Source organism: Pipra filicauda, unplaced genomic scaffold (genome assembly GCF_003945595.2).
Source record: "Pipra filicauda isolate LSUMZ 115617 unplaced genomic scaffold, ASM394559v2 scaffold104_size2351352_pilon, whole genome shotgun sequence".
NCBI lineage: Eukaryota > Metazoa > Chordata > Aves > Passeriformes > Pipridae > Pipra > Pipra filicauda.
Window position 1 is genome coordinate 855,004 of NW_024103485.1, and position 72,089 is coordinate 927,092.

General features: G+C 38.6%; 1 protein-coding gene across 1 annotated transcript; it reads right to left on the minus strand.

Annotated features, from left to right (window-relative positions):
* Positions 1–14,221: 14,221 nt before the first annotated feature.
* SLC15A5 (solute carrier family 15 member 5) lies at positions 14,222–47,627 on the minus strand. The gene is made up of 9 exons (XM_027747460.2): positions 47,258–47,627; positions 45,360–45,582; positions 40,710–40,879; positions 36,666–36,886; positions 33,984–34,173; positions 29,088–29,276; positions 24,590–24,721; positions 16,448–16,556; positions 14,222–14,676 (listed from the first exon to the last, which is right to left on the minus strand). Exons 1-9 carry the CDS (start codon positions 47,625–47,627, stop codon positions 14,532–14,534), a joined length of 1,749 nt encoding a protein of 582 aa, XP_027603261.1. The 3' UTR covers positions 14,222–14,531.
* Between the last annotated feature and the right edge of the window lie 24,462 nt (positions 47,628–72,089).

Sequence of the window (72,089 nt, forward strand, 5' to 3'; positions counted from 1 at the left end):
TTTTATTGTTTCATAAGGCACCGACAAGTTCCTGAGGTTAGAGACACTCCATCTGTTGTATTTGAACAATATATAGAGAAGCAAACCCTGAATGTAATCTGAATCTTTGGACACACACTAAGGAAAGTAACAATGACAATAAAAAAAGGTGAAAATTCTTAACCAGCTGCTCCTCCCTTCAGCTCTCTTCTGTACAGGTGAGGCTAAGATTTGGCTACAAATAATACAGTATTAAAAAAAGTGGCACTTTATGTTTTCTTTTGGAAAACACAATGTTTTTGGTGCTTTGTATTGTCAAGAGACAGGAGAAGCTCTTTGAATTATGTCTTTAAAAGGAGATTAAATAAGAAATATTTTGTAAAGCCATAAATGTGGACAAAATGGGGAAAACAGTGAATAGTGCAAGCTACAGTAACCACTATCAGAATGGCTGTAATGTACAGAAATCCTGGATGATTAGACACAGCAGATTGCAAGGAAGGTATTCCAACTCAGGAGCCCAAAAGCCAACATGAGGATAGGATAAATTTTAATGCCAAACAATCTCAAAATGTTTTGTGGGAAATGCTGGCTTATAATATGCTGACAAATGGGATCTGGGTGCTCAAGATGATATTTCACCGAAGTTCAATTTTCAAAGGGTGCTTGTGGCCCTTGTAGATCACACCCCTTAAAGGGCAGCCAGAATGGGCATTTTAAATTGGAAGGCACTGCTGGAGCCATAGAAGTGACCCCAGGCCTTTCCCCCTCTTTGCAGCAGTCAGCTGGCTGCAGGGCATTTGAGAACCTTCAGCAGTCCTGCTCACAACTGAGCCTTTGAGATCTCTCTTTCAAGAGACCTGCTTCAATTGCATTAATTTTAACCAGCTGCAATCCCCTGCAACCTGCAGCTCCCTCATCAGGTTTCTGTTTGAGCAAAGACTAGCTTGAGCAATCTGTGAAGCTCTTAAAAGACATACACTGTCAGATAATAAAAAAAAAAAAAAATTAACATGGCAACCTGGCATGACTCAGCAGTCAAATATTTTCATTCAGAGCTATTTAGCATGAAAATTCAAATAGACTCAGGTGCCATTAGTTATTTATGAGGGAAAGAATCTCAAGCAAGTATTCTTGATTTTTTCAGAATTTCAGTTACAATGAAGCTTTTGTTTCCTTTTAATTGCAAGGAAACAATACTATTAGTACTCAAGGCAGACGAAACAGCAGTGTTATCATTATTCATTTAACATTATTACTAAAAAGTACAAGAAAAAGCAACAGAAGCCCCCAACCTCAATCTCTTCCTCCACCCCTCAAGATATCCTTTCTAATCCTATAAAAGCATCTGTCTTTGATTTCAAGTGGAGTACCTGCTGTGCAGGATGCAATGCCAATCCAATTTGTGTGCAACAAAAAACCAAATGGGTTGAAATGAACTCTGCATTTTAAAGATGTTTTTGTTTAATCATTACCGTCACTCCTCTTTAATGAATACATTAATCAAGCAAAACTTCACGCAAAAACGGAAAGGCTCATCTCAAGAAATGAAAAAACAAACAAAACACCCCCCCCACCATCTTCATGATATCCGCTACTACTGTCAAACACTGTTACACTTTTCCTTTGGCAGAACTTCAAATGCATATTACTGTAGGTTGTTTGGAGACATTAAGTAGAAGCAGCAGCTCCCTCCAGAAAGAAGAGGAGAAGGAATCAGGTGAGCTGCCACATTAGTCTCAGCTCTGCTGCTGAGCTGATTAATGGCCTGCTACACAGGATGTACAGCCCTGATCTTTCCTGAGCACCCCCTCAAACGTCCAAAAATTTCGTTTTATTTTAAGGAAATAATAACCATCACTGCTGCATTGTCAGCAACGTGAAAGAGCCACGTGCATAACATTTATTCAGACCTTTGAAATGCATTTATTTCAAAACTCAGTATCAGTAGGAATGAATCACTGTTCGGAAGATTTCCACCAAAGGGCACAGGGCTGGCCTAAAGAGAAAATTGTTTTAAAAGTTAGGCTATGTAAATGCTCACTTCTATCATAAATTCAGTCACACCCATTAGTTAGCTTATGGTATTTATCCATATTTTTAAAGCGGAGATTGAAAACGAATTTGTATGGGAAAATAGCAGCAGAGAAGAACAGAAAGTGAGAGAACACAGCAGCTTTTCCAATCTCACATTCCCACCATCTCTATCACCCAGGGAAAATTAAGGATTTGTTGAAATTTAACCATCTTGGTACACTGGAATAAACCAGATATCATTTCACAAATAAAGTGGAGATAATTCAGTATAACTTTGTCAGATGACAAATGCATTTTAGTTAAGTGTTTCTCTATATAAGTGTTTTTCTTGTTGAAATTGTCATACTCTTTCATCAGGGTAATATTTAAAACCCATTACTTTTCTCTTATTTTGTTTGTATGCCATATCTTTTCCAAATGTTTAAAGCATTTTGGCTGGTCACTGCCACCACAGTACCACATGCAAACCCAGGGAAAAGAGTTGCTGTACCAAAGTTTACAGTGTTCCTTTGAAAGGCTTTATTACAGAGCTAGATCTTTTCCAGGAGGAATTGTCCAATAGCACTCCATTAAAGGATCATAAAACTTTTAAAGACATTTTATCATTAGGCCAGTGACCTTTACTAGAATTTCTCCCATGTCTTCCACAAATTTTATCTCAATGTGGAAACCGAAAACAGCAGAGAAACAATCATATTGTTTAAATTAATTTGTTATTTGACAACAACAAAAAAAGGCAGTATTTCCAGTATCTGATGGACTAAGAGAAATATAATACTACATAAAATTATAAGAAACTAATTAAAAAAAGAATTTAGACTTTTATGTGCTCTCTCAATCCCCAGAGGGTTCGTACTCTTTTTTAATATTTCTGAACTAAAATAGAGAGCAAAGTTGACTACGCTGATGCACAGCAGACAGACATTTTTACTGCTCTGATGCTACAAACCAGAAGATCAGCTTGTGCCATTTCTGGAGCTACTGAGTGGGCAAAGGACAGTTGGCTCCTCTGCACAATTACACAACAAGCAGCCTTTAAACAGGGCAGGGGAAGAAGCATATTCCATCCTCTGATGTAAAGGACTGGAACTCACTGTTGTGCTGTATTACGACAACCACAGAACAAGTCTATTTTTATTTGTGTACTTTGAAATCTATCCTGTTCAGAATAATTCCAGAAAAAAACATTCAGTCAGGAAAATGGGAGTCTCTTCTTCCGTGACAAGCAGAGACTGCCAGACTCAGGAAAGGGAAGGAGACGGCTCCTCAGCCTCATTACAGACTCCAGATGAACCAAGGCACGCATGAATTATGCATGAGGTAATTTGAAAAAGTGGTATGAAAAGTTTAAGTTGTGATTATTTGTCATCACTTTCAAAACAAACAAAAAAAAATAAAATTCCCCGGCACCACTAGCATTAACATTTATTTACCAGTTATTCCAGTGTTATGCATTCAAAAGAATAGCTCACATTTTCTTTACTCTTTCTTCCAAATCCTCAATTTGAAAAGCAATTAAAAGATATCCCCAGATATTTGTCTGTGAGAGACTCAACTTCCTGATTTCTGCTGTTGATAGATACGAAACAACATCACATAGGGGGGGAGAAAAAGAAAAAACACGAGAAAACAAGTCATCCCAACCTTCTGTCAGGCACTTTACAGCATAATGAGCTATGATGAAAAACAAGTCAAACACTGAGAAAACAAGAAAGCTTGGAAATTTGATCTCCCTGACGGGATGGGGAGTAATTAATTATAACCCATGTGACCACTGGATGTCCCCAGTGTTCCTCGAATGCAGCGCTGACACCGATTCCGTGGCAGTTACAAAACCAGAGTATCTGACAAAGAGCAAGGAGTGTGCAAGGACACGGGTAGTGATGATTCCCACAGAAAAAAAAAATTCCCAACGCACGCAGATGCACCCGTGGGAGCGAACCAGAGACCAGGGGAACAGCAGATCACACGCCGAGAGAGAAACACTCTTTGAATACAGTTTCCACCAAGTTCACTTGGTGTCTACTCAGTGCTTAATAATGCAACACTGAGTGAGGTTGGGTGACAGATCCTCAGAGGGAGCCAGGAAAGCAGAATTACTTCTGAGGAGATGTGAAGGAAACCTGGATTAGAGCCTGACGTGTCACAGGGCAGATAAAAAAGACCCTTGTGCCGTAACAGGTGAGAGGAAAGGTGAGCAGGAGCAGGGATGCCAGCACAAGGCCACTGAGAAGCTGCCAGTCAAAAGCAAGCATAAGAACTGAAATAACAACAGAACATCTGTAACACCATGGGGTGCTCTTCAGATCAAAGCTCTGAGGGCACAGGTGGGATGAAAGCTGGAGAAGGCAAAGGAAAACAAAATCAAACCCCAAAATACACCAGGAAGACTACTTCTACACATCCCTCTTTGGGGTCAGGTCATATGAGAGGTTGAAGTGCACGTGAAGGTGTAGGAAGCTGAGGCGTTAGCATCAACTCATTCTTATTTATTTTCCCACGTGACAAAAAGCCAGGTCTGATTCTGCCATCAAGGAAGACCCGAGTGCCTTGCTTACTATGATAAAAAGGAAAGAGATCATCCTATTTTTGATGGAAGGAATTTCTTACGAATAGATTCTAAAGCAAACTTCAAATCAACGATGTGTCTATTTTGGGGACTTAGAAAGCTCAAGCTCTGATAGCTTATGAGTTATTTTATTCTTGTAATGAGAGGTTACACCACAAAAAGCACCAGATCTGTCCCCATCTCCTTTCATTAGCACAGCTCCCTGATGTTAGATGTTGGACTACAAAGCTATGGGAAGGGCAGCAGTGGCTCATACAAAATAATATTTGAAGAGTGTGCACTCTGTGAAGGTGATACATGAGTTTATTCTCTCTTCTCCATCCGAAATCCCCTTCCTACTACTTGTAGAAGCCTGATCAGTGAAGTCTCTGGCCCACAGCTGACTTCACCTTGGACTTCAAAAGGCAAGGCATAAAAAACCCAAGAGCAAAAGCACTGACAGAAAGATACTAAAACCAAATATAAACTGAAAACAAGTACCTGAATCTCACATTAAACTGAAACATGCCAAACTGGCAATTAGTATTATGTTTAGTTATTATTTGTATTCTCATTAGTTACAGAAGCTACTGGGACAAACAGGAGCATAGAACTAAAGGTAACTCCTTCAGCCTGGAAAACTGGAAAGGTTTACTAGAAGGGTTTTGTTTTGTTCTTTATTTTTCTCCCTCAGACACCCATAGAAGGATGACTGGTCTGACACACTGTGGATATTCTTTTGTTCAGATTTCAGATGTTCACAAAACAGAGCTGCACTGAAAAGGTGGTGTTTTTTAGGGGGAGAGCCCTTGGGGAGGGAAATGCATGAATATATTTGAATAATAAACTAATTTGAGAATTTCATGGTTTGCAATTAAATTAATTAGGCACTCTGAATTACTGGACAGTGACTCTTCAAGCTTGTTCTACTCATTTTGAAGTGATGTATATACACGAATGTGCCAGAAAACCTAGATGGCTTTTGTTCCCTGCCCTTGATCTCATTTGTACTTTCAGATCAGCAACTGACCATAACACCTACATTTGGTATGAAGAATAAAATGGATAAACTGATTTGCTGAGATTCCACAATAATAAAAAAGAAAAATATTGCTACCTGCTAGGCTGACTTCTGGTAGTCACCACTTTCTTTTGCAGCATGTTGTCTGACAGACAGAATTCATTGTGTACACCTCAGCCTTCCAAAAAGTAGAGTTACTATCGTGGCTCTTCATCCAAAGATCTGAGATTGCTAAAAATGTCAGGGATGCTTTATGACAGCTGTTCAAATTCTGAGCAGTTTCTTTATAGCTTTTGGCTCTAAAAAGAGGATAAGTAACATATCTAATCCCGAGACCTGATTACTTTCTCAGGTTTGAAATGGAGACTGTGCACTCTCATTTTCAGACTTGTTGTTGGAGAGCTTGTTCTCATTCTCAGAACATTACATCTGCACTTGACTCCAAGTTGAAGTCAAGTAAGAGGGCTCTGCACTCTCCAGTGCTCAGCTTTTTGCATCTTAATCAGGTGCTACAATTACATAGTCCTTATTATGACTCACTTGTGAATTTAGGAGAAAATAATAGAAAAAAATACCAAGAAACAATTAAAATACCTTGAGCCAAACATTTTGGGAACCAAAATTTCAAGATTCCATTCAGCCTCTTGGCCCTACAGCCCAGAGAAGGAAGAGTTTAACCTACAGTGTTAGGCTGTGATAGTAAGATAGACCCTTCAGAATCAGCCAGGTTCCTCCAATTTTATTATTATCAGTGTTTGAAAATTATATGGCCTACTGTGGAGTCATTTAAATTAATCCTTAGCTATTAGAGATACAACTAAGTCCCATTAGTGTTTACCAAGATTTATCAGACTTTAGGAATGATAGTTATGTAAACAAAACAAGAACTATTGAGCCATTGCCAAGGGTCCTCCCCAGCACCTCCACAGAAAAGGTTTTGTCAGTGCAAGCCAAAGATTATTGAATGGAGAAGTATTAAAAGGTGTCCACAGAAGAAAACAAAGACTTTGGCCAAGTTTGCTCACACCTTTATTCTGTGTCATTTTTTCCTTATCAGCCATTAATTTAAGAGAGAAAAAAAAATTGCCCAGAGTTTCTACATTTATCTCTGATTAAGTTTCAGCTAATCATGTGTGATGTAAAATTCATGTCTGAAATGGCTGTGTAGTTTGGCCTGAAACACTCACACTACCTCGACTGAGCCCTTTAAGGATGATAAACCAGAATAAGACGACACAGTAAATCCCGTCTTGCACTAAGGGGTCTCACAAATTCAGTTTTAATTTTTATAAACAGATTGCTTCGTGAGTTGTTATTATTAGTGTGAGCTGGACAGCTTGAATTAGAGAATAATTTATTCCCTGTGCATTTCTAATTACAGAAAAGAGGTTCACTCACTGACACACTTGTCCGTCTTGTTCTTTCCTGTCTTTCAGGCATGGCTGATTGCAGTTAAATAGACAGACCAGCACAAACTGCATGAGAAACACAACTCTGTCAAAAAAGGACTGAAGTGTTACCATTAATTATTCTGGACCATGTGCTCATTTACAACAGATCTAACATGAGAAATATTCTCAGAGGTGTCAAACAGCCTCAGTTTCATAGGTGCATGGGGGTAGCACTGACTAAATGTTTGAGTGACTGGTAGGATGTGACCTGCCAGAGACCCTTGAAGCTTGGGGATTTCATGTGCAATTTGTGTTTCAGCATTCAATAGATAATTTAAATTGGGCCACTGTTTCTGAGCATTTCTGAAGGATCTACATGCCTAAGCCTGTGTCAGAACTGCACAAGTATCTAAAAAAAAAACAAACCAAACTAACCAAACCCCAAAACCAAACAAACAGAAAAGAAACCCCACCCCAAAACATTCATGAAAATCTATGCAAGTGGTTATTTGGAACTGACTGTATCTTAAAAAGGCTTGAAGAAAGTGAAAATGCCATTTACTAAAGAATGTAGAAAGGTAGACGCAACAGTCCTTGCATGCATAGGAAGAGAGCTTGAAAATGCTAACAGGGAGGAAGAACAAAACCAAAATCACCATGATTTAGTTAACCCTTGCTACAACAGAGGCTGCTGTTTCAAATAATTGAGCAGAGAATAGTCCATTTTAGCCATTAATTAGATGAACAAACAAGGCAAGAATCAACTGACTGGTAATTCAGATTGGAACTGAAAAGAGAAGCAGCACTGGATTTACTAAGTTATACCCTTCAGCTATTTAAGCCAGAACCAGAAGAGCCCCCTTTTCTGCTAATTTCTTTTTAAATACAAGAAATAGGTACTTTAACTGTGCCTTCACTGCCACTGTATTTAGTCTTTTTAACATCTGTGCAATCTAACAGACAAGACTTACATCCACTCTCACATATTCTAAAAAACATTCATTTCCTTCCCCGAGTAAGGAAAGGCAATCAAAACTGCAAGGAATGAAGCCTACCATGATGAAGCAACACTATTTCCAAATAGCTCATAATCACCTCCCTCCCCTCCTTGTACAGTTGCTGCTCTCTGTTGTTGAAACTCTTTGCTTGTTTTGGCATGACCTGCATAATTTCCATACTTGGATCTCTGCAGTGAAGTTTCTTCCTTAAAGTTCTAGACATTCCCTAGCTCCTTTTCAATGAATATGGAAGGCTGCATAATATTTTTGCTGCTTAAGGTTTAACACAATATTCTCAGTATTAAAGTTTAGTTTACAAACAGCTTAAGTTTGAAGAGCGTTTCCACTAAATGACAGCCCTTTATAAACAGTGACAAAACTTGTTGAGGGGGTTATCACCTGATATTAAAACCTCTCAGGTTTTTAATCTGACTCTTTTAAAAAGGAACAATTTCAAGACAACAGCAGAACTGTTTTGGCTGAAAAAGGCCAAGGTAAAGAAATTCAGAATTGCGTGTAATGCTGGATTCAGCTTCAAGCAGCACCTTCTTGCAACCTTTGCTTTACTATTCAACATTAGTTTTGAAATTATGTTTTGTATGAAAGACTGCTTCTTTCTGCCAGCTAAATAGATGGTATCTTCATATCATATTCGTTGGCCGAGCAAAAAAACTCCTGAGATAACTTGCTGTGCCTTTTACTAACTGCTACTATAACTACTACCCCCAACCTCATCAGCAATCTTGCTTCTGAAGTTTGCATGACATGACAATGAAAGCTCTCGGGATCTGGTTTCAAAAGATGCTTTTTAACAGGCTACAAAGCAGGTAGGACAAATGTCAACTGCTTTAAGGTTTGTTTTTCTGTTGGTGTACCCCCGCCTCCTCAGTGATTGGGTTTTTCAGATTGTTTGTTAAGTGTTTCAGCTTTCAAAACATTTCTTCTGATCTGAAAGGAAAAAGAAGAAATATATATTTAAATAATAAAAGGAGAATCCAGAAAATATGCACACCTGCATTCAGCTCTATCCTGTCAGCACACTCTGCTGGGAATTCAAGACTCAGTTTCAAAACCTCTGTTCAAAGCTAAAGCTGTTCCAGATGTGATAGCACAACCACTTAAACAAGAATTTCCCATATTAACAGGAAAGAAGCCTAACCCTCAAAAATATACAGCTAATATCTGCAATATTTTCTAGACTTGTGTATTTTCTCAGAAGTGAGTTAGAGAATAGCAACAAGAATATTTGGCTCTTCATAAAATCCTGATATTTGCAAAGATGGTGGGCTACTCCCCAGTCAAATGCAGATGTACATACTCCAATTTCTTCACTTAATCTGGAGGGAAGTAATGAAAAAAAAAACAAACAACTAACCCCAAACAAAGTAAGCAAACAATTCCCCACCACCAAGCAAATAAGAAACCCCAAAGTTGGAAAAGATGCTAGTCATACAATATTTTAAAAAAAAGCTTCTGCTAATTTTATTTTTGAGAGCAGGTAACCCCCAACAAAATATGTAGACTCTATTTACAATTTGGCAGTCTTAGCGTGCAATATCCAGTACTCTGTAGAGATGAAATATCTTCAAAACACTGAAAAATCACTGTCAAAGCAGTTCCTTTCATTCTTTTTACCACTGAGTACTAGAACTGATTAACTAACTTTAAAGAGTCAGCACCAATACTAGTAGATTGCATGAGGTTCAGATGTCAACCTTCTCTGAATCAAGTAAACCTATATTTAAAATTACAGACAAGACTGAAACTAGAATGATTTAAAGTACTAGACTAACAGAATATGACTTCTTTGGTGAGACTCGCTAGGGACCAGGTAGAAAGGAAAAGGAAATTTTTATCACATATTCAGAATACGAGAAGACTTGTGAATTTTTTTATTTTTTTTTTTTAGTCAAGATGAAATAAAAGCAGACTTTCAAAACATCCTCTGGAAGGTAGTTACATTTGCCCTTGCCAAGGCAGTACATGTTAGAGCAAACAGACACTGAGCTTAAGTCTAAAAGCCTTAATTCTGTGCAACTCTGCTCTAGAGCCACAAGGAAGGTAAGTATTCTCCTACCTCATCTTTCTAGCTCAGAGTTTCCAGAGGAACTGAATAAGACTGATTTTGATAACTAGTGGGTCATGGACTTCTTCCTGCCATCACTGTGAGAAAGCAGGTGTTTCTAGAAAATTTACAGGAACTTTCAAGATGCAATAGTAGCTTCAACTAAAAGAAGGGGAGGGAAATCCAGCACAGGCCTAGACAGTTTAATGCCCTAAAATTATCTCCAGAGTTTTTTAATCAGACAAACTCAGGGTTCTTTACTGAAAAAAAAAAAAAAAAAAAAGAATTCTGAATGTTATTCTTCCTTTCATACCTAGGGAATCTGATTGAAACAAATTAAATAACTTGCACGAGGACACTCAAAGTCTATGTAATGTCTGATCTGGGTTGTACCTTCTGACTACTACTGCTGAATCTTAACAACTCCCTCTTTCCTCCACAAAGCTGCAGGCTTCAGCAAACAAAGCATTCTTTATAGCTAATTGGTATTACATAGAAAGTCAACTGCTCTTATTTACAAAACTACAGATTTATGTCAGGCAAAGCCAATTATGCTTAATGTTTAAACTATTGCAGGTGCTCAGTGACATTGTTGCTAGGCAGTAGAAGTGAAATTGCTCTTTTAATGCATCTTGTTCCAACTGGGAGCATGTGTTTTATCATCAGTGCAAACTTAACAGATGGAGATCTTAATCCTCTCCAGTGAGTTTTCTTCACTCTCCCGCACTCAAAATGGTGTCCCATCCATTTAGGTTTAACTGAGGTGCTCAATGAACTGTCTGGGACAGAACTTGAATTTTTTTTTGGTGTGTGTACATGAATACAGTATAAAAGACACATTTAACCACATTAAAAAGAAACCCCCAAACTGTACCAGCAGTAACCAGCAATACACCTGGCTATTCAAGGCTAGTAATGACCTCTGCTGAGCACAGCACCTACTCAAATAGTTATAAACCAGAGCTGCACAAAAGCAACTTCTTCCAAAGTCAAGACTGAATCTAGAGTCCTTTATACTAATTTCACTCTGTGCTGAGAGATTTAGAAAATTTAGGCAGCATTCAAATAGAAAACTGAACTGAGATGTTTCTGGTTCCTAACCTCACTCAGGAGGCCACTTTTTCCACAATACATTTCAAAATTAATCTTTCATGTTGGGAATTAAAACATTCATATCTTGGATTTGCTTGGTGCAAAGCAATACAGAACATCAACAGGTGACTTCAAATACAAGCAATCAGACCTGAGTGTTTTGTTATCTCCCTTGAAAACTGCCAACTATCTGAAATGCTGAACAACAGAAGGCTATCCTAACATTTTCCACCTGCTTATTATATCATTTCATATGTGCACACATCTCCTTATTTTTTTCTGTCCTCTAATTTTTTCTACTGTATTAAACCATGTGAAAAGCAGCTTCTTCCAAAGTCAAGACCAAACCTATAGAGTCCTTTATACTGATTTCACTGTGTGCTGGTGCAAGATTTATAAAATTTCGGCAGTGCTCCGAACGTACAAAGGATTCCATCAGCTTTGTATTGGAGTCCCAGATGCTGCATTTTGAGAAGCATCCCTGTCTGTTGGTTTTAACTGCTAAATTGCCCTGTCATAACAGCAAGCATGATTGATAGACTTTTGCATGTAGCTTCCTCTGCACCAGCAACCGAAATAAGTCAAAATCCAGCGATCAGTGCCTCCTTTTCTTTTTACCATCCATCTAAAAGGCCAAATTCTTTATTAAATCTGATAGAAAAAGCATCCCTCTAGTCTCTGTGAAGAAGGCAGAGAGCTTTATTTATCCCAAAGCCCGTTCTAATCCCTACCTTCCAGAGTACCTCTTTATGAAGGCTGCCCAACTGCTTCCTTCATTGCTGAAAGCCTTTCTTGCATGATTGCATGCCAGACAACTCCTATCCAGGGAGTTAACTAATCCTCTTTTTCTTGCAGAATGATCTTCATCAAACAATTCAACTGCAGTAGCTGCATTCTATTATCTGCTTTCATCTATTCTTGCATTTTGATTTCTGAGATAAAAAAAAAAAAAGAAAAACTGGTCTGAGGAAGTTTGAGGTCATTTGGCCTGAGAATGTATCAGGGGAAACACTATCTTGAAATAAGGTTAGATTTCTCGTTCTCCTGTTCTCAATGTGAATGGTTCCACACTGCTGTTATTTTTGCAGTTAAAAAAATAAAATTATCATTAGGTGTTAAAAGCATTTTTAGCCCAATTATATCCACTTAGATTTTACTCTTTTATTACATAGTTCTTCTCCTCTTGTGTGTAACTCTCAAATGCATTGGCAGCAACCACATACCTCCTGTCAGCAGACTCCAGACAGTATTTTTGTAACTCTTCTGTGCCAACGCAAAGGTCAAGTCAAGTATTCAAGAATTTCTCATGGAAGACACTAGGAATTTTCATGGCTTAAATAATTATTACAATACAAATACATTTTAGAAAATAATACCTTACAAGCAAACAACTCTCAAGCGTGGCCGGTAAATTTACTCAAATATGTGGAAATTGGTCTGTCCCCCACTTTGTGGTGCCCTCAGAGAATAGATCCTCCAGCCCTGCTTGTGCAGCCACTTTTGGAGGAAGAGTCTGTCCCTTGCTGGCAAGAGCCAGGGCAAGACAAGCAGGTAGCCTTGTTTCCCCCACCCCACTTCTTACAGGGCAAACAGGGAGTTGTACACTCAGCTCTGCCATCAAGGCACGACATCCCCCACTCAGTCAGAAAGCAGATCTTTGACAGGGATGATCATTTCAGATAAAACTTGTAGAAAGATATACTTACTTCTTCCATCTCCACCGGGGCTTCCCAGGATTCCTTTTTTTTACCACAAAGATATTAAACAAGTTCCACAAAAATCTTACTTCCAGATGGGTACTTCTTTCTACAGTATCTGTTGCCAGCTGGGCTTTAATGGGTCCCTCAGCCACCTCGTAGCTCTCCTGCTGACCCTGATCTCCATCTTCACAAGTTATTTCCCATGGGACATACGTCAAATGCTTTACTGAAATCAATGTACATCATCTCTACTATGTTTTGTTTAGAAAATGAGTTCTCATTACACAGACATTAAGGTAATCTGTCAAATCTACCTTTGATACATCTGTGTTGCATTTGAACCAATTTTTTTTTAAATCTCATGACTAGAAATATTTTTTTAAATAATTAAATACTAGTGAGATGAAACTAAGAGTTCCTTGCTGCCCTCCTTCCTACATCTTAGGTGTATTTACTACATTTTGCTCCCACTTCCACAATGCCCAACCCAAAGTTACAGCATAAAATACAGTTAATGGTGGAGAAGTGATTTCCTTTACCAACTCTTTTATAGTTTCAGCTCACAAACTGCCCTGTATCACTTAATTACATTCTTTTAATGTAGTTTCTCTTGTGATAGAGCATTCCTCATATCTAGCAAGCATTTTGACTTAACTACCAGTTCCATTATGAACATCTTGATATCAAAGTGCTCCTTTAGTTTATGAGTTTGATATGTTTCCTTATGACCTAAATACTCCACTTCTATTCTCACTCTTTTTAGTAATATGACTTTTAAAAAGAAATGTTAAGTGCTAGATTAGCATCTCTCACAATAACAAAATCAGCCAATCAACAAAGATTTTTTGTAGATCTTTAAACTAGAATGCATTTTACTAATAATTTTTTCACCCCATTTCCAACTGCATCTACCCTTTCCCAATCTTTTTTTTCCTAATTAAATTCAACTCCTGAAACTGGGCTGCAATTTGTAATTTTGATGTAAATAAATTCTAGTCTCCAGTTCTCCTCCTATCATTTTTCTTTATGTCATCCTTTATGGATGGCAAATCTCACAGTGCTTCTGCCAGATAAGACTGGATGCCTCAGCATTAATTTTTCATGGCACAGTTTATGGACTGATGCCTGGTATACAGTATCTAGTACATTTTTGGTAGATCTCCAAGCAATTTGCAAGGAAGATTGCAAAGTATGGCTGTGTCCATTTTAGTGACATGCAAACTAAAGCAACTGGCAGAAGGCTGAGTAGCAGATCAGCAGCAGATCCAAGAGCAGCACACGAGTCTCCCACCTTTGCAAGTATCAACCAGCCAATACCAGACTCCAAAATTACTTGTAAATGTAAATACTGTCGCAAAGCAATTTGCTAAACAAATGAATGCATGTTTATTAATTTTGAACCATTCCTAAGTACAAATATATGTGGATACCTATCTCCATATAGACATTAAAAGCCTCTCCCCATTAACCATGCCAAGCAGTGAGCTCTCCTTCTCCTCAGTGTGAATTATGACAGTTCAGCCTCCTACAAGGCAAAATCTCATGACAAATGCTATTTTGTAAACTTATAAATAACATTGTTATTCATCAGATAATTCACAAATACATTGGTGGTTCCGCTTAAGTATGCTAGGTAATTTATCATCAGAAAGTTGGTGGATAACACAATCAAAATTTAGTCAAACAAGGGTGAAATTTTATCAGATTTTTTTCATAGGGGACAAAATGGGAGATCTTTCCAGGACAGTATCATAACGCTTGATGGCTTTTCCATGCTTCAAAAGTTTTTCTCCGGAAAGACTTCCTCTGAATTCACTGGTGTAATCCTCATGCAGTTTGTTGTATCTGGGGGAGATGATAGGGAAGGAAAATACCAAAGTAATCATCCTTTCAGGTATTAGCTTCACCCATTGTTTATTAGGCATTACTTTTCAAGGTACAGTGCCTTCTGAGTCCTGGAGTTCTAGGCAGTCAAAAAAATAGGACAGTGATATGCATTTTCCTAGAACCTTTCAGATCTGCAGGATGAGAAGTGCCAAACTGGATATAAATGTTAATAATACCTATACTGTGCCTTTTTAATGAATTTAAAAAATAAACGTGTCTTTTTCCTCAGAGAAATTTTAGTATATTTTTCTAATTCAGAGTTTTAAAGCCTGATTTCTCCCACACGTAATCAGCGTTTGTCTGAATGGTCCTCGCCCTTTTTTTCTCCCCTCTGGGAGAATTCTTATTCAGCACAAAATTAAACAATTACCTTTGACCTCAAAAGCCTTATTTTTTTATGTTTTGGTTTTCTTATTGACAAATGAAGTGCCTTGGTTCTGAAGTGAAAAACTGATTTGAAATAATTTTTTAAAAAATTTTTTTTCTTACTCTTAGGAAGACACATTTCCTCAAAAACATGTTAAGTTGTGGAAAATTTTTTTATTGAGTTGAATCCAATTTTATGTCAACTTTTTGACTACCAAAACCTTTTATTTTCAGCAGTAAATGTCACAAATGAAAATTTCATTTTACGGAAGAATAAAATCGCATTTCATAAGAGGAATACAAAGTACATGCAGGAGAAACTTTTTTAGTTGTGGCTCAGGTCACGTTTAAAAGAAGAGAATCACATTGAAAGAATTGACAAGATGCTACAGTAAACTTTGGTGCTGCAAAGTTGGTGTTAAATGTAATGGAAAAAGCAATAATTTTGTCAAGAGCTCTAGAAGTGCACTACCCTTGTAAGTTTTTCATTACTGTCATCATCAAATCTCTGCTTCACAAAGGTTCCTGAAGGATTTCCATAGAACTGCCTCCCAGTGCCTAAGAGTGAATGCCATTTGCATGTGACCCTTCCCACTCCCGGTGACACAGGTTGCTTCCCTCCCTCTTCTTGACTTCAAATATTACTTATAACGCTGACAATAGAGTTAACTGTGATGAATGTTTTGGAATGTGGAAGGCAGGCTAACTTTCAGACCACCCTGGATGTAAGAGGGGACGGCAGCTGCGAGTTCCTTGCAGTTTACAGGTGACATACAGGGATTAAACTTACGCTCTATAGGCGTAGGTTCAAATTGCTTCCTGGGTGGGGGCTGAGAAATTCTGTTGTCTCCAGCAGAAAGTTGCTTTCATCCCATGCCCAGTAGAGTGTCAGAAAACCTTGCAGGGTTGTGCTGTTGAAACCACTGCATACAGCATGAACCTGTAGTGGTCTGCTGCTTTCTTACCACCCCTCTGACTACTGTCCTGTACTAAAGGTGTAAGCTTGTTGAGATGACTGTATTGTTTTCTATAAATTGGTACAAAGCCAAGTGCAGTGGAAGTCAGTTCCATGGCCAAGATATCTTTGTGCTCCTATCTAAACTCCATGCCAAAATATTTAAACCTTTCTATAAAGAATATGACCCTCTTCTTTAAGACATTTTAAAATTAATAAGACCCCTTAAGTATTTAAGGCTAATGGTACCAGTCTTTTTTGTTTAACCTTACCACATTTTTGTTGTGAAATCTCTGTTCACATATCTATCACTACCAATTCTTAATTACACACTGGTTTACAGATTCTACAAGAATTTCTACCCACACCTACAAATGAAATGTCAAGCTTTCGTTTTCTTACACATACCTGTGTGCAATGGTCCAGAACCCCAGGGTGTTCACCATCATTAAGGAAGCCAAGAAGAAGAAGAATCTCTCCAATTTACCTTCATGCAGCAAGTGTGGAAACCAGTTGCCTGGTAAAGCAGACATTTGAAGCAGAATTAGTTTGCCTTGCAGCAAGAGACATGGCTCATATGGAAGACACAAAGATAACTTTGTGTAAGACACAAACCCAGCAGGTGCTCTGAACCCCCCTGTAGATGTTTATACAGACTTCATTCTCACAGCACCTACGTGGGGTTTTTTTTGAGTCTACAGTGTATGTTTGCTCTTGCTTTGCAGATGGGCAACAGAGACCTAAAGAAACTAAAAAACCTTCCTAATAAATCTGAAGCGTACTGGAAAACCTAATTCTGCACAGCCTCTCCTGCAACGATTGGGCCACCTTCCCTCTGTATTATCCTGTGCACACAGCTAAATGAATGTTAAATGTGAAAGTTTTAGAAAGAGCTACAATAAGGTGGCCAGTAGAAATCCTTATTCACATCTTACATGCTTTTAATAGATTCTCCTTAACAAAAAAATTTTAAAAAAACCCCAAAACATGAGAAGTATTTGCTTGGTGCCTCCATTACCAAGATGCCATCTGACACTTTACCTTTCTTTATAGCTGCCTTTAGCAACACATTCTTCTCTTGCATGCAGTGTTTATTTGCATGAATCAGATCTGTTTGTACCAAAGCTTTTGGCAATAGTGTCTGGGACATTTTGGCAGCCTCCATTCAGCAGAGGACAGAACCATCTGGGTGCACGAAGAGGCTTCCCTGCTTGTATACCTGTGTGCTTCAGTTTGCAGCTGCATTGCTTTCAGTGTTCATTGCAACAGGTCTGCAAACAGGCTCGGGTGGTAAATAACTATGGAAATCAAAATGCTTGAAAAGAAAGCCAGCCCCAGTCAGTCTGCAACCAAACACAGTAAGCACCTGAAGAACCATAACCAACTACAGTAAAAACATAAAACCAAACTGAAAAAGAAGACAGAAACTGAAATTACAGAATATCAGAGACCTATACAGTGCTGTAATGACCACTTACATAATTTGGAAATATAGAATATTTATTGCCTTTGAAGAAGGCAGATAGACTGTCTTCATTAGCAATTAATGAAGAAATATAGAATGTGAAGCAGCTGGTGCTGAAAATGCAATGTCCGCACAATCCACAGCTCAGGGGGGTTCACATCAGACCAGTTCCCACTAACAGCTGGAACATATCAGACATGAGCATTCCTTTAGCTCCATCCAAAAGGAATGCACTTGTTTTTATGCTCCAAGATCATTCTGCAATGCAAATCAGAGATGATCAGGAGATTCAGATTAAAAGCACACTCCTGATCTGCACTAAAATACCATCATTAATACGCCCAAAGTCACCTTTCTTTGCTACATCCAAGTCTGGTATCAAATCCTGCCGATCTAAATAGTGTGGCTATTCAGCTCTTGAATGACCAAAAGAGGAGAGGAGGAGAGCCAGCTTTCTTGCCACAGCTGTGCTGCACAAACCTGTTAGCCTTAACCAATCTTCCGGCCACTAATGCCATCTTTATCCATCAAATGCCAACCTTAACTTGTCAGTATTTTTCTAATTAGAGAAAAAGAGCAGTTCCACAACACGGGAGAGACTGCAGCCAAAGAATTACAACCCCCTCCCCAACACGCATCCGTGTATTTACATTTTTTCGTCTTCCCTCCACGTCTTAGAGTTGTAAACATGTTTCTTTTCAAAGCCGTCGCCTTTAGCTCTCCTGGGATTAACGGAGAACAACTGCCATCCGTGCAGCAGTTTTCCCAAACCCCTCTGCAGCTCTCCCCGTGCCACGTTACCTTCCTGCCTGTCTCAGAGCAGCACCACCTCACCTCCGTCTGCGCCGCTCCCTTTGAGGCGCCTTCTCAGAGCGAGTTTTAAAACGTGTCATTTAACACTGTAAGTCGACCGAGCTCCTAGGTGCTGTAACTTCATTTTAGCAGCTTATAAACTTTTACTGTCATAATTCACAATCAGGTAGTTTTTCGTTTCGCAGCCCCCGGTGGCCAATAGAAGTCGGGGAGAGAGAGCGCGTGGAGCTGATGGAAGAGGAAGCGCGCACGGGGTTTGGTGCTACGGCTTGTCAAAGCAGAGTTCACACTGCCTGCTAGGTTATTCACATTGGCCAGGCTGACTTTATGAGCAGCAGGAGCTCTTTAATGGAATGGCATTTAAAATGGAACCTGAACAGAAAGCGTGTACTTAAAAACTAGCACCGAGCGATAAAAACAAACCAATAAGTAAAAATAATTTAGCAGCTTCTAAGAGAATGGGGTGAAACGGACCTTTGAAGCTGTCTTACCACTAGTGAAGGCACCAGATGGAAGCACTGAAAGGGGGAAGTGTTGGAGGGGTAGGAGGGCAGCCTGGCAAGCAGGAGATCTGGGTTCTGCTCCCACTTCACCACCAGTCTCCTCCATGGCCTGGGTCAAAGATCATTGCTCTGTCTCCTCCCTGCTTCTTCTACTAATAGCTAGTGTGTAAACAGCAAGGCCAGGATAATGACACAGAGCTTTTGGAAAACCCTCTAGTATAAATGAGCAACAGCATAGGCAGGGACAAAACTGGATTGGGCATGATAAGGCTCCAGCTGCCATAGCACACACGTTTTCCCTCTCTTGTTTCCTGCTCTGTCCAAAGCAAGAGGACTTTTCCTTTCAGAGAAGGGCAACAAGGTTTGTCAGGGGTATCTTTTTCTACAGAGGAACAACGATGGCAGCAGCCCTAGGATACCCAGACTGTAATCCTACTGCCAATATGCATTTTCATCAGAGGACGCAGCAAAGATTAATGTAACTATTTCCTATTTTCAGCTGAAAATATTTACTTCTCACTCTTTTTTCTTCCATTTTCCCCTTTAAATAAAAGTTTTTCCATGAAAGAGGGGATTAACCTGCATTTACTTCTACTTACACTCACTTTACAGAGAATCCTCTCCTCTGCTGGCAGGAAGCCTTGGGAGAACAGTCATCAGTGCTAAAATATCTCCCACGTGTTTCAGTCACCAAAACTCCCTTTAGATGCTTTCACCCCTTACCCCACTAACAGCTTCCAAAAGCTGCCTGCAGACTCCAGTACCCTCCACTGACCAGGTTTGGGGTTCATACCTTCAGGATCTTACTCTCAGCCATGAGCACCAGGAACTTAGTGGAGCAGCTTGTTTTTGTTGGAGTGAAGCACCCTGGGCACTGCTGTCTTTCAATAGTCCAGCACTTTCTCGTCCTTGAATCAGCATGTGATATGCTAACAATTCACTTTCCCCCAAAAGGGACTGCCTTTGGGTTCTGTCAATCCTTTACTTTTCTATGGAGATTGCCAACAGAAGTGCCAATTACAAGGTTGGTTTGTCACATGGATAATTGCTCACTGGGAATTAATTTTCTACAACAAGCTTTTGATTTCCATTTTTATTCCAACAATGGAAATACTTTGTAGCATGAATCACCACAAAGAATCAGAAGTTTCCTTTAGTTCGCATATATTTTAAAGAGACTTTTCTTACTGGTTAGAGGTGAACTGGGTTCATATTTTACAGCAAATTTAGAACAAATTAGAAGTTAATTCTTAGCACTGTCAGTTCCTCAAGCCTGCTCTACCATCACGGAAATGAAGTACTAGGTGAACTTTCACTGACATTTTGCAGGCCTATCAATTTTGTATTCAAATTGCTCAGTTAGTACAAGAAAAAGGAATATTATATAACACCAAAACACACGATCCTACCAAAAACAGGCAGAGGTGTAGGTGAAGCAGAGATTAGGACATGGACGAAAACTTTCCTGGGCTGCTTCTGGTGGATGACTGACAGCAACAAGCTGCTGGCACTATTAGCCACCAAAGAAGATGTGGAAAGGGCTGTAAGCCAAACTTAACAAATACTAGTGCACACGGTGCATCTCTTACTAGGATGGCACCCTTGGAGAGCTCAAGGGAAGGCCCAAAGTTGCACAGGAAGGCATTCAGTTGTTTTTACTGAATGACACCATCGTATTTTATTACAGAGAAAACACTGAAGACAAAGCAAAACAGTCTCGTACCAGAAAGTCAGTCTATTCAGTACCATTCCTGCATTTTTGCATCTATCCAGCAACCTAGACTATGATTACAGAAAAAAATTATTTCATATCTTAGAAAAGGTTTGTATTGCCTTCAATCATTTCATCAACTTAGTGGGCATGTATGTAGTGTTTAATCATATCCAAATTAAAGTCTCAATCTGCCTCTAATCCTTATTAGCTAAGTAGGTATCAGTGGACACCACCATCTGGACTGTAAGAAATACCCTTTAGCTTTATCATCTTTGGTATTTAGAATCACACAAGGCTCCAAATGAAAAAAAAAAAAAGAAAGCCACAAAACAAAACACAAAAAGCCCACCAAAAAACACAACCAAAAAAAGCCAACAAACCCAAACCACAGAAAAAAAACCCCTAACGATTCTCTAAATACTGTGTCTGGGGCAATTTCCTTCCTCTGACCTTCTTTATTTTTGTTTCTTTCTTACATATTTATATTATTATTTTTAGAGAAATGTATTCTGAAATGATTGGCATAGGAGGACAGGTTTTGTCTTGCATCTTCTTCCGTTAAAATGTTAGGAGAGGTAAGAGATCCAAAAGAAAGCAGTTTCCCAGCTTGTACTGAAAATATCACTGTCACCCATCATCTGTTTGCACTCGTCAGATTTTTTAAAAAAGTCTTATTTTATCATATTCACACCATCCTCCATAGATGCGTTAAAAATGATTAATGCAGCTTTGACTGACTGATATCTGATCAACTTTGCCAATAAAAAAACCCAAATAAAATTCTAAACCAGTGACATGAGATAGGATATAAAAAAGTTTAAATTTTGTCAACACCCTCTGTGCTTCAACACTTCAAAATACACATTGGAGGATCTACTTCGCTGCAGAAACATGGCAAACGTGGTCTCATTGCTTAGAGATGGGAGAACCAGAAATAGTCTTGGCTCAGGTTTTAGTTGGGACAAGACAAAAAGCATTCATAGCCCAGGAGTCACACACTAAACCTTGTTAAATCTTGCAAAACCGTTGCATGAACACTATCTTCTCTTTCAGAAAATGAGAAAGAACTTTCAATATAAATAAACTAGCTGAACTTTTTTAGGAACAAACAAACAAAAAAAAGGTTCTGGTTGGTTTGCTTTACTCCCAGTTCCATAAATTGTCCAGATACCAAATATTCGACAAGCTCTTTAAACAAAGCTGAAACAAACCTGACCAAGTGTCAGTAATGAGAGCTTAATTTGTGTAACTGGACTGTAATTTAACCCAGGAGAGGACACAGTTTTATTCCCTAAATCACTATCATCCTTAGAAGGTTCAATAGGTAACCATTAGACTTTATAAATTTTAAAATTATTATTTTCCTGATCTTTAGTTTTTCCTCACAAGCACCAAAGAACACTGTAAAAAGCCCAGTGGAAGAGCTGGAAAAAATACAGATGGGAACAGAAGAATTTTGTTCATTACAGTTCCTACCAAACCAGGAGAAAAACAAAACCAAGCCTAAAATGTTTCTTTGGTTTTCTCCTAGTCTGTACCCAGCTACAGAAGTCTGATCCCAAACCTACTTTGATTGAAGAGTCAGCTGGACAAAAGTCTATCTGGGATGAGTAGAGGAATATACTGTCTTCAGTCTGAAGCATTATAACACAAATGAGGATGCAGGAATATCTCCATCTTTTACAGACTGTGAATTGCATGAATTATGGTAATTTGGAATAATTAATCTTATTCAAGCAAGGAACACTGGGAAAGAGATAACTTGTGAGATTCCACTTATTTTTAAGAGTAAAAAGTGAGAGCCTAATAATATGTTGTTTACATACTAATAAGGAAAGTATCCTCTAACACTCATGTAACTGGAGCAGCAGAGCAAACATTGAACATTTTTCACTTAGTTTTTTCTAAAGCCTTTAGAGTTTTCAGAGGACATTTCTTATTTAGGGGTTTATTCAGTCCCATTACGGCACCTTAATCTGAATATAGACTGTCACTGAATCCCTGGGAAATTTAAGAGTGACTTTTGCTCAGGGTAATGGTGGGGTCCACAGGAACAGCAGGTCTGACAAAGTTAAACAAAGACATACTTATAGTGCCTTTTTTTTTTCTTTGGTCAAATCTAAGTAGAGAAGTTTGCTATGTATAAGAGTGATCAGGATTTTAGCCAGAACACTTCTCAGTTTGCTCAAGAATCTTGAGTGAAAGGGGTTAGAACATGGCAACTGCATCCTGTGGAGAATTTGGAGAGTTCAGCCTTCTCGATCCCAGACAGGATAAGAATTTGAAATCTCTGTTAAAACAACATTTCTGGCAAGGAATGAGCATTTTCTTTTTTGAATCAATTGAATGATTTCACACAGAATTACAGCAAAATAATAAGTCACCTTGGTAGAAAGCTAGACAAAAATGTCCTGAATTGAAAACCAAATGCAAAAATTGTTTTCCTTTATCGCTTTGTATAAAAATACTCACTAATAAATTAATTACATAAATAGTGACACAACATAGGCAAAATATTTTGGTGCTGACATTATGCCTAATTATTTTATAGTTATTTATTTAGTTATACCCAAAGTAAAACTGCAGTAAAATATGTCAGTTTTACTGAATATTTCAACTTTATAGAAATTGATAATTTCCATACTTCAGGGGGAGGAGAGTAAAAAAGACAGCAACATAGTCTTTCTTAAACTGTTTGTTTCATTGAACCTGTATTTCACTGAACCCATAGTACACAATGAAAAACAGTCTGTTCTACTGGGCGACATTCAAGGAGCTCACCTCTCCACACTGGATGCCTTGGTACTTAATAGCTCTTTGCCTGATTCATTTCTGTAAACATTCCTGTTTTTTACCCATCTCTAGGTGATGTTTTTATACCTCATAATAAAATTTTAATTGAATTTTTAACTTAAAACGAGCACTGCATGTCAAAGAATTATTTGTTTGTTCAGATCTTGCAAGTAGGAATAAAAATTTCCTGTCATCCTTTCAAAATACCCACTTTCCCCTGTTTTTAAAATACATGATTCTTTACGCAGGAAAGAGAAGAATCCAAAACTTAACCCTGAGCAGTTGCAAAATTCTGCAGCTGTGGTAATTGCAGTGGTGTCATGCACTGGGGCCAGGAGCTGTGCTCTCTCAGAGAACAGTTCTCTGTAACACAGTACCAAAAGAGCTTATCAATGGAAAGCATCTTTAGAAGTACTGCCTCAGCAAGTGGAACTATTTCAGACGTGAACAAAGGGATCCTTGTCCCTCGGTTCAAGTGCTCAAGTGCTTTACTTTTTAAATTTACTTATGAAACAAGTCTTTTCTGTATTGAACAAAGATTCATCAGCAAAGGAAAAATGACTAAGAAATTCTTGGCTTATCTTGAAAGTCAGCAACCCAGAAAAAACTCCAGTTCAGGGCTTACACTAAATTCACCTCAACAGGCTGAATCTGAAAGAACTCCTTTTGAAACAGGAAGTTCTCTGGGAATTGCAGTATTCACCTGCAAAAGGTTGAGATCATATTTTCACTGAATCTGGTTCTTCCAATAGCTAGGCAAAGGAAATGATGTAAAGAAAGCAAGAGAAAAGTAATGGGTCCAGGAGAACCAGTTCCCTAGACAGCCTTGAAACACTCAATCCACTTCTTTACCCCGTGATTATGTGGAACAGTCAGGAATGCATGTTCTCCATCCTTTAAAGCACAGATCTTCCTCTCATGGCCAGAGGCTTCCACATGGGTATGAATAACGTGAACTTATGAACATAAAAAGGTGCTTCCTAGCCAATTTATTTTCTTGTCTTCCAGAACAGAAGTACAGAGATTGGATATGAGGACTTCCTGTGAGATGCCATCCTCTAATTATTCCAACTATCAAAACTAAGATGACTCATTAAAATTGGATGAATACAGTTGGAAGGCTATTTCCTATCTTAATTCCATCTTAATTGTGAGAGCAAATCAATGAAACTTTGGCATCTCCTTTAATTCTGCTACCTAATTCTCCAAATCAATAATATGAGAAAGCTGCTCCGCAACACCAATCATGAGCATACTCTTACCTTGAGTGCCTGCGTGGGCTGTCTGAACAAAGAAAGCTCCCATAAAGCAGCCAGCTCCATTAAAGAGAGCTAAAAAGTGCATGGAAATCCCTCTGATTCTTTCAGGCACGAGCCGGAATGAAAGTAAGGCACCTCGGAAAGGAAACAGATACAGTTACAGGTTAAAAAAAGAAAAAAAAAAAAAAAAAAAAAAAAAAAAAAAGAAGTAAATTATGTCAGAAGGTAGATAAGACAGAAAAATATCTCGAAGCATCTGTAAGAGAGAATTTCCATATTTTATACAGAGGATGTACTTGCTGCAGAAGAGCAATCAGATGTGTTAGCATGTACCCTATTAACAAAGCATTATCTAAACTGCTTAAGTGAATCTCTGTAATAAACTACAGCTTGTACAACTATCAGTGTTCCACAAGTACACAAGGATTTTTCACCCCTATAGCTGCTTTCACTTTTTAAAACCTCAGGCATAAGCAAGACCAGAGAAACAGCACCATGGTCAGTAAGCATGAAGACAAGAGGTGTGATATTTAACTGCAGAAGACCAGGAACTCCTAGGCCAGAGCCAATGCAGTGCTGCCCCTACTAAATACTTCAGAAATCTAGAGCTCTATGTTAACTTGGGCAGTTACCTTGCTCTTTACCTTAAAGCTGGACAATGCTCTTCTTCCCCAGAATGCAACCCCCAGACTCACAGGATAATTTTTAAGACATCCTTCTTCATTTTTTTTTTTGCCAGAAGGCTAAACCAGAAGAAGCAACAGCTTTGGTACTGAGGAGAAGCTGTAGCATGCTGTTGTAGCATAGATGACTACAAATAATCCCATCAGCTGCAATTTGGCTAAAGTAGGTTACATTAACAGCAAGACTTTATAATAGCTGTTTTTTTTCAAGTATTTTCCCCTGATTATCAGTAACCTCTCTTTCCTAATTTCATACCTTAAGCCCTCATCCACACTTGCTTGCCAAGCCCCAGTGCCTCCCAACCTGCTTTATTAGTTGAATTTGCATGACCTCTAGCTTGAAAAACATGCTGTAGAGGATCCTCTTTGGATGTTGAGTCGCCTGAAACATCTCTGAATACAAATGAAACTTTGCAATCACCACCTTTCACCGTTTATAACTTGAATGTCCAAATAAGAGCTTTGGAAACATGCTAAAGAAAAAAACACCATGGAGAGTGTTTTCTTCCTTATTCACAAGAAGAACCAAAAGCCTGAGGGCAAGTGAAAGCAAGTGAGCCTGTGACATCATCTGTAGATGCAACAACACAGTCTGAAACATCACACAATCAGTGTCCTGGCTAATTTGAATCACTAAGACTAAGAAGTTTTTGGTTATACCTCTCTTCTGGAAACAAGGGTGCAAAACATGCATCTTGGCCAAATTCAGCCTGGGCAATTGCATCCTCCTTACCCAAATTACCCCTGCTGTTTCAGTTGCATACTGCAGTAAAACTATTAAAGAGCTGCTGCATGTCACCCTGGAGACTATTGCATTTCATTGGTGGGCAAAGCAATCCCAAATATAGCCTCTAACAGAGCTGTTTGCTACAAGGCTTCCCACTTCTAAGTGTTTTGAGACACGTTGATGGTGATACTCTTGCAGCACTTCAGCAAGCACTGATTTCTTTTAAATCGTTGAACCTTAAAAGACTGGTTTCCTAGTTAAAACTGAGGGTTACAAATTCAGCCTGGCAAAGGACTGTGAGATCTTACATTCTAACACTGTGGAGGAGAGTAATATCATTATTTTGTTTTTAAATATTACCTTAGTGGTAGGAGAACATTAAATGATGATATTATTCTAAGAGATGCTCATGTCACCTGAAGCAGATGATCTTACAAAACTCCTGTCAACACGATAATGAAATATGTTGTATAAACATAATTCTAAGTATCAGGGACCAAATCAGAGATTGGCTTGAGTTGGGAGGGACCTTAAAGATCATCTAGTTCCAACACCTCTGCCATGGGCAAGGACATTTCCCTCTAGACCGGGTTGCTCAGAGCCCCATCCAACACTGCCAGGGATGGAGCATCCACAACTTCTCTGGGCATACTATCCCAGGCCTCACCTCCCTTACAGTAAAGAATATTTTACTAACATCTTATCTAAACCTACTCTCAGTTTGAAGCTGTTCCCCCTTGTCCTGTCACTACATGCCCTTGTAAATGGTCTCTCTCCATCTTTCTTGTAGGTTCCCTTGAAATACTGGAATGACACAATCAGGTCAACCTGAAACCTTCTCTTTTCCAGTCTGAACAGTCCTAATAAAAGAGGTGCTAATGAAGATAAAGAGTTTAATATGCCAAATCTAACTTCTCTAACCAAGCACTTCAGAAATGAGATTACTCCTTTCTTCCCTCTGATTACAAGTGTGAACATTTCTGTCTTCAACTCGGATCATGTACTTTCAGGTCAAGTAAATTATTATGATAATTGAATTTGACCTTCTGCATAGGAAAGGCAGTAAAATGTCAGGAAAGCTGGAACAACTATTTAAGTGTCTAGGCTGTCACTAACATCCACAGAGATCCACTGAATGGTTCCTGAAAGGCAATTCAGTTCACACTGAAGTAGAAACCTGGAGCTCAGTTCAGAAGCCTGAACACAGATGCTTAGTGCTGCCAGATGTGCTTCAGTGAACCTCAGCCATCTGCTTGGGGGTGTGATCAGACATGGTGCAAGACTTGTGGGAAAAACCATGTTCTTCTCCAGCAGCACCTGGGGTAACAGAGACTGCGAAGACCCTGCTTGTCCAGCGTGCGTGGCCGAGATACTCCATGACAAACGGGGCCAGACATCTGTGTGGGCAAGGGAATGGAGGCCAGCATCCCCATCAGCTACAGCAATAATCTGCTTTAGGCATCTACCTTTAGGTTTCTGTATGCAAGCCTCAAGTTTAGACTTAGTCCCATTTGCCTGGGTTCTTAAATCACGCCTCTAACTGCAGCTCTTAGCAAGATGCTTAATCTTTACTTAAATGGGTAAAGATGGCTTTTCTTCTTAAGAAATTCTAATCACAATCCTTTAAAAAGATCTCTCAAAAAGAAAAAAAAAACCTAGGATGGAGTTTTATTTCTTTTCTAAAGGCTAATGTCATCTTCCAGTCACTGGACTTCAGCTGTGTCTCGGTGTGCTGGATTAAAAAGCTTTATTCTAACAGCAGTATTCTTCTCATGCTTTTGCATGAGAAGACTGTAAGCAAGTCACCTTCTAACCTTTTTTTTTTGTTAAGCTAAACAGAGAAGGTCACAGTTTTCAGTTACACTTAGCCTGTAACCTAGAAACCAAATTACCTGCCTAGAAACTTGTCTCAGTTAAGTACTTGAGAGCTATCAGATGAAGAGGCATTATGAAAGTGCTAAGTATTTAAAACTAGGGAAAATTACCTTTTTAGTGACAGACTGCGACCCACAGCTTTCAGTAGTCTTAGAGTATAAGAACGAAGCTGAGACACTGAAGTTATTTCCTGCTCTTAAATAAAAAGCTGAACATTTCTGGGGTTGTACTGGAACAAGAGACACTCAATCCATCGAATTAAATGCCTGCAGAGATCAGCCAGTCAATTACTTTACCTGTGTCTCTAAGTGAATGTTGCTTACATTATTTTTATAATACTAACTTTTTTTTTGAAGCTCTGCAAGGTAAAACACTGGTAAACACTCTTCATGCTCCTCAGAAGAAAATAAGCCTCAGAAATGTCAGTGTAGACATGGAAAAGTAAATAATGGAAGGTAGAAAAGGTTCAGACTCACAATCAAGAGGATGACTACATAATGTATGGATGGCAGACAAGCTGAGCTCTGCCTGTGCTCTGAAGAACAGGAGTGTTTGTCTCTGGCTGCATGTCACAAGTTAAGGTGTGATGATCTGTGGAGGCATATTCTGATGACTCCTGATTGGGCCACTAACAAAAATCTTGCATCTGCCTACAACATTCTCTAGGTGAGTCAGTTGAATTGTGTTACCTGCCCACATGTTCTCTGTGTTGGTGAAAAAACACGTAATAATTCTATTTGCTGGGTCCACAAATGGAAAGTGTTGAGCTAAATTGCTTCACCTCGCTTTGACTGTGGCCTTTAAGGTGGTCACAGACCATAACCAGAGTTTAGCTGTCCTGTGTATTTTTGTTCTGTCTCAATAAAATCATCACAGAAGAGTTCAGATCAGAAGGGACCTCAGGAGCTCATCCAGTCCAGCCCCTGGCTGTAGCACGTTGAGCTTCAAGGCCAAACAGTGGATTGCACACCCCAGGGACCTGACTGGATTGTGCTATCTTCCAGTTAATCTGGAACAATATCATTGCTCATTCTGAGTTACAGTCAGCAAAGACAAATTGTGCTTCTCTGAAGCAGGTAAAGCACAGATCTGCTCATTAAGCCCATGGAAGAGAGCCAGAGATAAAATATCAAACAACTGTAACTATATTTAGGCAGCTGATATAATTCTCCATGAGTCAGGACACTCTTGCTTTAGCCTACTAGGTTTTACTTACAGGAGGGAGTTACCAAGGCTTCAGCCACTCCAAGGAGGATGTATTGAGGAGCTAAGTGGAAGCAAGGCATGGAGGAGACCAGGAGAACCTCCTCGGAAAGCTTCTGCTCCACCTGAGGGAAATGCTTTCGGTGTATTTCAGAGAAGCCAGCGACCATCACGGAGAGTGCAGCGGATAAGTGACCTACAACTGAGCAAAGAGCACAGAGAGCATTCACCAAGGCTGCATTACAGGATCTTCGTGTGTTTATAATGAAGCAAACTCCTAAGAAATGCAAAAATAAATTCCTTCCCCCTCCCCAAAACATTCTTTCTGAACACCTAAACATGAATATGGCAAAGGAACACCAGGTCAGCACGGAAAGAACTTAAGAATGTGGAATAATTGAGGGAGAGGAAAAACTTTTCTGAAGACCAAAGTCACAAAGAACAGCTTTTTACTTTTTTTTGAAGATTGAAGGAGGTAAGAAAGGAGGAGAGAAAGAAAAGGCAAATGTCCTTCCAGATATCACAAGAGACTGGGTAGGAAAGACTATCAAGCAGCAGGAAATTCTCCTACTTAAGCAGCAGTAAGATTCTGAAATACACATTAAAGCCGTAAACTTTAACCATTTGTTTTCTATTTAAAAAGAAGCAGTGCAGGCACTCAAAATACTGGATTTCTAAGGCTGAAAGCCATGGCAGATAGGAGAGGAAAAGATTAGTTGTGCATATCACACCTCAGGAGATCAAGGATTCCTACCTTTTCTCCTTTTCATCCACTTTAGAGTTCCCTTGAACTACTCTAGAAAGTTTGTTTATAGTGCATTTGCTGGCCTTTTAAACATTTCAGGATGAGATCTGCTTTAGTGGGAGAGTTCATCTCCAGCTTTCTAAGTGTTTACACATAAGTTGTGAGACCACAGTTGCCTCCTGCCTTTCTCAGCTGTCTTGAAGCAATATTGCCACATGATGTGTAATACACTGGATCCCCAAAACATTTCAATATACCACTGCACATCCAACTCATGGAGTCTTACACCTGCCTCAGTGGTAGGGCACAAGTGCAAGCACTGCACAAACACACAGGACCAGAAAAACCCCCAGCCCTACGTGTTCAGCCTCATAATGCATGATAAAAGGTTCTAAAACTCAGATGCACACTTCACCCATTGCACAGAGGATACAATTTAAATGTATTATTTTATATTTCTTGATCTTGACAGTATGAAATGGCTGTAGCCTCTCAAAAAAGAAACACACAAAGCAAGCACAGTTTCAAATAAGTCTCTGAACCTGAAACATGTATATTTCTTATGGTTTGAACTCCCACTTATTTTAATCAAATTTCTGATTTGTCAGCATTTCTAAGCCATTATGTGAGGAGAATTTAGTTTCTTTTGACAGTTTTGGCTCAAAGACTTGGACTATGTTTTTCTTTCAAAGCCTCCTCTGACTTCATGACTGATAATTGTTACGCTTATTAGATTTGACGTCAACAGTAAAAAGCTTTTGTTTCACATCATATTTATAACAATATAAACTTTTTCTTTTTGGGTGTCAGTATGGAAGAGGTGGAAAACTCATATAGCTAATTGGCCTTAGCCTTGTTGTGTTTTTGCAGGCCTCTGTGTTTCTTCTCTCAGCACCAAACTCACACCCTTCCACCAGCACAGTTTTCCTGCATTTCCACAGCTTTAAATATCCATCCCAATGCCTAACCCGAGTCCTGGAAGCTGTTTTGCTGTTAAGGTTCCTCTAGTGCTTAATGAGAACATCAATGAATTATTGCTTGAAAATTGATGACAGGAGGGAATTCAACAGCATTTTCTAACCAATGCAGCTTGTCAAAGCCAGGTATAAAGCCCTCAAGGAGCTTCTTGTAACCTTCCAAAGCAAGAGCTCTCCTAGTGAAAAATTATGTTGGTACTACAGAAACCTGAAGCAGTTCAGTATTACTACACAGTTCTATACTTGAAACATTTTCCCTATAAAAAGCCAATTCATTTCAGAAAAAGTAAACTGTGATTGCCCAACAATTTTAATTTTAATCTTTTAAGGTTTTATGTGGCAGAGGAAGAAACGAAGAGACTTGGAGATCTGGCTTTCCTAACTCTTCTCTCTTCAGTTCTGTTTGAAACAAGCAGCTAGAATGACCATTTGAGGCTTTGGTTTTCTAGTTTTAGTAATATTTGGGGGTAATTCTAGGACAAGGTTCTTTATGTTATCTGGGGACTAAGGTTGTATTGGACCTTTGTGAGTCCTGATCTCACATCCTGAATTGTACAGGTTAAAAAGCTTTCCTAGAATTAATAATTGTTCAAACTAGAATGTCTTTAGGGATAAATGGTCATCATGAACTTCCAAATCACCTCAAATAGACATTGGACTGGAGGCTTGCTTTTGTGTCCTGTATGGAGAGCTGTTCTCCATATCACTCATGGATGGAGTAAATCCAAGACTGAAACAACATTTCAGTATAGTCAGCCATTAAGAATATTACAGAAAGAACTTCTATGGCTCAGGTGTTTTATCTAGAACCTCCTGCCTGTAGCTGATGCACACACCAGACACACAGTTTCAGTTCTCTACTGAATCTTCTGCATTATTGACCGAATCAAGCAGCATCAAATATAAAACAAACAAAAAAAAAAAACCATCTCAACAATCAAAAAACCCACAGACAACTAAGAAACTGGAAAAACCCCAAGTCTACCAACTATTAGTGTTTTTCGTAAAGAGGTCCAGATATTCAACATATTTGGGACACAATCTAAATTCATGTTAAGATTTTAACGTTTTTTTAGGTCATACCTGATTTACAAATAAATCAACAACTAGAGAGAAAGTAACAGATTACAGTTTTCATATAGACCCTTAATACAGAACAATCAGATATTTCAGTTCAACATTGTCTGTGTGGTTCATACTTGAAAACTGTTATTCTTAACATACTGAGAGTTTCCAGAAAACTGCTGAAATTCCTTCCTCTTACAAGAGTTGAATTAAAATATAGTTATAGGCTGGCTTAACACCAACTGCCTATTTATACTTCCAATTTTGTTCCTGAAAATAATTGTGAACTTAATTAACTGTTGGCAAAAATATTGGCACTTAGAGGTCTACCATATTTGCAGGTGCAGTCATATACTTGGATATGTGAAGCCATTGCCTGTACTCACAGGTATTTTTATGCCTCAGGTAATTTATCACCTCTAACAGGAGGCTATTTTAATAAATGAAGCTATTAAGAATAAACCACTGCATATATTCTACTGCTGTTCAACATAAGAGGATAGAACATTAATACTAACTTGGAAATTTCCATAGTTTAAAAGAAAATGATTATCTGAACGTGCTTTTTGTGTTTTAATGCAGATGTTATTTTTAAAACTAGGGTAATTGCAACCTGCTGTGTTATATGCTTCTGGTTTGTATAAAACTTAATAACACTCTTAATTAGGCTAATTTAGTCAGATTAATACCTCTGTGTGTGTCAGTACTCACTGTGCTGCCTGCCATGGGGCATTGAATTAATAGCAGCACACTGAGAAAATAGTGGTTTATAAATATTTTCATCTGAGATTTGTAGTGCAGACTGGAAGATAAAAAATGTAGGAAGTTTAATGAGAGTGTCTATGAAAGGGAATAGTTTTAAGTGAATAAAGAATGGAAGCTGATTTTCTGGTGGTACTACATGTAGCTGACATCAGAAAAGGGTCACAGAGGATCCCTCCAAATCACTTCTGTTCTGTAGAACATAAGAGGTTTGGGGATAATTAAAAGCCAAATAAATAAAAATAAATAAAATAAATCACACCAGTGTCTACAGAAGGAGGCCCAACCCCTACTAAAGTGACCATTGCTTCTAGACCATGAATTGCTCTAAAATGAGTGCCAAACTCCAACCCTGAGGTTACAATAGTTACTGGGACTCACAACAGGGAAGACTTCTTTTTACCACTGTGAGAAAAAGAGATAACACTTCACCTTTGGAGACCCCTTTTTGTTTTAGGCATGTTTCAGTTAAGGATTTTAATAATCAAATTGCTAAACACCTGAACAATTATCCCATACTAAGTATTTTAACAAAAATTCTAGTACTGGAGAGGAAAGCTGTGCCTCTCCAAGTAACCTTCCACCTGTGAAGTGTTCAGCCTTTCCAATGGAAACAGCAGCCTAGAGATACACACCCATTTGTCTTGCATGGTTGTCTGCATGTTTTCTTTTGGTCATCAGTTCTAAAAACACCCATTGCAGATACACACTTAGATTAGGTACTTTTGTTTCACTTGTGATACAACTGCAGAATCTGGAAGAAACTGCACTAGTGATAATACAATTTCCCTCTTATGAGCTGCAGTCCTAACAACAATGTGTAAAAAATAGCAGAAAAACAAAGCCTCTGTTCATAACCTACTTATTTAAATCCAAACTCACCATTTTGAGCAACACACGTTTATCCAGTATCAGAGAGCAATTAGCTAAAGGACTTTTTCTTTTCCAAAAGAGACTTTCAACGTAAATTAACTTTCCAAAAATGGATAAACAAACATATAGAAGATAACCAAGTCAGAGTAATTCTCAAGACAAAATAGTCTTGAGATATCACTTCTCTCCAATACTAGGATGACTTGTAGTTATTTTTTGTGTGCCTCAAAATTTTTTATTGGTCAGAAGCATCTGCCTGTCCTACACAAAAGCTATGCATTTTTTTTTCTTGATTTCTGGTATGTGTTTCCAGGACTTTCAATAATTCCTTTGAAACATATTTACCTCTGAGCATCATCCCAAAACAAGTCCACCTTAATATTTATAGCCAGAAATAGTTGTATAGGATCATCCATCGTACTGAAATTTCTCTTTCAGAAACAGAAAACAAAGTAAAGCTGTATAAACACGTGGATTTTATACATACCAATGTAAAGTGTTGGAGAATGTCCAGTGTCCTTGGAACTAAAGAGACACGAGGAGTTAATGCATTCCAATACAGGAACAAGAATCAGTAGGGGCACAATGCTTATCACATTCATTGCTGCAATTGGGAAGACAAATCCACTGAAGTGCAAGTTGGAATTCATGGTTTGGAGATAATATCCTGAAGGAATCTGTATTGAAGGACAGAACCCCACTCCATTAGTATGCCAGGCATCTTTCACGGTTGAGATTTTTACTATATTTGGAAATTTCTCCGACATTTTTCCACCTGAAGAAGTCACATTAAATCAAACACGTGCGGGCCAAAAGGAATGACCATTCATGAAGGAAGCCTTTCAGATAGTGACAATATTGTTCTCTGCCAGAATGTAACACTGTCCCTCTATAACATTTTCTCCTGAGTTTAACAGTTCAAAGCAAAAATTGGTGAATTTGTTTGACCACCCCTAGTTAGAGCTATTGCCCAATTATTAGCCAATTAGCCTAATAATTTAGTCTCTGCTCAGACAGTGTTTAACAGAACAGAATCTTAGAATAGCAAGATGCAGAGGATTTAATCCTAGAATAGCCAAATTTTGAACTTCTGATTGCGTGCTCAAGGTGAGAGTTTTTCTCAAGACACTCTTGCCAGCACATGGCTTTAAAAGTTACGAGGAATGAAAATTTTGCCACAGCCTTAGAACCAACTTAATGCAACTCAGAGCCATAGCAGTTATATAGAGGACTTCCTTTTGCTCCTGGGAACTGGAAACTGAACCCCAAAAGAGGCAGATGAGGAACCCGCCAATGGCAGTCACCAGGGTATGCAGTTAAGTAGATTTGTAAGACTCTTTCACTACAAAAGCAGATAATTTCTCCTGCTTGTGTGAGGCTCTACAGAAGATCTGTTGAGTTTATTAAAAAAAGAATAAAATCAAAACCCCGATGGCTTCTACCAACAGATTTTTCAGTTCTGGTGGGGGTTTGCTTGTTTGTTTGTTTTTTAAGGAAGCTTGATTAACTAATTTCATGTGCAGCAGGGAGCCATAATCCACTGCGTTTTACTGAAGGCAAACTCCAACTTGAGCAATTCACAAAGCACTGTCGTGACAGAGCTTGATGTAGAACTGGTTTCTTTACTCTGTTTCTGTTTTTAGTCAGTTCAGGATTCCTGCAGCATCCTGCACAGCTTTTCAATATAACTGGTAACTTCAAACCCAGGTAGAATATTACTGCTTTGTAGCAGTCTGAAAATTAATGTATAGTTAGAAACTGAGGGTTTCTTATCAATGGTTATAGTTGACCCTGCTCACTGGGAGTCTGTTCAGTGCTGAGGAATTACTTAAATGATAGATCTTAATAAAAATATGAAAAAAACCCTACATTCTACCTCCAAAAGAATATATAAATTGAAAAGGGAGAATAAATAGCAACAGAACTATGCAAGTTTAGAACTGAGCCAAATTTTGTTGGATCCTTTTTTTTCCAATGCCTACTGCAAATAAGAATTGACTCCTTAATAGGAATTAAAATATCATCAACATGAATCACAGGCACTGAAAGCTGTTAAAAATATGAAGAAAATGCTCTTAATCTTCAAAAAAAGATACTGATCTATCATTTAGTCTGAGAAAGAGTCTTAAACTTATATAGGAAATTCTGCTAAAGGAGTAAGTAGACTCTTACAGCAGTGGAAATACTTCTATGTTTTCTAGATAAATACCTGGTTATTATAAATGTGGTTAATGATATGTGGTTAATTTTCATCTAGTCACTAAAGCATAACCTTGGTCACATTGTTGGTTTGGTAGGGGTTTTTTTGTTTGCTGGGGATTTTTTGTGCCTTTGGGGAGAGGGGGGTGTTGAGGAGGGAAGAGGAGATAAAATAAGGCAGATGGATGGGAACGTGGGATGATGGCAAGAGGAAGTGTCAGTGAAGCAGGATATGCCACATATTTGTACGAATTTCCTTAAGCAGCATTTTAACAGCAATAGGTAAAAATGAATTTCCGAGCCAGCTCATAAACTTGTTATTCCAGTTGCCAAAGGGTAAGCTACCTTGAACTCCTGCTTAGCCAGGATCATCCAGACAGAAAGGAATCTGAAGGAATCATGTCAGCTTAAGTGCCTTCTTGACACATTTACATTTATATAACATACACACACACTCAAAAGCGAAAAGAACCAGATAGCCTGACAGAGGGGCTGTGAAAGGACTGCTTCTTTCCACAAATGGAAAACCACCCACTTCCACTGTAGCTACAACAGCCACATAAGCCTGTCAAAACAGTAGGAGAAATATGCAACCAAAACAGCAAATAAAATTTTCTACCACTCTCCAGAAGTAAGTGAACATTTAATAAGCAGGAAAATTACATTTTTCAAGGAGAATACCAGGCCTGAGTCTGTGTTGATAACTGCAACACAACAGCATGTGGAGCACAGGACTCCAGTACAAGATGTTTCAACCAGTAAAGTTCAGAGAAAGGAGTAGCAAGCAGTCACACAAGCTCCGTAATGAGTCTTGACCAAGTCAATTTTCATTATTTGATGAGACTAGAGGTTATAGCAAGGACTATTCTTAGGTAATTAAAACCACTAGAACAAACATGCCTGGAGATACAGTAGCAAACACGTGTCACAGCCTATTTCAGCTTTCTTGTTTAAAAGTTGTGTGACCCACCTGCATAACGCACGTTCTGTACAGAATCTGGAAAGTAAACAGTGGGAAGAGTCTGGTGAGGGACTTGGTGCTTTCCACCTGAATCTCACTGTACTGGCCACCATGGTTTTCCTTGGCATGATCCAGCCAGTTTGTCACTCCCGCGCTGAGGTAGCGATGCCGCACGCAGCGCGTTTTCAGGGCACTGCCAATCACCCCAAAAGTCGTCAGCAGGGAACTCTCTGCAAGGAGTCAGAGACAGCAGACATTGGTATGTTTTTATTCGCTGCCAAAAGAAATAAGGCGAGACAAAACGCTTTGGAAGGGAAGATGTAACCTGATATATTCACCTCTGTGTCTTTTTTGGGTGGGAGAAAGGTAATAATAGCCTGGATTTGTTTCAAAACTTTCTTTTTTGGACCCATTTGGTTCACAACCTAATTGTCGCAGAAGCAATCCTGTCCAACATCCACAGAGAAGATTGCCTTTTGCTACCAGTTATTTAACACACCACAATTTGTTGCAGAGATTGAGCAAGTAAAGCATTAATTTCCTTTGCTTTTTCTTTCCGTTTATTGAATGTTGTTCGTTTTCATTTCAAGACAGTATTGTAATATTGCATATCTGCTGAAGTCCAGCAGCACTGGGAGGGCAGTAGTGAAGTGAGAAGGAAAAGGATTTTAAGAAACAGCTGATGAGATGAGAGAATTCTCATGGATGAATTTCAAAGCCAGAAATATTATCTCAGGACTTCCAAGTAGCATACTGGGACAGAAAAGTTTCCAATTCAGTACTTGGCATATTAAAACTTGCTCACTAGGTTCAGGAATTGCTAACTTGGTTCTCAAAGTCAGAGGAAATAGAAGTAAAATAAGGACAAAACTGTTAGCATCAGGCTTGAGAATGCAGACTAATTTACCTTTGGTAAATTGCCATCCATGCAAATAAGGGTTATGGCACTTCTCTACTTTTCTGAGTTCTGAAGCACTACAGTAAGTTGAGTATCTATAACTAAATTCTTTCCAAATATTAAGGTGAAGTAAGATTGCAGAGGGAAAAGGTCTCCCTACTATCTCTGATATGGAAATTATTTTCTAGAAATATCCATTAGCACTTGCTGGAAGCACTTGTTCTAGAGTACTAAGTAAGGGCATCTTATTAGATAAACTAACATTTAAAACTCTCTGGCTCTTTAGTGTCAATTTGAGGACTGTTGGCATTATGGAATAAAGTCTGAGATAGTTTATTAAAGCCTGCAAACACAGAGAGTGGGTAAAGTTTTTATTGTTCTGTATGACTGTACTAGGCAATTATTCTTACCACTCAATGTAAGTGGTGTTTAAGATCTTAGATTATTTTAAGACCTAATCTGAAGACTAAAAGTAAAAAATCTGCAGACTTCCAGAGTGACTTGACCAAGAAGCTAACCAGAAAACAAGTGGGACTTAGGGCTCTTCTGAAAGCAGAGGTAGTTTCAGAAGTAAATGAGAGATAACAGAAAACTTGGTTTCAGCTCAATTCATTGGCAGAGCTTGTAATTAAATATTTCAGATCAGAAAAATAATAATTTTTTTTTTTTTTGCCTTACCCTAGAGGTTGGACATTCAAAAAACGAAATAAGAAGCAGTTATGTGGTATTACTACTCTGCCAGGGTTTGAGCCCACTCAGATTTGATGATGCACAGGGTAACCCATGACAAGACCAGCAGACAGTTCAACAATGCAACAACACAGCTGTGTCCTGGTTCAGACTCAGTCCTGAAGATGGTCATGGCCATCTCCTTTCTTTTGGAATGTGAGGTGTTGGGCAGGTTCTTCTTTCTCACTTTCACTGGGAAAAAAGACTAAAATAAACAACAAAACCTGATAATTCCCTGTCTTTCCTAATGGATCAACTGAGGCTCTCCTTTACCTAATTTCAGTCAACTACCTTGGAAACGTTATTTTGCATGAGACAAAACAGACAAGTACATTATTTAGCTGTGTTTCTCTTCATGGAATTCCAGCAGATTATAAGAGCTAGTAAACTAGGAAGATAAAGCTGCTTAAATTTGCAGTGCAGAAAGCAACTTCAATGATACATAAACCTAATTATTATCAAGAGGATTTTGCCAATGATACAGTCAGAATAAGTACGTCATCCCTTCTTTAAAAGAAAATAAGTAAACCCCACAGAAATCCATAGTGCTGAATTCTTTTAGATTACAAATCTGATCAGGTAGTAGGAAACATGTTTAAAAGCACAGATATTTATATCAGTGCACATTACGTAGCTAAACATCATACTCTCCATATTTTTATTTCTAAAGTTTCCAACCTGTATAGATATTAAGTTGCAAGAAAATTATTTACTTTTTCCTTTATATGTTGCTTTCATATTCTTTTTCTTTCACTCTAAACTAATTATAAATACCTGTGCTATTTAATTGCAATAAAAAGCCTATATTGCACCCTAAATGGTAGACATTTTTGTCCTCATCTCTGTTCACCTACCAGTCCTTAAAATTATAGCAGTGAGAAGAAATGCAAACAAAGTCCATGCTTGATAGCTAAACAGAACTGAATGCAACATCCATTTGAAGAATTACCTTAAGATAAAAAAGGTAATAAATATAAAAATCATTTAAGGTCACCCATAGATTTGAATTACAGTTCTGAAGAATTTCCAATTTCATCACCTCGCTGGATAATACAAAGTATATTATCTTTTATTTTCACTAAGGAAATAAAAAACTTTGCAGATATTAGTGTAGAGATTGTCATTCTGCAAAGACTTGGAAAATATGTGATCATTCTAGCAACAGTCATAGGGAAAAAACACTTGATACAAAGAAAAAAATGTTCTACTAGTTTGATTGATGGTCAAGATAGACATAATCTACAAATTTATGTTATTCCACTTTGTAGGATTAAACTAGTTAAAGGATAAATTACAGAATTAGTCCATATTTAATTGTCCAGCTCAGGACTATACTAAATGTTTTTACCTTCTCAGGTTGTAAAACTGTAGTGAGCCCCATAACAAGGTAGCCAATTTGATGGTAGTCACTGCTTACCTCAGCTGCATATTATTATGAGGTTTTGGGGGCACTGTGGTGGAGATGCATTTCTTTGGTTCTATTTATTTAGAATAAACCTCTCTAGTGATGTTCTCGCTACAATATTACCAAACACTTAATTTATGCATTCATTCACTCACTGCTAATATATTTTTTCTTTGATTATATTTAACAAAAATACTGAAGTAATAACTTGCTTTCAGTCCCTGGGTTCTACTGAAAAAAAGAACACGAAGGTTTGGCCATTTATGGCCCTTTTCAAGCCACCTTGGTTCCTCTTACATTTCTGTGCTTGGTCCATTGAGAGGGACCAGTCTATCAAAGGATTTTGTAGAGCTCAGGTACCAACTGGTGAGGCCTCAGAAGCCTAAGAACTTCTGTATGAAAATACCTGCACAGTCTGCACAGGAACTATTTAAAGCTATTCAATATTTCTAGTTACTTTCAAATGAGTAAAACCACTGGAGGCTGTGTAAGCAAGCATGTTGAAATAACAGTAAGTACCAGATGTTCTGCAAGATAAAGGCATTTTGAAATTACTTTGCCATTAGTGCATAACCCTGTTTAGCTGACTAACCACTGTGCTTGACTGCCCAGCTGTGAGTTCAGGAGAAGCAACAGAGTACACTTAGCACAGGCACAAACTCTGCTTCAACTGACCAAAACACAGGTTGAACCAAACGTGACAAAATCAGTTCCACCAGCAGCGTGGATATTGTGCTTCTTCCTGCACAGGCAAATTCTTTGACGACTGCCTTGACACGTCAGAAAACATGCATAAGTTTACCACAGACTGCTTCCCACTTTTACAACCTATCCAGAATCTCCAGGTCTATTTTTACAGGGAATGGATGTTCTCTCTTTTTTACAAAAAGATATTGTAGAGCTAAAACCCGAGGATCTCCAACCAAACAGAGCAGTGTTATGCAAAAACTCTTTTTAGATATGCAAGCTGATTTCTTCTGTGAAAATAATCTCTAGAGTTACTTCCTAAGTTACCTCTTACCTGCTTTGGGTTTGTAAATCATTTCACCCCTCATCATGTGAATCGTGATGATAGCCATAATCCCAGACACAAATGGGATCAGAAAACCAAGGTTCCTGGCCACAGACTGCTGGATGTAAGAAATGCTGACAAAGACAACTGCTGAATTTAAGTTAACCAGCCAATAAAACCTAGTACACAGAGACAAGAGAGAGAAGAGTAGAGAGGCTGAATAATATAAGGCTTTTACAGAAGATTAAAACATCAAATTAAAGGCATGGTTAAGTATAGTAAGCATGGGCAGCATCAGTACCATGAACACATTGACACACCAATTAAAATAGAATTTCTCTTGAATGTCTCAGCTCCAAGAGGTGTAAGATTAAAGTAAGTGTATTAAGGCAGTAGAGCTGAACAAATTATCAAGTCTAGTACTGCAAATATTCTTGTGGGTGATGCTAATTAAATACATCAACATTTAACACTTACACATTTAATATCTGGCAGCATAAGTTTTGTGTATCATCAAATCATACGCTTCAAGCTTAAGAGAGAAATGACTTAATGCCACCACCCTTTGGTTAAAAAATATTACATGTTAGGAAATCTAAGAAATATTATAATTTGATTTATCAGTCCTTAGTTGCAAGGCTCAACTTGAACTTTTGTTGTCTTCTGAAAATATCTTAATAAGGAGGTTCCCCACCACATTTTTCTCTGACACTGTCTTTGGCAGTAGAGGTGCTTCCCAAGTAAGTGTTGGGCCCTTCCTAACCACAGAATATATTCAAAGGAAAATCACACACTCTGGGAAGCAGATGGCATACCACTAGTGATAGCCCTACTGCAGTTTGGAACCCTCGAAAATAGCACAATAAATATTCTTTAAGGAATTAAGAGGACAGCAAAAGATAATTCAGCAATTTTTACTTCAAATTTGACTCCGGCTTGAAGACTCAACCTTTGAAATTTTAAGTTAAGAATATAAATTTTGACCAAACTTTCAAGTTCCAGGTTAGCTCTCAAGATGTGTATCGGTCTTGTGTGGCAAGAAGCTGCAAGAGGAGATTCCTTTACCTTTGCTGGAACCTTAGCAAAATGGTTTCATTTAAAGGTGAAATATAGACTGACACATAATTAGACAGCTTAATACATACTGCTTGAGGAAACAAAGCTTTTTTTCTTGTTCAGTGGCACTTCTGCCTCATGTATGCTATTTAAACTTGAGTATTTATGTCTCCTAATTAATCTAGAATTATCCTCTCAATCATAAAACAAAAGGCACTTTGGAATTATGTTACTCCATGATGATATAGTAGGACAGATTTTGTACATACGCACGTTGACTGCTGTTCAACTAAAGCTTTAAAAAAAATACAGTTACACGCAAGTTCAGTTAGAACTTGTGTGGACTTCTTGAATGAATTCCTGATATTTTTTAAACTTAGAAGTTTCAGTGGCTCTTTTCCAAACGCTCTAAAGAAGTGTGCTGGAGCTACCTGAAGTCCTGACACTCTTCTTGGCTCTAAGAGTGTTTGCCTGGAAGCAGGAGGCATCCAAAGAAAAACCTTGAGTACAGGAGAGCACTTTTGTTCTTCACCACTGTACCATGAGACCAAAACGTAAAGTTCCTGTCCTCTCACAAAAATGAGAAGGAAAAAAACCCCAATGGGTTTAGCAAACAAGAGAGATAAACTACCCTCAATACACAGATCAGAATTTAGGGACATGCTCATATCACACTGACAGCAGCAGATCAGAACATAGACAAACAGACAACACACCTGGCCAGTTCTCATATCACAGCTACCTAACGCTGCAATATTTGGGCTGACATTACATAAAGTGTCTCAGAGACCCCACTAGGACATAGTGGGTTTAGTTAGATACACCAAACTGAATATCATGTACAGCTTTGCAGGGAACAGCTCCTTCCTGGAGCTTCAGCACTCTGAGGTCTCCTCACAATGAGAGCCAAATGGCAACTTGAGAGGCTCATTTCAAGAATGCAGTCCAGGCACAAACCTAAATGCTACTGTGACAAGCCACACAGACCCAATAATCTTCTTATAACACTTTACAGAACTGCATTCATTTCGATAACTTTAAAAGAAGCAGCAACTCTTATTGAAAAGTATTATGTTTATAAAGAATTCAAAAAGTTTTTACTTAATGTAACATTTGAGATGAAACTGCTGAATGAAACAACCTGAGATCAAGTGAAATACATGAAAATAGACCTTCCCAATTAATTTTGAAGATGCAGAAAATTTCTCGTCACCTGAAATATTATTTGCTTTTATCTTGTAAGCCTGCCTAGCTCTCACAAATTTAAGTTTTGATTTATCCGAATACAGGCCCAGATATTCCATGCATAGACTAGAATACAAGCTATATACTTTTCTGTACTAGAGCTTTGTAGGAGGAGGTCAATTTTTTCATTATCACTACAGAATTCTCTGCAGAAACAAGGTGGAGGAAAAAATTCCAGAGAAACAGAAAAACATTTTAAAAAGTCAAAGCAAAGTGTGTTCAGGATAATGGCAGAAATTGATTTGTAATATATGGAAAGAAAAACAATGAGGCAGGGTGGAAAATATTACTGGTTCCATGTTCTCTGTAGTGGTTTTTTTGGATTTTTTTTTTTTTTTTACAGCAAATCTGTAAGACAAGATACAGCTCTGCTAACTCTCACCCCTAGTCTAGATTGCACTCTTTGCTCCCATAGAGAGAATGTATATCTCTTGATGCAAAAATAGCACTTAGAAATGCAGAAGGTCTCAGGGAAATTTAGTCCAACAGAATCCAAGCCCTTCGTCACTTAGCATTGGTATATTCTGTTTGTTTAGAAGGTCAGAGCCATAGTACATATCAGGGGTTAAGAACGAGGCCCTGGATGTGCAAAGCAATTTTTTTGAATTAGAAAACAGGCAACTACAAGGTCTTTTAACCCAATCTTTAATTCAATAATTCTGATTGTTTAAAAAGAACTTGGCTAAGAACGTAGATTCAAACTTAGCAAGAGCATGCAAGCATCTCATTGTATATAATTTTAAAATTTAAGCCAAAGACAAGAAACTACCAAGAGAAACCAGCTTACCAAGGAAAAGTGATTATATTCTGAGACATTTAATGAGATTAAGAGTGAACCCTCCATTTTTTAGAACTTGAGATTGCACTCCAAGAGCACCTCCTTGGGTGTCACTGCAAAAATTATTAAATTTTTTTTTTTAATTGCACATGTGCCTTTCTTGATATTTCCAGAGTTCCAAGAACTGACCCATTTGGATTCCCCCAAGGAACTTTTTATTCGCATTATATCTCCTTTGTAATCAACACTGAGAAATGTCACTTTGATTAAACACAATTCTGAATGGCTAAGACCACAGTACAATAAATTCTCCAGAGCTATCTTTCAGAACAACTGATTGCTCTCCAGTTTTAATCCCCCAGAGCCTTATTTAATCAAAATGATGTTGCTAATTAAGGATTAAAACTCAGAATAGAGTAAAAAGGAAGGATTTTTTTTCTCTTCTCTCCTATGGGCAGGTCAAGGAGGCAGAATCTGCTCTCAGGAACTAAACAGTCTCATCCACCTTTGGTAAAGCTACCTTATTCACTGAAGTTTGGATTTAATTCAAAACTCTTTGATATTAACATAATTGGAGGAAAAAAGAATAGCCAAGAAAGCCATCCCCAAAGGAGGAGAGATCTGATTCACTAAGATCTTCACTGATTCTTCAGCATTGCATTGTTAATATGCAAATGTGCTCAGTTTTTATTTTAATAACCATGCATGTAAAGGAGAGAAAAGGGGGCAGTTCAGGGCTTTTTTTTTTTTTTAACTCTGCCTTGAAGCAGGGATTTGGAGGTTCCCACTGCAACTTCCTCACTGGACAGTTTAACCAGAAAATATAGCACTCTGTATAGGGCTACAGAAGTGGTAAGGAAAGGCAAACAAATGACTACAAATTATCTCCCTGATGCACTGAGAAAGAAATAATTAATATTAAAAAAAAACCCAAAAAAACACCACCCTGAATTTTAAGAACCATCTAAGATCAATTTTTCTTAAAGAATTAAAAAAAAACCACCACACCAAACCAAAACACAAATGTCAAGAGGTTTATCTGATGCCAGAACTTCCCAGCAACAGAGTTGAAACAACGTGGCAGCTCCCTACCACTGAGCTTAGCAGTCACAGACTACAAGCAACCCCTACTTCCAGCAAACCAGCAGACTCTACTGCTGCCTCTCATGGCTAAAAATTTACTCTGATACAAATTCCAATATATCATTGAATTTTGTCACAGTTAGTTAGGCAGAAATGGGAAAATATCCTAAAGGGATATCCATACTAAAGGCAGAAAAACAAGTGGAATATGTTGTTCCAACAGCAACTGGATGGTCAAATCTTTGAGCATTTGGGCATATTGTTTGATCCTCAATACTCTGACAGCATATTTCTGTGAGAGGCTAAAATAGACTATCACCTACTAGCAAAAGGAAAAAGTTAGGAGAAGTCTTAACTAAAACTCTTGGAAACTCTTCCAAAATCTACAAGTTTTGTGGTTAAAAACAAAGCACAAAACCCACCACCCACAGAATCTACATTTCAAGGCAATGCTCTATCATTCCCAACAGATACTTAGCCAACATCAAATTACCAACCAGTTGAAAAATGAAAGAAGTTCCTTTGGTCCACAGTCCTCAAGGTTGTATGCACTTAGTGGGCAAACTATAGCTCTTATGCCTCCTATTCCCAGGCTAGCTGTGAGTAGTGCAAAGTAGAACACTATTTTCTGCTCCCTTTTGGGTAGTGTATGAAGAACATGTCGCCTGTCGATGTAAATGTCTTCAAAGGGGAATGACACGACAGGTAATAGAGCTGTGCCTGGAACAGAAAGAAAATTGTTGTTTGGAATTAATTAGAATCAGACGAATCAGACTCATATTTTTTTAAAGCAGGTACGTTGCAAAGACAGATGGAAAAAAATCAGAGATGCACAACAGAAAAGTGCAAAGAGGGACAGTCATAATCCTGTAGAGAGGCAGAACCTTTCTGAATGTTGCTATAAAAAGTAAGGCAAAACCACTATGGGCCTCCAAGAAACTAAACTTTCTCTGAAATGCTTGTAAGGATTCAGGTTCTTCTGTCAGCTGAACCACCAATTAACCAAAAAAAGCCCCAGACACCTCACTGTGGAGTGAAGTCTTTTTTACTATAAACCCCAGAATTGTAATAGGAATCAAAATTTAACAAATAAATTCTCAAAACTTTTGTGGAAAATTTTTTCTTTTTTTTTTTTTTTTTCTGTTGCACCTTCATGGAAAACACATGATTTTCAGAAACTTTACCCATAGAAGCACTGCCATGAATTGCATTTGTCACCTCTAGTCTGTAAAGCAAGTCTTTCCGATTTAATCAGCTACAGATTTTTCAAGTTGTAATTGGACTCTAAACTTAAAATATATTAATGCCTCAACAACACAAACATTAGCCACTACTAAGACTATGACTGCTCATCAGACTCTAATGCATCAGGAATGTTTAATTATCTATCTTCAACAAAAAAATATTCTGTCTAAACCAATATCCAAATACCTCAAATTCTGTTTGTGTCATTGGTTTTCTACTTTAAGATATGCACTGCAAAGACAAGTGGTAGAAGGACATTTAAACCAGAATCCCATAGGAGAAACAGTGGGACACAAAACAATAATTTTTGCAGACTGCTTGCATAATGGGTTTGTAATCAAGAACATTTCAGGAGTGGCTCTGATTTTTTACTTGCTTTGTTGCAGGTCTAAATTACAACGTGGATGGCTGTTGTAGAAATCAGACTTTGCTTATGCTCAGTAACTGGTTCAAGTAAGAAGTATTTCTATCAACTTGGTTTAAGCTGACAGAGTAACCACCCTCTGTGAGAGACACTAATTGCTACAGAACAGTCACACTTAATTTGAACAGTGCTTTTATATAAAAGATCTCAAAAATGAGACACAGGGAAGGTTCAGAATGTGCTAACAGAAAGCAGGCCCTGGGTGCAGGTATTTGGATACACTCTCTGTACTTCAGGCAAAGTTTGTTTATGCTGGTATGTGCTTAAATACTTTTCCTCTTGTCCAAACACAACAATCACATACAATCTTACTACCAACAGCTGGGAAACAGTTTCCAAGCTCTCTCTCTCTGACTAAAGCCTTGCATTGGTGTCAAACAATGCAAACCAATAAAAACTTTAGATGTTTGTCAAAGGGACCAATTTTAAGAGTTGAGCATCCACGTTCTGAATAGCTAACCCACTTTAGAGGAGTCAGGTTTGTGCATCAACTACACACAAGATACACACACAAATGTCCCTTAGTCTTGCTCAAAGCACTGCCTCACAAAACCACAAAGGTAAAAATACTGCAGTGCATTTTGTAGAGGAGGAACTAAGTCATTATCTGTTAGAGAAGGTGGCCACAAGGCTGGAGGAAATGGTTAGATTTCAAACACAACGCTCGGGAATGCACTTCTGCAAGAGAACCGGTAAAACATGGAATATTCCCGGTGTGTCACCTACCTAGGAAGTGTAGAAACATGCAGATGCACACAAGCTTGATCCTGCCCACGAGGCACTCTGCAATCCAGCCCACCAGCACCGGTGTGAGCATGGAGGTGCCCACGAAGCACATGTTGGCCATGGCTGCCTGGTAGTTGCGGTAGCCGAGTTTGACGGTGCAGAAGTGGATCATGTTGCACACGATGCCAAAGAACGTGAACCTCTCACACAGCTCCACCAGCAGCACACAAATTGCCTCTCGGAGCTTCTTCTCAGGCTGAGACAGTTTTCCATCGTGGTTGCTTCTCCCAGCTAGGGGACTTTGCTCCTGGTCAGCCATGTGGTTCAAAAATCCCTTCCCCTGCACATCTCTTCTGTCTGCATCGGGCATGCTTGTCTTTTTTTTTGAGTATGACTGAGCAGAGCAGCTTAAGTTGCAGGTGCACTTCTGTGCTCCTCCACTGCAATTAGCAAACTGGTAAGACTCTTGCTTTGAATTCCACACTTCTCTACTACAATTTCTTAGGGCACCTGTCACTTTTGAGATATTACACTTTGAGATCAAAGAGTATTAAAAAAAAAAAAAAAAACACAACAAAATAATCAAAGAACTATATGAACATTTCAGCTTCTGAATTTAGAAACACTCAGGAAGTTAATTAGTTTATTTAATTAGTCCATTTGGGGGTGAACAAGATTTTTCCCCAGAATTATATTACCTATTAAATTATGTGAATCCAATACTGTATGTGCAAGTCTATCTGTATGTTAAAGATAAAGGTTTAAATACACATGAAAGCTAACAATTTCAGCAGAATACAGACAACAGATCAAGAAAATAATTTGGTTAAAATAATTCAATACTTCAACTAGGCAACTAGTGAAAAACTGCAAGTAGATAAAGAGAGGGATTTTTTTTTTTAAGGTAAACACTATCCAATCATTATGATACTTCTTGTTAGTTTTGGTTGAAATTCAGATAAAGTTAATTATAAAAATAAGTAATGCTTCTACATTTAAGTTAGAAAAGCAAATTTTTAAAGAAAGTAAGTTGAATTTATTAGCTAAAGAAAAAAAGCAATCTAGAAGCAACCTAAACCACAACTGTGTCTCTAGGCAGATATAGCACTGTGGCTACAATGCATCAAAAGGGGCAGGGGCACAGGTGATGTGTTCTCTCATATCAAACAAAAGCAATTACAACCTTGAGAGGAAATTAGGAAGAGCCAAACTTACGGTGCTTTGCAATGCTCCTGTTACTTTATCCACAGAGAAGTTTTCTGATTTCCCAGATCAGTTTCTTCATTTTGTGGAACTCATTAAGATCACTAACAACTGTTCAAAAAATACTTCTAATTACACATGAGAAGCATTCCTCATTTATTTGGTACAAATGTAAATGCATACACATGTTGCAAGGCAGTGGTAAATCAGGTCAGCTTCCCTAAATAGAGCTCTCAATGTCTCTGATAGCATTTTTTGGCTCTGCTGTTTGTTTCCATCTGTCCTTATAACTACTCAAATTTTACCTCTTCAGATCTATTTAGAGTATGAGAACTACTCCATCACAAAACAGAAGCACAATAGTATATAACCAGTATGGGTAAAGATAGATTTCAAAATCACCTGAAATAAAAAAAGGCAACTGTGATTCAAACACACAACCTAGAAACACTGAAGCTGAAATCTAAGTAGTAACAGACTGTTCCCTAAAACAATTCTGAAAAAAATATTTTTTTAATCTAGTACAATTCTACAGCAAGAACTCAGGTAGCAAAGAACTTATAGTTTTCAGAGATGTACAGTTGGGGATGAAAACAGCTGTGATTTGTAGCATGCCAAGAACTATTTCTGTCTTCTAATCCATGACAGCTCAAATGATCCTCATTTGGACAAACCAACCTGAGGAATCCAAAGTAGAAATCACTTATAACTCAGCTCAGTTTCTCAATCAAAGCCTAAAGAAGCCAATCTCAAGTCAAAACAGGACAGACAAAAGTAATTTAACTCAGAGGTGCATATACCTCCTGTTGCATGAAGCTACTCTCATCTAACTGTTCAGGAAGAATTTTTTTTTTAAGGACATACAACTGAATTTTAGCATCAGTTAGAAAGCATAATGATAAATACACTCTTGCTCCCATAGAAATTTCAATGTAAAATAATTGGCCTTCCCTTAGAGGGCAAAGTTTACCTGTTCTCATAGGTGATAGCAAATCACAGTGAACTATATCATGGTAACTGCTACAGAGAGCAGGGCTACTAGCTGGGATGGCTGTTTCTTAGTCCTCATGTGGCTTCATTTACCCTAATTTTGGGTTACAAGCTAGGGAAAAGCAGTAATTGGCTGAGCTTTATAAATGCCACAGAGAGCAGGAAGTGGGTGATTCTCATTGTTACCTTGAATTGCCTTTTCATGTGACTAATACAGGTGTGGTGGTGATAATAGCCACAGATCAGTACCTGAATTACCGTGCTCAGAAAATACACAACTTCATAAAACAAGGTGATATTTATGGATTTATTTTTTAAATCACTTTTGCAGCAGTTATAGGTGGTAAATCTATTTACTTGACATGATTTTAGGTGAATTCTGGTTGAATCAGCTGGCTTTCACTTGGCTTATTCTTACTTATTCTTACACAGAGTAATAGGACTGCATAATGCCTGATGAAAAAGTCTATTATTTACATCGACATATGTAGAGCTTTATACATACTGAAGCTCCTAGAAACCAGATGCACAAAATAACTGCTATTTCAAAATCCAGCCCTTCTGGCAGTACCTCTGTCTTCCAGTAAGGACTTTGTACGTTTTTTTTTAAACAAATCTTCTTCAGAGGATGGCTCTGAAAATGTGACAGTCAAATCTTGGAGAGAGGTTTATAAAAGTACTTTTTCCCGTGTGACAGTGTCAGCTCATTAGAGGTCTGGCCATTAATAAAAGACTTGGTGCCCTACCACCCAAGGCAAAAGATTACTTCTTGTCATGCTAGAACCTATAAGTTAGCACTAGGTTAATTTTTTAAGTTGGACAGGTTAGAACTGAAATTTTTTCACTAATTTCCTCTGACAAGAAGAAAGGGTTTTTATTGTAGGGGTAGTTTATTGAAATTGAGGGGCAGAACTTCAGTGCCCAGCACTATGTTCTAGAAGGGTCAGTCTCTCTAATGTTTTAGGAAGTTTAATTCAGCTTTACTCTACTCTTTTAAAGAACATGTAAGAAGTGTTACCCTTCATCATAGCAATGGTTGTGGCTCCTGCTAAATATCTGGGGTGGAAACATAATTGACATGGACAAGACTGACGATGCAACACAAGGATTTTGACGACGCAAATAAAAAATTACATGGGTCAAATCTTCCTAGTTAGCTCCCATTAACTTGCAAGGGTTGCCAAGCTGGCTCAAGGACCACTGACCTGAGGACTGTTATTTGGAAGGCTGAAGAAATGCAGAGCAAAAGCTCTGGGTGAGAGCACAGCCAAACAGGGGCAAACATGCCTGGGGTTTGCTGCCTGCTGGTGTAAACACAGGTCAGCCACATTAAAGAAACACAGCTCAAAGTGGGGTGTCAGAAGGAGAGAAAACAGGAAAATGCTGCAAAGACAAGTTCAGGGGACTGCTTCTGGCACCAAGTGTCTTGCTACAGATACAGGTGGCTAACTAGAAGAGTTAGAGGGTTAGTGACAGAAAAAACAGATGTGGTAACAGCACGGGCTAACACTAGACTTCATACTTTTCAAAATCAGCACTTTATTTACTTCTCTTATGTGTATGAGAAATGCTCAGTGTAACACAGGACAGCAGTTCCCAGGCCATCAGATCACCATCCTGACCCCTGCAGGATGCCCCTCGGTGAGGGCAGCCAACCACCCTTCCCTGCAGAACTGCTCGTGCTGCTTTTGTCCAGCACAGTCTGTGGCCTCAGGGAAAGGGTTGGGCACTCTGGTGTAAGGCATATCCTTCTCTCTTTTTTTTTCCTTCACGTAGTTATATCTCTAGTAAGGAAAAAAAAAACAACAAAGGCAAATTACAAGTCTTTTCAGGCGTAAAAAGTAAGTACTAGAAGCTGAGGTCTTGCGCACGTTGGAGAAGATCTGCCACCTATGTTTCCCAGCACTTCAAAATATCTGCAAGGACAGAGTTGAATTGCAGAAGGGGTAAAGAAAAGGTTCATGGTTAAAAAAAAAAAAAAAAAGAAAAATTTTGCTTCTAGTATGAATTTTATCTTTTTCTGTTAACTTTTTTTTTTCCTTTTTTTGTCCTCTTTATTCATCTTTAGGTGTCACTTTGGACAACATGATATTTTTTATGCCCTACATCCTATTTCACAGGTGAATAATGAAACTTCCTCTATTTAAAATGTTACCTCAGACAACCATTCCAGTGATTTCTGCACTGCCTATCACTGTAGTCTCAGAGTACTCTGGCTTGAAACAGAACTGGGACAGAATATGACAGTGCTTCTTTTGGAGTCCACAGCACTTCAAACCCATTGCTGAAAAACTTCATCAGCATCAGTAAAAATGCTGGCTAATACTTTTCTGATAACACAGCAGAAGAATAAATACATGCAAAACCCAAGTGCTTTGTGAATCACGTAAAAGGTGAATTAAGAAACTGAAATGTAGTCACTGTGAGTTTGAAAAGGCTAATTTGTGAAATCTGTTATGTTACCAAATCTACTAAAATAAAATTGTTTTATATTTCAAAGAGCTGTATTAAATGTTTTAAAAGGACACTTTGAAGGCTGAAAAATAGCATGTATGAAATAACCAGTTATTAAAATTACTGATTATATGAGAAATTCTCTAAAAAATTCTGGGAGTATGGTACCACATCACCTTTGAATACTTTTATTCTCCCTTTGGTAAATATTCTTTAAAAACTTTCAGGACTTTATTGAGATGTAACTGGGAACTTTACCCAATTCTGCATTGCTGCAGGATGGATATAATACCTATCTTATTCTATGGCAACTTTTGCCTGTGAAAGTACAAGACCATGGTGAGACACTGAATTTAGGGAAAAACTGTATATTCAGAAGTATATTCAATTTTTCCTTGTGTAGTCATAATTAAAAATAACATGGGAAAGCCTTTTTGTCAGGGAAGGTTTAGGTTAGATGCTGGAAAAAGGTTCTTCACCTAGAGGGTGGCTGGACACTGAACGGGCTCCCCAGGGAAGTGGTCACAGCACCAAGGCTGACAGAGTTCAAGAAGTGTTTGGACAGTGCTCTCAGGCACATGGTGTGACCCTTGTGGATGGTTCTGTGGAGGGCTAAGGCTTGGACTTGATGATCCTTGTGGGTCCCTTCCAACTCAGCACAGTCTGTGATTCTGTGATTCTTCATTCTACTGAAAGGTTACATCCCAAGAGAGGGAGTCAAACCCCTCTCTCAAGAATGCCCCAGAGGTCCTGATAGAGAGTGCAGATAGAACTTCTTCTGCTAAAAGCTTTCTTTTCTCTGCATAAAGGACTGTCTTCTCCCTGAATTGTCCTTTTTCTCCAGTTTAGATTTTTTTTTCTTCTCTGTTTCTCTTATTTAAGCAAGGAGTGTGGCAAAAGCATGGAACTGACAGGAAGCAAAAATTCCATAGCTTTTTCCACAGTACCTAAGCCAGTACAAGAAACTACAACACATGAGTTGTACTCCAGTACAACTGAAGTGAGTCCAGTGAAGGGTCATGAAGACGATGAGGGGACCAGGGGCTGAGAGAGCTGGGACTGGAGAAGAGAAGGCTCAGGGGGTTGTATTAATGTATAAAAATGCTTGAAGGGAGTGTGGAAAGAGGACAGAGCCAGGCTCTCTTCAGTGGTGCCCAGGGACATGACGAGAGGCAATGGGCACGAAATGAAAGACAGGGAGCACAATCTAAGAATAAGTAAAAACTTCTGAGGTTGTCAAACACTGAAAGTGGTTGCCCAGAGAGGATGGAGTGGAGTCTTCATTCTTGGAGATATTAAAAACCTGACTGGACAAGTGCTTAGCCACCTGCTGGCAACTCTGCTTTGAGTAGGTGGAGTAAACTAGACAGTTGTCAGAGGTGCCTTCCAACCTCAACCACTCTGTGATTCTGAGAAGCTCAGGAAATACTTTGGCAAAGCAGAGTCTAGGCAAGATGATAAAGGAAAAGAAAGCAGTTTCTTGCCCAGTTGCTAGGCATGCCCTCTATGAGTGAAGAATTTGCTTTACATTCTATGAGTGCTAATTTACTTTGATAATTTTTTTTCCAGGGAGATGGGTTTAAAATTGCTGATCCTCAAACCTGTAACTATAAACGAGAATTATTTTGGCATGATTACTCTATTCCTTCAAACTGCTCATGTTTTATTTTGGGGATTTGGTTCAAACATATATAATTATCTATGCTAAGCAGTTTATCATATGTTCTAAGGCTTTTGTCTTTATTGCACCTAGCTGACGGTTTTGTAATTCAGGAGTAATTGAATCGCAATTATTTTTCATGATGCATATTACGGTTTTATATCATGTTGTTGGCAGATATTCTTTATGATGTCGTTTGGTCTAATGGGAAAATTAGAAGTAGCTCTATCATATGGAAAGATGGCTTTTTTGTGTCATGTTATAGTTTGTAGATGGCACTCAGGATATTTTCTTTTGACATATAGATTTTTAGGTAGAGGCTGAAATGAGATTCTAAAGCAGGGTTCACAGTTGAGACAATTTTATCTGTACATCCAAGATGATTTCAACTATTCTCCAATGGTGACAGTCCATTTATATTCAAGTCCATTTAGTAGACTGTGGTTAGTATTCTAAAATACATATATAAGTACTATGTGGTGGCAGAGTTTCTGCTCTAAATTCATCCCTGATCCAACATAACTGGTTTCAGAGAAGCAAGGAAAAGATGTCAGCATCTTTTTTAGAAGCAAATATTCATCAGAGCAGGAGACTGACAGCAGATCTCCCACCTCACTGAAGAGCTCTTCAACCACTGCAGTGCCCAGACAGTCTCTTAATCTCTCCTGCTGGAGCTGTAACACATTTTGTGTAAAGTTTTGTGAGCTGTACAGAAGCTGACTTCGTAACGTGGAGATTAGGGCTGCTCTCCTGGAATTTGGGAAGAGGCAAATTCAAGGCTCTATGTCAATGAATACTTAGTTAATTTTGTCTGCAGAAGAGGTGTTAAACAGATAGGATACTATCTGAGAAAAGCACAGTTCGGCCCATTGGATGTAGGAGAGTGGTGGAAAATGAGAGCTGAATGCTGGAGCCAGCAGAGCATCCTTTTGCAAAGGGAAAAGTGATACTTTAAAGTTTTCAGTTTTGTCCACAAAATAATATCTGGAATCTCACAAATTTTTGTGGGATGAGTCAATGACCATCCCACATTGTCTGTCCCAGAATGTCTGTCCATATAAAATTCTCATGCACGGTTGATCACATAAAATTTGATGGCAGGAAGTTTCAGATAGTCATCTTAAAACCATCTTTATTTCCCTCATCTGTTCATACACTTTTCTGCCCTGTAAACTGGTACAGGAAATAGTGTAACATAATTTTATTTATTCAGCTTCAAACTTGAATGTACACAAGCTGAAAACTGTGTGAGTTACTACAGACCCTGTTTACAGTACCTTGTGTGGCTTGACTGAGGGAGAAACTGGAAGAATGGAATATACTTCTCCTTGTGATGGTCAATATTTTGTCATTCAAACTGATTTTTAATGGAGTTTCCAGTCTTTATGAAATGTGTCAGCATGGCCAGCATGTTAAAGGAGGTGATCTTCCACTCAGCAGTTTCAAAATTAGCCCTTATTCTTGCAGTGAAGACAGACAGGTTTAAAATTTGTATTCAAACATAATTTATTTTTTTTTTATTTGCCAAGGGTTCAGGATATATCTTCTAGATACAGCTCTGAACTGAAACTGTGAATCTGAACAAGTCTGGGCAAGTTTGGATCCCAGTGTGATGTCCCAAGGACAGGCACTTCTTTAAGTTTTCTCTTATGTTTGACATTTAATGTGGAAGCCACGTTTCTTCTGAAGTGAGAAGCCACATGTTGCTTCTTTTCATCTCTGGCACACAACTATGTTAGGGCTCTGTGTCACCTGGATCTAACTATTGTAATCACCTTTGACTGGTGTCCCAGCACACCGGATTACCAAGCTGCCAGTGTTACAGAATGCTACTGCTAGGATATAATCCTGTACAAGGAAGAACAGTTATGTAGCTGCAGTGGTGCTTTTAATTATGGAAATAAGAAACCAAAGATCTCTTGGGATACTACAAGACAAGACAATCCAGGCTGAGCTCTTAATTTATCTCCTCTGAACTTTTGAAACCTTTGTGAAGAAAAGTAAGCCTGAATAAGGGTACTAGTTTCCAAGGGCATCAGCCAATGCTTGGGAGAGCACATAATTTTCAGTCAGTAGTATGGGCCACACTCTCCATTTTCTATTCCTTGTTGTTTGTTTTTCCAGTACCCCTGTACCATGGTTTGAGGAAGGGGCTTAGCTCTCACTATATCTACCTCTAAGGCTTTTACAGCCTCCAAATGTCAGCCCAGTAGCACACAGGCACCTCAGCTAAAGGCAGAATCCTTGGTCCAGACAAGAGTCTCAATGCAGAATGACTTGTCTTACCAGAAGTATTCAGCATATCCAGTCTTTACAATCTATCAATCCACAAAAGCTGTGGCTGCCTGGTGGCTAAGGAAAGGCATGGGATGTACCCAAACACCAATCTTCTGGCACTGATGCTTCCAGATTTCAACACAACTCTACTCTTCAGCTGATTGTTTATGAGTTTCACTAATGCTGTCCAAAAATACTGTCACTAAATACAAAGTAGTGTTTTCTTCCTACAGTTCTTGAAAGAGCTGTAATGGAGAGGTTAAGTACACTGTACATAGGCAAAAAGGGAAGGAAACCCTGAATTTGCTCATTTTCTCTCTAACTTTCATTTGTTAGCTGGACTAAAACATAGAATTAAACCACTGTGCAGCTTATAAGAAAGTACCCTGAGTTGTCTTTAAATATGATAAGGCAGCATATATGCTACTGATTTATTACTTGAGACAAGACAAATTAGTGTCTGTTACATTTTTTAATTTCAATCAAAGCATGCTTTTTATTAAAAGAAGTTTAATTCCTTGTTTTAAAACCATCAACACATAGAAAAAGTAGAGGGATACCAGAGTATCCCTAGTAGAGAATAAAATCAGTATGCTGCTATAAAAAAAATATTTTTGACAACATGGCAAAGGAATCATTATTACAGAAGCATGATTTTAAAGGCCCACTGACACTTTCTGTGGAGGGTGCTCAGCTCCATCAAGAAGGTGCTTTTGAAAATCAATAGACATTATGAGACTCAGAGGATGTTCAATGGCTTGCACTGATGACAGGTGAGAGAAAGGAAATACATTTTGGTAACATGTTAAGTGTGGGTGGCATCTATATTAAATTTCTCTGGGTGTCTTGCCACTGAACATGGAAGGTGAAAAAACCCCTCATAACTTCAGCTTAAATATACCGGATTAACTTTTCCAACTTCAGTTACTGTTTAACCTGGCTGATTTTGGCTGAAACAATTGAAAGAAGGCTCACATAATCCTTTCCACTGATGAAATGGGTGTCTGTACCAGGTTAGTTATGCCTTCAGCTGCAAAGGTTTATGAAGGGAAGGTTTGCCCATGCCTCAAATGCTGATAACAATACCCCATGTACTTCTGGGCCTCTGCTATTTGATGACGTGAACACGCTTTTCCCTGACTACTTATGGATCTTTGAAGACAACATTGAATTTCCAAAAGTACAGTTATTCCCACCTAGATTTCAGCCTATGAGATCTGAGTTTGTATCTGGAAATACAGTTTTCAATTTCCACTAAAAAAACACACTACAACCATCAGTGCCTGTTCCACCTGCTACTCAGTGCTCAAGCAGAATGCTTGTCATGTTCAATACAAGAGCTGTCTGCAACATCTGTCCATGCAGTCTTCAAAGCACAGAAGCAATTTAAGAGAATGAAAACCAGAATAATTATTATTAACTTTTTTATATTTGATACATCTTCAAGATTAGGAGTTGTTGGATTTTAAACGCTGGACTGTAAATTTCAATCTTAACTGCTGGTGTGTGAATTTCAGGATAGAAATACAATTGCTTGAATGGATTACACTGTGTTTAAAAATAATCCTCCTCCATTTTGAGACTTGCAATAGACTATATTTTGAAAAATTCATTTTTTTCAGAGAGGTGCGCTTGAATGTGTGATTCCAAAACAATATAATCAGACCAAATAGCTTTATCAAAGATAGCAATTCAAAGCTTTTAGTGCAAATGCATCACAAATGCTTGCACTTAGAAATTCTCTTTCTAAGGTTGTGTTTACAGACTCTGCCACAATAGGTAAAAGAACAAAAACATCTTTGATGGTTTAGCAGAGAAAAGGGTAGTACTGAAAAAGAGATGAGAAAGAATGGGATGCAAGACACTGTTGAAAAATAATTGATACTGTTGCAAGAAGAAAGGCCAAACTCGAAAAGAAGGACAGAAATGGAATAATAGCGATATAAATTTGGTATCAGGTGCTCACATTTTATAATTAGACACGGAAGCATTTGTACATCAGTAAAGTTTTGTCACATTTGTAGTACCCATTGACCTAAAACCACATTTGAGTTTCTCAGCTTTCTTTCCTATTGCTTTCTCCTTGACAGACTTTCTGAAGATCTTAGATATGAAATCTCTTAGCGAGATGTACTTCAAGTAATTATATTTGTGGCAGAAGAGATGAAGGTGGAGGAATGCAAACCAGGTTTTGGCTATCATTCTTGGATCTGAGAAGAAAAGGAAAGGACCCAAGGACACCCTGAGTTGGAATGGTGAAGAAGAAGCCCATGTGTCAAGTGATGCACGAGGGGACCGTGGAACACACAAGCATGGGTGTTTCCACAGATGAGAACTCAAAAAATTCGGAGTCTTTTTGCAAACGCAATTTTAAAATACTGAGTAAGTTTATGAAGCTGTATGATTATTTTTTTTTAACACTCTTCACATTCCAGACTAGCTGGGAGAGCGGGAAATGGAGTTCTTCTTCTTCATGTTCCAGTGCCCAAATCCTCAGCAGCTTCTGATGGCCAGAAGCACTAAAAACAGCTGAAATATATGTACTTGCTGTCTGCAGTTTGGCACACACCTAGGAGCAAGGAGAGGATGGAGTATGCTCTGTGCAAAGGGAATCTCTCAAATCTTTGCTGCAAACCCAACAATTCTTCCAGGGCATACAAAACAAGATTTCAGAGGAATACATAGCTGCTAAAAACAGTTACTTGTTTAGCATGTTTGGCAAGTGTTTCAAGGGACAAGGAAGGCACCTTGGGTTCCAATCCCTTTTCATAATTTAAAGTTCATATTCCATAAAAGACTTGCAATGAGTTTACGTCTCTCAGATTACCACACAGCACTACATGAAAATAAACAGTGAATTCAGATCAGTTCTTCCATTTACTTATGGATGATAGAGCACATAAATTGGTCTGGCTCCTTCCAAGAGAAAAGAATCATGCTTCCTGCTCAAAAAAAATGGCAGGGAGATGTTTAATACGATTGCAACTAACTGTTAAAATCCAGGCAGCTGACAGAAGAAAAAAATAGCATAGTTATATTGTCCTGGTGCAGAGATGTTAAATTTATAAGATGATCTCCGACACAGTGCTTGCAGCTCGTGTTTGTTCACACAGTTCAGAGGAATGTTTTCTAATCAGCAGAAGGAGTTTACAGTGTTGTGTTGAGTTAACACCAGTTGAAATCAGGTCGGCAAGCAAGAGATCCATCATAAAACAGCTGTACAGCACTTGTGTGTGCTGTGCGAGTGGCTGCTGCTTCCAGTTTGGTGATGAAATCACAGTACATATTTTTCACAATAAAAGACTTTGGCAAGTCACACAAGCACGCTTTCCTGGAGTTGTAAAATCCTGATGGAGCTGTAAAATCCTGAGCAGAGCTAAGCTTGAACATGAAGTTCTAAAATTCTTCCTTCTCATAGTCCATAGTGTGTTTCACCTCTGGATTTTGCAGGTAACTCTCAGTGGGATGGGCAGAATTTGCCCTTCTCTGTAAGACCAAACGGAATACATCAACCAAGAGCAGGTAGGATTTCAAGTCTTGGGCACTGAATAAGGGAAAGAGTTAGATTTCAAAATACGCGTATGAAAGTAGCCATTAACATATTTGCTATGATATATCGTACTGTGTTTGAAATGCATCTTATCAGCTCACCAACTGTTTTTCAACAACTTATTTGTGAATTTCCAGTGTGAATGTGTATCCAGAGGCTCAACCTGATAGTCTTCAAGAGCCTCAATTTTCACAGGATGTCTCTAACTAGTCACTTCTGAAAGCATTGTCTGTTGCTAATTAAGTCTGGCACGTTTCTGTCAGATAGGCAGGGAATGTTGTTTTCCACGCTAGAGATGGGTCAATTATGGTACAGAAAAATTGTGGCTCCCTTGCAAATTAACAGCAGGGCCAAATATAGAAATGAAGAATCCTAAATAAGATCAGAGGAAAAACTAAGATCCTAAATAACGACTCTACTTACACAAGGATGAATCAAAGCCATTACAAATTTTATATGTGAGGGAAAAAAAAAAAAGAAGTCTTTTCAAAATATTCAACAGTGTGACAATCAGATCATGGGCTTGATGTGTGGGGCACACCATTTAAAGCCTTTCTGTCACTAACACTGAATATTATGTTGATATTTGTCTTGTTGGGAGAATAACTTCTACTCTGAACGCACAGAAGTTTTCCAGCAAGACATTCTCTAAATTGCTCTGCCTTGCAGAGGCAATTGATTTAGGTAAATCTGATTTTTTTGAAATCAGACATTAAAATAAGCCCTACCCAGCTGCAATCCTTTTTGGAAACTTTTGGCAAGAATTGTTTTTCACTGCTCATTTGAAATCAGGAAACAAATATTACACTCCAAGTATTGCCAGATATTTAGCAATTTTTTACAATGGCACAGACTTCAGTTCTCAGGAGTGACTTCATAACATGGTGACAATGTGACTTCTGATAGCTACAAAACATAAAATGGTCTTATTCTGCTCTAGAATTTGATGCTAAGATATTATTCTGTGCTCAGTGGTAAGGCTGCTGATGCTATTGCCAGAAACCTTGTATTTTCCTGTCTTGGTGAAATGTTTTTGCCATGCTTTCGTTATTGTTAATGATATTTAATGCAGCCTATTATCCCTACCATTATCCCTGACCACAGGAAAATGTGGTTTGTACCTGAAGCTGCTCACAATCTTTCTGATTTAGACCTTATTTGCGCTCAAGAGCTTTCCCAGCACGATATTTTGGTTGCCTTCTTTCTTTTAGATGTTACTATAACACCAATAAAAACTTCAGTGTGCAATGCAAAACAAAATCACCACAGATATGCTCCCTTTGCTATACAGGGACAACTACATGACTGAGTGATGTTTTACAGGGCTGTAACAACAAGCAACGGGTTGTATTACTTTAACTACAGCGGTATATTTAAAGTGGCACAATTTTGGAGCACAGACAAAGCCTTATTTACCACTTGAGGTATAACAGCTGCATAAAAAAATATACTCCATGGATAAATCATCCCATGATGGTGGCAAAATACCGCATTTAGCAACTCTCTGTGCCAGTAAGAGTCTCAACAAAGCTCCAGACATCTGCTAATGGAAAATAGAGAGGCTGCTTATTTTCATTACCTTCAAAGTTTTTGTGATACTAAGCTTTGCATGTATCAGAAATTACTGATTTTATTTCCCCTGTGGAAATTCAAACTTTGCTGAAAAACAGAGACAAAGAATTTCCAGTGCTTTCCTGGTTTTTTTCAACGAGCTGTGATACTCAGCTTTTGTGTTGTCTAACCCAAACCTGTGCTGACTATATCTCAGGAGACACTAATGTGGGAAAAAATTGAGCTACATTGTCCCCATTCAGTGTGCATTTTTTGCCACAGAGAAACAGGGTACTTGTCACCTGCCTGACATTCACCACCCTGAATATCAGGTATGTCCCATATGCAGTCAGGTTCCCAAAATAAATAGAGACCTCCTAGTGCTGTGGTAGTGTCTATCATTTGGGAACAGCTGGAGTATGAAAGGATTTGTTAATTTTCCTTTTTTTTTTTTTTTTTTTTTCAAATTTCAAAGGGGATTTTGGGGTTTCCTGGGGATTTAGTTTTCTTCTATCTACCATCTGCCCCACCAGATAGTTACTTAAGCAGACAAAGCTTACAAAAATTGTGTACAAGCATGTTTTTTTTTGAAAGTATTTTAGACTATGTTTTTCACAACACAGAAAAGTGAGCTGCAATCATGTGACACATTGGAAAACGTAACTACACTTCTTCTTTTTTTTAACTCCTTATCTTCAGGCTATTCAGTACATTTTTGTAAGTACACAGCTTTTGTGTGAGAAGGAGAAATAAGGGGATCAAATTAATATTGCTGCTAGTTATGGAATTTCAACATGGTAGGACTCCACAGCAGGTAAGTGCATGGCAGTGGCATGAATTCCTACTGGCTGTGAACACCTTCTGTACAGTTCAAACAAATGTTACCAAACCAGCAGAAGCATTTTTTTTTAAAAATTTCTGATACATTCAATATTGCTTCCAGGTCTTAATCATTCCACTGATGCACCTCTGAAAAATTCCATGTTTCTACTAAGCCGGAGTTTGGCAATGCAATGACCTCTTCTGTGCCTGCCTGGGGATGGCTGGGCCACTGAGGAGGAGACCAACATGGAATTCTTGAATCCCACAAGACACCACCACACCCTTTCCAACCAGGCAGTGTGCCCAGAAGCTGGTAGGACATGGGAGCTTCCTACTAGTACAGGGCTTCGAGGTGAGATTATACCTTCAGGAAATGAGGCTAACAAACACAATCACTTTAAGTGTTTTTAGAGCTTTTTAAAAAGTTTTTAGTTCACTTTCCTTTTCTACTGAGCTGATTCTTTCTACTTCAGCTGATAGCAAAGATCTAGTGCAACTCTAGCCTTGAGACAGAAAGGTTCCAGGTAGAAAGTGAAAAGCTATCAGCCTCAGCAAGCCTGCAGATACTATGGCTCACTGCCTAAGTGGCATGCATGCAGCTCTCACCATAAAAAAATATATGCTGGACAAGTTCAGGGGCAGGATAACATCAAAGGATGTATAAACTTTCTAATTTGTTGTTCTTGTTTTGTATGTAATAGTTTCTTTCAAAGGGTCTGATTTTATTTTTAAAGCAGTTCTGAAGTAAGTTAGATGTCAATGAAAGCTGTCAGATACCCAGGAATGGGATTCTTTCTTTTCTTTTTTTTAATAATTATTTTATAAAAAATTTTTTCTTTTTTTTCTTTTTAATGGTAAAGAAAAGATCTCCAATAAATCCTTATTTGGTGTTTTTAAATGCTGGCCAGGACGAGACTCTTGCAGCAATTTAAATTCCTGTAGTCCATTCAGCCTTCTGTCTCTTGGCTGCAGCTGCCAACAAAGGGTTATTTACTGAGTGCCAGTCGTGGCAGGACATTTTGCAACGCTGAAGGACCAAAGGGCACAGCACAACTTGCTCTGAAAAAAACACCTCATCTTTATCAAGGACCTCAGGAAGCAAAAAAAAAAAGCCAATCCAGAAACAAAAAAAAACAAGCAGTATTGAGAACCTTCTGCCTGACGAAGACTGAAAAATATTTTAAACCTCATTAGAAAAATAAAGTTTGCCTATTTCTCCTGTTTCATACACTGTGCAGGAAAGGAACACATGTGCTGTCACATTCATATTTTACGGGCTCTTTTTTTTCCCCCAAACCTTCGTACCTCAGATTTGAACTTTAAACTTGTGACAGTGTTATGTTCATTAGAATAAAAATCACTTGCTATTTCCATTGCAAAGCTCCCCCCCAGAGGTTATCTTAGCTGTTTTATAAATCATATCAGGAGGAAAGCTGGCATAAAGGTTGACAGCTCACTCTAGATAATCACTTCCCCTTCTCTTAAGTGACTTTAAGGAGAAAGGAGCATGTAGCTTGCCAGTTCAGTTTTTAGTGGTCAAGCATCCACATCTACCCACCACCAACACACTGACTAAATTAGCTTTTAAGTATTTTACTGAAATGTAGGAAAATCACAATCCTGCTCAGAAGGAAAATGAATCTCAAACATTCCTCAGCTATCAAGCCATATTTTCTCTGTCCTTCCAGGGCAGAGCTCATTACACAGAATGATATGAACTCCAAAGCCCTCTGACATAGGGTCCTTGAAGGGAGGCTGGGGTTCAGATTACTGTTCATTTATCAGCCTCCTCAAGTGCTGGATTGATTAGACTAATGGCTTATAGGGGATATGATTTCAACATTAAAGTCCTGTGTCGTGGAGGCAGACAAATGCAGCAAGTTAGATCTTGTAGTAAACAGAACCTACAACTCAGGGCAACAGCCTATTAACTAGAAACTTAAATGGAATAAACAGGCACCAAAAGAATCCTGGGTTTAGGAGAAAAGGTCACTTTGTGTATTATACTTTTTCTACATACAAAAATAAAACTAATCCTGGGCAGAGAAACTGAAGCAGTCTGGAAACAGTGCCAAATCTTCTTGGGGTGAGTTAGAAGGGAGTTGGGGGTGGGGAAAGGAAGCAAACCATCCCTTTAACGTGGCACTTGCCCATGACCTGATTACAGACTTTTGTCAATCAATAGAAATCTTTAACTGTTTCTATTGGACTTTGGAGCCAGTGTGGTTGCAAGAGGAGGGTTCCCTATAGCAGGCAGCAGGCAGCAGATGGAAAGCCTGTCTTGGAAGTTGGTTGTGATAGTAGCAAATATTATGGAGGAAAAAACCTGAGAATATTAACTTGAAACATAAGTATGATTCATCTGCTAATCACTGCATCTATCCCTGAAACTGCTGTCTCTTAGTTAAATAAGGATAATAAGACTGTCCTTTGTAAAACGGATAATCCTGAAAGTGTGTATCAGTAACTAAGATATAGGGAGCTTATTTTCTCACTGTCTCATAACACAGAATCAGAAGACAAATTCAGCTCGATGCCATTAGGAAGAATAAAATCCAACCCTGAAAAAACAATACTTTTTTACTCAGCTTGTAATTGGACTTTTATATTAATTTCGCTTGGAAGCCAAGAACTTGACAGATACCAAAAGGGACTGGATATTTATGCAGACAACGAAAATTATCTATATAATTATTAATTTTGAGGAACAAATGTTAGGAAAATATACTTAATTTTATACTTCAGATATTTGGTAGCTATAAACTGAGCAGTCTAAACTGATGAAGGCAACGAGTAGTTCAATTTGGTTGTCCACAACTAAATAGCTAACTGTAGTGGTGTGGAAATAAAGGAACTTCTGAAAGTAGAACAAGACCTGAATAATAATAATTTGGCAATAACTTGCACAAAATACTTCCAGTTAAAGAGATATTACACAAGGCACTACACACTGCAGTTGTTACTAATTCTCAGTCTTCCTTTTAAGCTGATCTTAGCTTGTACAACACCCCCAGGAACCAGATGAACCTTGTATCTGGTACACCCTGGTAGTTCCAGAACTTGGCAGCCTTTTTACATTGATGGAAGATATTATATTTAAGTATTACACAGTTATTTAAGCACATAAATCTTAAAAAGACAAAGGACTACCTGAGACACCACCCAGTGAAGTGGGTCAGAGTTGAAGGTGTGTTTGCAGGCAGGTGGGAGGACACTGAGTATCTCCCATTACCAGATCCTTGCTACGTGGTACCGGGTCTTTATTTTCCAGACCTGTCAGGTTCCCTCAAGTCCACATGAAGGAGATGTAATAAAATGCACAGATTCCCAGTCTGGTGCAAAACCACTGAGTAATGTTTACCTGATTTTTTGACATGAGGAATTTCCAGTAGCAGAGCTGGGTGTGCACTTGCTGTTGAGCAGACACCCTGCCTAGTTCTAACCTGTCACAGGTTCAACTCCGGGAAACAGAACTGAGAGGCAACTAAAAAAAAAAATCAATATTGTGTTTTCTCTAAAGGAGGCAAAGAGGCAAGGAAATTCTGAACCAAAGCCTCTCTGTTGTGTCTTCCACCTAACTTGGTGCTTCCTGAATGTAAATTCTTGGAAATGAAACATGGGAACCGTTAAAAAAGAGGCAATGATTTGAGGGAAGAAGGACCATATTTCACTTCTAGTGAAACTACCTTACGAAGGAAAGTAGTTAGAACTGGCTTCTTTTTTCATTTAGCCATTAACTTCTTTAATGAGAATCTGATGGAACCAAGATGCAGCTATTCCAGAGCCTGGCTGAGCACTGTTACTGCAGTTACAACCAAAGTCTGCTTTTAACTTTGCAGCTTATGATGAAAGGAAGTTGTTGCATCAGTGGGAGTTCCTGGCAATACTTAGATTCCCAGAGATGAGCTTGCCTTTGGTAATCTCACAGAAAAAGAAACAGTGCAATGTGGCTGAGTGCCCAGGTCAGTGAGAAGCTTAGGACACAAAATCAGAATCAGTAGGGCCCATTGTCTCCAGGAGCACAAGTGACACAAAGTGTCTTTCAAGCAGCCAGCAGTATTCTTCCCCCACTGGGAAAACAGCTTCTCCCTGTTTTGCTGGTCAGAGATGTGAAAAGGCTGGGGTGGTACTCACTCCTCCCATGCACCTCCCTGGCAGTTTCTAAGAGCACAACTTTATTTCACCATGTACACTCTGAGAGCTAGAAAGAGCATTCATGGGTACTGGTAATAGTTTGGGAGAAGAAATGTCTGGGACACAGCCTTTTGGGGGGCAGGGGATGTCTGTTCCAACAAGAATTAAATACCAATGCATCTAGAAGCCCATTTTCATTTTGCCTTTTACTTGGACACTGGATATAATCTTACTCTTATAAAGATGTAGTTTCTCCAGAATGCTTTCCAAAAGCATGTGCTGTGGGATGAAGATATTGCCTTGTTTACTCCAGACTCACCTTAACCCCCCCTGATTTTACAGTCCTTTTGCATTTTGCTGTTACAGATGCCAAGCCATTTGTATGCCTACCCTGTTGTACTAACCTGGAATTATTAAATTAAATGATTATGAATTTGGCTGTATTTCATTGCTTCTTGAATGTGGACAGTTCAATACAATTTCTAACCTGCACATGTTTGCTGCCTGGGGGCTGTGAGTCATGTTTTCTTTAAAAGAGGCAGCACTCACAGACTGTCACTCACCTGGGTTATTAGAAACAGAGCACTTTTAAGAATTACTCTGCCACCTCCTCGCCTCTAAATATAGCTGGTGTGCGTGGGTCTTAAGCAATTTAGCTAGTCTGAGAAAAGGTCTCATTCCAAATAATCAATTAAAAATCCATCATTTTAAGAACTATGTGGGCCTCAGGCCAAATGCATCTTGGATGTAATACCTTTGACTGTTTAATGCTAATATTAATTATTGGTATTACAGCTCTAGATCCTAACTCAGAATGAAATTTCTTTGCACTAGCAAAGTCCTGTTCCAAAGAGTGAACTATTTAAGTAGGCATGATGGACAAAGAGCAGCAGCAGAAAATCATCATTATTCCCTGCTTCACGGATGGGAAACTGAAAGACAGATTCAATGACCTGCCAAGGGTCACATAGGAAAAAGAGTAATTCATAAATCCCAGTACAAGGTCTTAAGCCATGAGATTTCCTCTCATTCTTTAATCAATAATAAAACACCACAGAGGTCTAAGAATCTAATATCTGTAAAACTGCTCCAAGGTCTATAGGCACGATACAATTAATTTCCATTAACAGCAATGTTATGTGAGGGCACTCGATACTGACCACAAAAGTGGGCCTTGCCGACTTTGCAGCTTTTAAATACTGTTTTAATAGAGAATATAAAAATCAGAGATAGTCTAATTAAAATAAAAGCAAGGGGAAACCATTGCCAACCCTTTACCCAAGCTAAAATTAAAGGAACTGATTCAGGAAGTAAACCAATGTTTTAAAAAAAAAGGGGTGCAGAAAAAGCAAAGGCAGTGAGTGAAAATATTTATAATGGAATTTCCCTTTTTGAACGAGAGTTATGTTTCTCGGTGTTATGTGTGTTGTTGGCTTGACCTTTAGGGCTGTACTCAGCCACATTTTTTAACTCCCTCCTCCCCTACTAGCACAAAGTATTACCAAGAGAAATTCTCACAGATTCACCTGCCTGAAGGTCTTGGATTTCAGAAAGACCATCAAGTATCAAAGAACTTGCAACATGATCACAAGAACTCAGCCACGCTGAGTTGCATAAGACAACACCTGCAGGTTGCAAGGAAGAGGATAAGCACTGTGGGAAAAGTTCAACTCACCCAGTGCCCACAAGGCCAACACAAGGAGCTTCCATAAATACATGAACTCCTTCTACCCAAGTCCCTCTGTAGTTTCTTTCATATATTTCCACAAATGGAACAGGAATCATCACTAGGTTGTGCAGGACATAATCAGGCCTCAGCACGTATAACATTTGAATTTTCCCATCACCATTTCTTCTTATTGCTTGTTAAACCAGTATAAAAAATAATAAAAAAAAAATTACTGCTCTAATAAGCCTGAATGTTGCAACGAGTTACGGTTACGTCTAATTTTTTCACAAAATACACATTGTTGATATAAATGCAACTGCACAGTTAAAAATATATATCCACTTTTAGGTGTTTTGACAGGTTTGACTTTTATTTTATGCTTTTGAAGCATATAGCTAAACTGGAACATGTAGTTACTGTTCCAGTTAAAACATCAAATAGCACTACTTATGTTATTTTTAATACAGCATGATACCTTTATAGCACTGATACCACCAAAAAAGTGGAGAAATTAAACCACGTTTTTTTACAATCTGTCCTAATCCTCCAGCATTCCCAATATGTAAATCAAACTGACAAAAGACTCTAAGAAAACCCCTGGCTACTACATTTTAACCACCACTCATTCTGCAGAAAGACATTACAATACTACACTATTTTCCTTCCTTCCAGTGTCACACAATGAACTTTGATTCTTTGTTAGAACTATGGCACGAAAGTGCAGAAGTGAAAAATTCAGTTTGCTGCTTTATCAGAGATGCCAAGTTTATTGGCTGGCATGGACTTGGTAGGTGTGGAAACTTTGTCCCATCAGTGTTTACTCTGGTAAGTTATCATCAGCTGTTGTAGGGTAAAGTTCTTGGATAATATATGCCATTGCCATCGCTCTCTGCACTTGTGAGAGGTAAGCTGCAGACAGGCCCTGCTCATTCAACACCCACTCTATGAATCTTCTATTTCAATGGGAAAACTCAGGTTTAAAGGAGGTGCCACTACTTGTGACTGGGCTTTTTTTTCAAAAGCATAAAAATAATTGAAATCCTTGTGAGCCACTCGAGCTGAGGGTGAGCCGTATCCCACAAGACAGAAAAAAAAATGATTTGTTGGCTTCAATAGGATTTGGATCAGGTCTATTGCAGAAGAAGAAGAAACAAATCAACTACTCTTATTTCTGCAAGAATGGTGGTCAAAGGACTTGAATTCAAGTGAGTTAGTATCAGCCCACTAAGCAATAGTTATATTTTATTTGTTTCTGAACATTTCATAAAAGGTCATAAAACTTTCTAGGTGGCTTGTTTATTCAATACAATTTATTAAAGGAAGGGAGCTTGTTCTGATGCTCATGGAATTAATGGAATGTCCACAGAGTTTAACAGGACCTAATGTGGAAGGCCAGTAGCAGAAAGACTGCATTCAGGAAAATCAGGACACTGTAATGTGTCCTCGACCTCCCTTATGTACCATTAATATCAATCTATCTGCCCTGTCAGGGGAAGAGTAGAGGGAATACTGAGTGGCAAGAAGGCCTGATAAGAGTCCCTGAACTGGCTTCAAAAGTAGAGTGGGCACAATTTCAGAGAGGTTTCTCAGAGGCTGAAAATGAGATGGTGAACCTGAAAATTGAGAATTAAATGACGTAATGAAGTAATGTCATTAAAAATGTAAAGAAAATGTGAACTAAGAGTGATGGTGAACATATATATAATCTCAGAATATGGGGCTAGAAATCTACCCTTATCCTAGAAGGTTATGCAGGGTAGATAAGGGGGTTCACTTACGCTGCTGAACAGCAGTTTGCTTTGACTGCTGTAGACTGGGAAGGCAATGAAGTGTCTGAGTGCATCATGCAGTGCAGTGATAACAGCTGAAAAAAAAATAAAGGGATGGTAAAAAACTACACCCCCAAAGCAGGGATAGTCACAGAACTCTGTTCAAAGTTAATTAAATACATGTTATGAAGTTAAGGGGAAGTCCTGTAGTCTTGCCTAGGAGGAACAGCGAGGTTCAGTGCAAGGAAGGACATCCCTTGACCCTGAGATTAGCTCAGTTGGTTAGAGCCTGGTGCTAAGAATGCCAAGGTTGTTGGATTGATTCCCATATGAGCCATTCACTTATGAGTTGGACTTGATGATCCTTGTGGGTCCCTTCCAACTCAGAGTATTCTGTGATTCTGGCTTTGGCAGACCTCATATCACAGTCAGAAAGATCAAAAGCTACTGCAAACAGAGACATTTACGAAGCCCATGAGCAAGTTTTCCAGGGCAACAGGACATGGGCTAGGAGGCAGATGTCAGGTCTCTTTGTTTTCCTCTCTTCTTTGGATACAGTCAACCACATTTCTCCAACTCTCTTCAGCATGCAAGCCCATGAAAATCCCTTACTCAGCTTCAAAAGAAAGTAATTTTTCTTGTACAAAGACAGTGCTACCATCAGAGGCCAATACTGCCTTTCACAAATATGCACCTCTGTGGAAATTAGGATGGGGTGAAAAGCAGCAAGGGCTCAATTCCCAACAGCCTTGGTGTAGCCACCAAGGTAGGAAGTCAATCTTCCATGGAAAGGGGCAAAATCCTGAAGTTCTCAAAGAGACAAGATGATTATATATTTTTTAGGAACACTTTCTCATTCTCTCTTGCTGCCAGCTCCCACACTCATTCTATACATGTATACACATATTGATGATTCACTATAGCTACTGTCAAGGACACATTTTCCCCTCCACTTCAATACACCCAAATATATAGTAAAATGCCTTCACTAATATGAAAGGGGCTCATTCCTGCTGAAAGAAGGCAAGATTACTGCTTTGCCATCCCTCCCATGTAAGGAGCTACATACACAGTTTTTCATGGCTTGGAAAAGCAGCAGGTTTTGCTCCATAAGGAAGTGACCTGTCCCAGATCTGTACCATCTCACACTGTGATGACTCCTCTCCCACTCTGAATTCAACACTCCTGGTCAGAGTGCTGGAGATGGGAGGAGAGAGGAGGTGAATCAAAGGTCTTTCCCTGCTGCATGGCAGAAAAAGGCTCTGTTCCTCCTGCTTGCCTTCACCCCAGGCAAGGCCTGTGGATCCCTGCTCTGCAGAAGGGCACAGTGGAGTATTTCAGAGCTCCCATGTGCAGCGTGCACAGGTAAGAAAAGCCTGGCCTAAATGTGAAAAGACAGATTACAGTGCAGAAAAAACAACAACACAACAAAAACTTGCACAGCTACCAGAATTATGTTATTGAGGGTGCTATTTGTCATCCTCTGTATAATAGAGCATACATTTTGAAACAGGCTGGCAATTCCATTTCATTCACTCTTCTCTTTCCTATTCCACAAGTGTCATTGAAGGTAAGCAGCAAAGTCACCCTCTTCATGAATTTCTCAAACTGAAATGCTCTCCTGAGGATTGTTATCCTGCTGCTATGTGATCTAGTCTGGAAGCCTGCATGTACCAAATTAAAGAGAACTCTATGAATCAAAGCTGAGAGACTTGGTACTGAGATATATAATGAGCACAAGAGCACGTTAGGCCCGGTACTGCTCCCACAGAAATGAGCAGCAAGGGTCTGATTCTGATTTTGCTGATCCAGCTATAAATCAAGAGCAACTTCACTGAAGCAACATCAGTAAAAAGTGAAAAAGCAGTCTTTCAGCCACTAAATTCCCAACATATCATGCACTGTATTTAGCACAAAACATTGTCCCAGCTTGATTTTGCCTGCACAGTCATTCTGGGAGAAAATGGTGAGGAAATGCTCAAAGTGTGTCTTAAGAGAAACGTGGTTATGATACAGCAGAGGAGTGGGTTAGCAGAGCCTATTGAGCCCCCACCAACTGCCCAGATAAAGAAAAAAGCCAACAGGGAGCCTTCTCAGAGTCTGAACTAAGCAAGAGTACTTCTCTCCCCTGCTGTACTGTCAGATCCTCCTGAGTCCTGACCCGGAGGCAAGATTTGATGAGCAGATTCCATAAAATTTTATGTGTTTATGAGCACTCTTTATTCAAGCTAAATAGACAGTGCAGCTGAATATCCCTTTGTATTGTGAGACTTAAACCAACAGAGAGCATCAAGCTAAGCCACAATGTGTTATATCAGCCAAAAGATTTTCACCAAGACTAGTTAGAATTGCAGTGGCAAGCAAATTAATTAGTTGCAACAAAGTGTTACAGAAACATGACTTCGTTATCATGGTTATCATGGTTATCATGACTTGGACATGAAATAAAAAGAAATGGTATTTTTGTTAAGGCATAGCACTCCTCAGAATGGCAACACTGAAACTACGAAAAAGAAAATTGCTCCTATTTAGCAGAGGAATGTATGATTTTGTGATGTTCTTTGTAAATGGGATTGCACCAAAGAACAACATCACTACTGGAGAGAATAATTGCATCCCTATCTTCTCAGCTCTTTATCTTTTTAACGAGAATTGCCTGGCAAAGCACCATATACTGGGTCACAACTCTGCCCAAAGAGGATTTGTGTTTGAGTAGTGACTGAGTATGTATTTGTAGCCCATTATTACTGGGC

What these genes read in the sequence shown, in the direction of transcription:
- SLC15A5 (XM_027747460.2), bottom strand. Translation starts at nt 47,627, where the DNA reads ATGCCCGATGCAGACAGAAGAGATGTGCAGGGGAAGGGATTTTTGAAC. An exon ending in CATGTTTCTACACTTCCTAG is followed by an intron (nt 45,583 to 47,257) that starts GTAGGTGACACA and finishes TTTCTGTTCCAG; the next exon opens with GCACAGCTCTATTACCTGTC. An exon ending in AGCCTTGGTAACTCCCTCCT is followed by an intron (nt 24,722 to 29,087) that starts GTAAGTAAAACC and finishes TTCCTTTCCGAG; the next exon opens with GTGCCTTACTTTCATTCCGG.